The 72089-nt window shown below is 41.5% G+C and overlaps 3 protein-coding genes across 9 annotated transcripts; all 3 read right to left on the minus strand.

The window, feature by feature from the left end:
• Window positions 1-7428: 7428 nt before the first annotated feature.
• Window positions 7429-37377, minus strand: Impa1 (inositol monophosphatase 1). Of its 2 annotated transcripts, none has more exons than XM_015996571.3 (9): window positions 35485-35727; window positions 33267-33332; window positions 32666-32799; window positions 30376-30480; window positions 19895-19940; window positions 17739-17847; window positions 16051-16159; window positions 9843-9994; window positions 7429-9047 (listed from the first exon to the last, which is right to left on the minus strand). In XM_015996571.3, the coding sequence occupies exons 1-9, from the start codon at window positions 35641-35643 to the stop codon at window positions 8932-8934; spliced, it is 996 nt and encodes a 331-aa protein (XP_015852057.3). In that variant the 5' UTR covers window positions 35644-35727; the 3' UTR covers window positions 7429-8931. The 2 variants fall into 2 exon arrangements, with proteins under 2 accessions (XP_015852057.3, XP_006977936.3); XM_006977874.4 differs by lacking the exon at window positions 35485-35727 and adding an exon at window positions 35731-37377 and having other exon boundaries at window positions 7695-9047.
• A 2455-nt stretch (window positions 37378-39832) lies between these two features.
• Slc10a5 (solute carrier family 10 member 5) lies at window positions 39833-41380 on the minus strand. Its single transcript, XM_042270789.2, has one exon. It carries the CDS (start codon window positions 41267-41269, stop codon window positions 39965-39967), a length of 1305 nt encoding a protein of 434 aa, XP_042126723.2. The 5' UTR covers window positions 41270-41380; the 3' UTR covers window positions 39833-39964.
• A 3099-nt stretch (window positions 41381-44479) lies between these two features.
• Zfand1 (zinc finger AN1-type containing 1) lies at window positions 44480-56452 on the minus strand. 6 transcript variants are annotated; one of them, XM_076563803.1, is made up of 8 exons: window positions 56363-56452; window positions 53682-53724; window positions 52725-52764; window positions 50785-50912; window positions 50614-50705; window positions 49077-49198; window positions 45701-45856; window positions 44480-45622 (listed from the first exon to the last, which is right to left on the minus strand). In XM_076563803.1, exons 1-8 carry the CDS (start codon window positions 56415-56417, stop codon window positions 45452-45454), a joined length of 807 nt encoding a protein of 268 aa, XP_076419918.1. In that variant the 5' UTR covers window positions 56418-56452; the 3' UTR covers window positions 44480-45451. The 6 variants fall into 6 exon arrangements, with proteins under 6 accessions (XP_076419918.1, XP_076419920.1, XP_076419922.1 ...); XM_076563805.1 differs by having other exon boundaries at window positions 56385-56445; XM_076563807.1 differs by having other exon boundaries at window positions 45701-45852; window positions 56363-56442.
• Window positions 56453-72089: the final 15637 nt, after the last annotated feature.

The following is a 72089-nucleotide window of genomic DNA, read 5'->3' on the forward strand; positions in this document are numbered from 1 at the left end:
GTGTAGAAGAGAAAGTTTATTATATTATTATATTCTATATCTCCTACCTCTCGCTTTGAATCTGAAGTGATTTGCAAGGCTTTTGGATGTTCCACAGAGTTTCATTGACTTTAGATTTTTCACATATCAAATACTAAATGTATTTTTTTTTAAAGACAGGGTCCTTGGTGTACAATTTGGAATTCTAGACAAAGTATGGTTTGCCGGCATGCTTAAAGTTCCTGCTCTCAAATTTGGTATTTTCCAAGTACCGTGCTTCAATGATGAGAATACAAATGAAGAATTGTGATTGTTGTTGTGATGGTCAGTATTACAGTGTAGCAAGCACTGTACTCAGAGGTTTCTTTGCTTGTTTGTTTTTCTTTCTTTCTTTCTTTCTTTTAAAGATGTGGTCTTATATAGCTCAGAGTTTCTTACTTTCTATGTGTATGGTAGAGGATGACCTTGAATCCTTGGTCCTCCTGCTTCTACCTCCTAACAGCTGGGATTACACACCTGCATCATCACCATGTTTGACTGTTCTTCCTGCTTCTGGGGGTGGAACCCTGGGCCTTGTGAATGCTAAGGACACACTGATTTCACTATTAGCCAAGTACTAAGTTATGAATGAAGAAAGGCAGACCCGTCAGAAGAAGTAAGGTTTCCTGGAGGAAGTCACAGGTAAGATAAGATCAAATATGTGAGTAAATTTAGGCAGAAGTTGGACAAGGAAAGATCAGTTGAACAAGAGTCCAGTGGGGCTCACAAGGAAAGGTGGGGTTAGAGTTAACAGAATAAGAGCAAGTCCAAACACAGCTTGCACTGAGCATTCATTTGAGAGAAGAAAAGGTCTATTGCTGGAGCTTAAAAGCACGAGCTGGACCTCTGTCCTTGAGTCCAGGTTAGTAAATTAGACAGTATTTTAGGAGAATGTGGACATTTGTAAATTGGAACTTGAGCCTCTGCATCCCCCAGACTTCTCCCGTCCTGATGAGAAAGTTGGATGTGTGATGTGAAAAGCTCCACACTTGAAAACAGAAGACAGTAAAGAAACACAGAACACTGCCTGCCTGGAGAAGGCCCGTAGCTCCAACAGGAGCCCATCCCGCCTGCCTTGAGCCCAGCTAGGGTGGCTGGGCAGCTGCAGCCATCTGGAGGTGTGGGACCTAAGGGTACCCAGACGTTGTGAGACTACGGCAATGCTGCTGCTGCTGCTATGGTATTCTTTACTGCAATGCAATCCGTGTAATTCTTTGTATTCCTCACAGATTTCGCCTCTGAGTCGGAATCTTTCAGGAAGTTTCTAAAGATAGGTTAAGTGGCGGAGAGCGGTGCACTTGCGCCCTCTGCTGTACGCTGCTGAGGTTGCCACAAGAGCCCCGAGAAAGGAAAGCAAGACGTAAGTGTTTTCTAAGTGGGTCAATGACTTAAGAAGGACATTAAAATAAATTAATAGGGAAAGTATTCTCAAATACGACAAAAAATGGCAGGTGGTGTACTTTGTATATGTTTATGATAAACTAGCTACCTTAAAAAGTGAATCTGGACGGCAACTAAAATCCAGGAAACTACATATATGGGTACCCCCAGCTCTGGGTAAGGGAATGTGAGTCATCATAGCACAATTCAGATAGAATCCCCCTATGCTGTTCGTTTACTTTTATTTATTTATTTGTTTATCAGTAATGAAGGATCAGCACTACTGGTTTGAATACTGCATTATAAACATCAAAGATTGGCTAAGATTATTTGAATGAGAAATAAAACGTTTCAGAAATAAAACACTCAGAACAATACAATAATTTCCTATGTGGTATTTGCCATCTAGTGTTAGTTTTTGGAACTTAAATAATCGAATTAGAATTACTTTTTTTTTTCCAAGCAAAGAGCTGACCTAACATTTCTGTATGAAGGTATCAAACTGTACCACAAAACTCTTGGTTTGTGGAGGTAGAAGAGTTGGTGGATAAGTAACCTGGGTACTTCTAAGAAATCAGTTATTTCTGGAAAACAAAATGCTTCTCCATCCTGGCTACCAGATGGCATTACCTGGGGAAGGGAAAATACAGATGGTCCACAACCCTCTGGCCTGAAAGATCAGATTCACGAGCTATGACCTCATCAGTGGCATGTGTCCAAAGCTCCCAGATGATTCTAATGAGCAGCCAGGGGTCTCCACAGGAGCCCATAGCTTAGCTGGGTTATCTGTGCAGGGAAAGTCAGCTGATTGAAGAGCATCTTTGTTTCTATGGTGATTATAACTTCCCTTGGATTATTGTTTGCTGTTATGATTGTTTATTGAGATGGATCTTGTTCTGGTAGCCTTGGATGACTGAGTAGTTGCTTTGTATCATAGGCTGGCCTCAAACTCATGGCAATTCTCCTACCTCAGCCTCTCAAATGCTGGGATTACAAGTGTGTACTACCACCACTTCTGGCATTTTATGAATAATAAATACATTGACTGTCCAGTGTTCTGCATAATGCAAGGTACACTGTACTAAATAAATGCAAACCTTTATTTTTGGGACAAGATCTATGAAGCCTAAGCTACAGTAGAATAGCCTAGAATACAAGTCCAGATTGGCCTTGAACACATGAACCTCTTGCTTTAGTAAAAATGATTAGTAACATTTACTATCAAAGAAAATACTTTGAGAGTTAAAGGCCTCTGGCCTGGAAACCCCCTGGGCCACTGGCTGTTCTTCCTTCCACATCCACCATCAGCAATGAAACCACAGCCAAGATGCAGATTTTCATTCAGAAAGACCCTGACAGAGAAAACTATCACACTCAATGTTGAACCCCCAGACACTGTAGAAAATGTAAAGACAAGCGATTTCTCTTTGTCATCAAAGGCTGATAAGCTACTTGGAGATGCTGTACTTGGTCTGACCACAGCATCCAAAAGGAGTCCACTCTCCATCCTGTGTTGAAACTTCATGATGGTTCTGAGAAGAGGAGAAATACATCACGCCCCAAAAAGAACCAGCGTAAGAGAAGGCTACATTGACCATTCTGAAACACTCTAACATGCAGGAAATTGGCCAGATTAGCTGCCTTCATGGAGAGTGCCCTTCCAATGAATGTGGCGCTGGCGTTTTCATGGCCAGCCACTTCAGACATTACTGTAGCCAATACGTTGTCTGACTCACTGCTGCAACAGAGGACAAGTGATTGTGTATGAGTAATAAAAAGACAGGAACTGGAAAAATTTGAAAGGGTAAGGCACTTAAGAGAGTAACCACAGTGTATGTGTCATAGAAGCAGATATGTGTAAAGTGACAGTTACATGGTACATTTGTGTTCCTCCTGAACAGACTGAGGGGTGAGATTGAATGCTCAGATACAACTCACGATGAGGGCCGCTACTCTCAAAAAGCTGTTTCTTCCATTTTGTCGGTATGTGAGCTAAGTCTTCCTATGTTGCCCCTACTGGCCCAGAACTTGAAATCCTCTTGCCTGGGTGTCCTGAGTGCTAGAATCGGGCCCAAGTATGTTACTTCTCACTCAGTGCTGACATTAAACACTTTGTGACTTAGTTGCATCCAGTCACTGCTAACTTTCTGATTCCCTTACAAATCATAGTTACCCTACGTGGGTGGGCCTGGTGTTCTCATGACGTCTTGCAGGCAAAGATACACCACCTTCAAGTGCAAAATATGGGCACAGCCTATGTGCTAGGGACAGTGCCCAGGGACAAAGAACCACTGTGATGTATAGGCATCTTGATAGCCCTAAGATAAAAGACCTATTTTCAGTCAGCTGATTTGGACAGGTGGAGTGGCAGCTGGAAAGGTGGCCAGTAAGTGCTAGTTCTCTGTGTGGCGGAGTGTTTAATGAGAATCTCCACAGACTCACGCTGTAAAGCACCTGGCCTTGACAAACTGAAATGCAGGAGACTTAGGAAAAGTAAAAATCAAATAAATGGGGTTCAATTTGAAAGGGGAGAGAACATAGAGTGCAGCATGACACCCTGAGAAAATTCAGCAGTTTGACACACAAGGAGCAGCTAAAACAGAGCCTCCTGAAGGGAGAACTCAGGAGGGAGCCGGAAGTACATTCAGGTGACCTCTCAGGAGGTAAACACGGCTGAAGGTCAAGACCTGAGAGTCCATAGTAAGGATGTGGTGAAATCCACAGACCTGTGACTCCCTTGGTTGGAAACAAGAGGAAAAGGGTGCAGCCTAGGAACAGTGTCATACCAGAGTAAGAAACAGGAAGAGGAAACAGAGAAGGGGCCAGAGTAAACTTTCAAGGTGCTTCTGAAAACAGAACAAGGGGGCAGAAAAGCAGGTCAACTTAAAGGCATGATTTGGATACACCATGATTTGGCTTCTTTAAACTAAATCATCACTGGTGACTTCAGAAAGGGCATGCCTTTGGGAAGCAGTGGCTGAGACAGACTGGAAGCCATCACGTTTTCATCGGTAATTATCACACACACACCCTTTCAGTGCTGTGTAGCATTCACTATGGGACTCTTCCACACCCTTTAAAACCTGCTATTGGTGGACTCAGTTTTACATGTAGGGCAACTTTGGCCACGCAGGGTGGATATTTGAGGTCTGCATCTGTCAGGTGTATACTAAGAAGTGGAGACTGGCTCCTGAGACAAACACCTCTGATTGGATACTTCCTGAGTATCACGAAATACTTACACTAGCAGTGGTCCATGGCAGTTGAGGGGTTTCCTATGTTTACCAATCCATGCTGTCTTCCCAGATAAGTATTTGGTATTGCTAGGCTTCGGTTTTTTGTTTTTTGTTTTTTTGTTTGTTTGTTTTAACCGTTCTGGTGTTGGGGTGTTACTGTTTTCATTTCCTGGGTGAATGAATGACTTAAGTAGTTGTATGTTTGCTTGTTTTGTGAAGTACATATTTGCTTACATTTGCAAATGCATTGTCCTTTAGATGTGGACGTTTTTATATAGAAAGTTTCTAACATATAGGTATTTATAAAGCAAACTTCCTGAGCTTGAGTTTTCTTTCTTGAGACTGCTGATCCTTCTGCCTGCACCTCTTGAGTGCCAGGATTACAGGACTATGGATGCCTTGCCTTCTGAAACCCTGATGGTGTTTCAGTGATAAAGTTATTAATGCAGTTCAGTTTATCCATCCTTTTTTATGTGGAGTGTATTGTACGTGCATTGTTGACCCAGCTTTTGCCCAAAGTGAGAGTAAATGTGCTTTCAGAAACTGTTTTACTTTTTAAAAAATGAATATGGGGGTGGGGTATGCACAACCCATGGTACACGTTTAGATCATAGGACAGTTTCCAAGGGTCAGTTCCCTCCTTCCACCATGGGAGTCCCAGAGAGCAAACTCAGGCCATCAGATGTGATAAGCACCTTTACCCATACTGCCTCACCTCAGTGGACCCATTTTACTTTTTGTATTTAGTTCTAGAAACTGATCTCTTACTTGATGGGATGGAGTCAGTATTTCTCCTCTTTCCATGGACATCCAATCCCACATTACTCGAAGGAAAGACTAACCTTCTCCTTCCCCGAATGCAGCGGTATCTTTCACAAACTAGACCACGGTCTAATTGGGATTTTTAAAATATTTTATTTAATTAACCTTCTTTCATTTATTTTACATAGCAACCACAGTTCCCCTCCCCAACCCACTTCCCATCTACCTGCCTCTTCATCCACTCCTCCTCTGTGTCCATTCAGAAAGCAGCAGGCCTCCCATTGGCTTGAACAAAGCATGGCACATCAAGTTAAGGCAGGACCAAGCTCCTCCCCCTGCATCAAGGCTGAGCAAGGTAACCCAGCATGGAGAACAGGTTCCCAAAAGCCAGCGAAGCGCCAGGGACAGGTCCTGATCTCACTGCTAGGAGCCGTATAATTGGGACTCTTATCTCACTGGCCTTGGGAAAACACCACTGCATTAAGTATGGTACTCTACTCATTCATATCTGGTGAATAGTAAGATTCTAACTTCCCAATGCCATTTAGGGATCTCTGTATTTCTGTGTTAGTTGTTAACTTTCTCCCTTAACCTCTTGTTAAGAGTTTGGAAACTGGCTATCCTCCACAGGGATGTGTAGTCAAGACTGGTCCCAGCCAGTGTGGTAGTACATGCCTGTAATGGTAGCATTAGAGAGGCATATATAGGAAGATGGAGAAATCTAGGCTAGCCTGGACTACATGGCAAAACCCTGTCTCAAAAGAACCCTAAATACAGGATACAGGGAGAGAGGTGGCTCAGCGGTTGAGAGCACTGGCTGCCCTTCCAGAGGACCAGGGTTCAATTCCCAGGACCCACATGGCAGTTCACAATTGTCTATAACTCCAGTTCCAGGTCTTCTGAAAGCATCACACAGATATACATGCAGGCAAAACACCCATGAACATAAAATAAAAATAAATTATTTTGGAAAAAAAAAAAAAACCTAAATAATCAGAAACACTTGTTTCCCCGGGTGGTAGTTTGGGAAGATAGAGAAAAGGTAAAGCCTGGGTGAGAGACCTTTGTGCCATCTGAGCCACGCCCTCAAGGGCAACTGTGGAACTCCAGTCTCTTCCCCCTTTTCTTCCAGGCCATGAGTGAGCACAACCATTGTAAAATGCAGGCCAGACATAATGTGCTGTCTTGCCACAGCAACAGTCACAAGGCCAACCAGTCATGGACTAAAGCCCTAAGGTGAGCCAAAGCAAACCTTTCCTAACTGAAGCATCTCGGACATTTTGTTGTTGCTATGTATCACAACACAGGTATGTGGGCTCACGCAGGTCCCTCGAAAGAAGATTCAGAGGCACCTTAAGAATGTATCTGGCCTTTTGACAGCTGCGGTGGCGGCGGGGGTGAAGGGGAGGGGGGAGGGAGTGTCCAGCCTCCTTAAGAATGTATTTGGCCTTTTGATGGCTGCAGGGGGGTGTCCAGCCTCGAAGGACTGAAGCACCTTCCCTTGGTCTCGAGCATTTTTATTTCTCGCCATTACAGTTTAGCCAGAAAGGGGCTCCCAACAATACAATGCCAAGTGCAAATTCCTCGATTTTTTTCTGGGTTTCCTGAATCAAGTTTTGCATAGGCCTTGTATCCTTGGGAAACTCCAAGACAGGCTTCACACAAGAGGGCAACAAGAGAAACAAAATGTGTCTGCTAAACAAAAGATGGATTAGGGCTAGGTGCTACTCTATGAAGCTGGGCCAGGTGCAGCTCAGCAAGAATGCGGACACATTTTGTTAAAGTGACAGAAAGCTCCTTCAAATCCTGACTAACTATATATATCCACCTGGGGGAATTGGCATCTGAGCAATACTGGGGCCTCCAAAGCACAAATATACACAAACAGCTAGGCACAGGGGAAAATACCAAGTATTTACCTATTTTGAGGAAACTATATGAAAAGGTTAAAAATACATAACCAATTGTATATATTAGTTTCAAATATTTGTAACTCAACTCAAAACCCCTAAAAAGAGCTGAGACTATAAGCTTTGATATTATATCATTAATTACACTTTTAATTTAAATGTTATTCATGGGCTGGGGTGCTTATCTAGCAAGCACAGGGCCCTGGGTTCCGTCACAAGCACATAAAAACTGGATGTGATAGCACACTACCATCTTCTGTGCATCTCAGAACTTAAAGAGAGAAAGGCGGGACCATCTGAAGTTCAAGTTCATCCTCAGCTACATAACAATTGTGAAACCAGCCTGGGATATATAAGTAAATACAATAAAATAAAATGTTATTCATAATAGTCTTAATTAAAATAAATTTAATTTCAAAAACAACCTGTCTTATAACAGAATTTACATGATATGTGATGTTTTAAATCATGTAGTTAACAGCAGAAATATATTAACTACAGTTTCCAAATCAGAGTATCACAGAGATTTAATATATTAAATCACCCAACAATAAAATAATACCTGCCTTGGAACTTACAAGAACACTTCATTTTATCAAATACAAGGTTCAAACATACTAAGAACAAAATATCTGTTCATATGCCAAGGACCAAGGCTAGACAATAAATTAATTCCTTAAAAAAGGAATAGGAACCATTAAATTTTCTTTTTGAGTTTGAGAGGCCTGAGATCCTTATAGAATATACAGACGGTAGTGATGAAATTAAGGAAGGAGTTTGGAAAGAAATCAAATACTTCATTCACCATTAATTCCACAATACATTTGTCAGCACAGCCAAAACCAGTTTAAGTATCTGAATGTGAATACTACATTTAGTAAAACGTTACACTATAACTAACTACATCAGATACTGTGAAAATTTCTCTCTAGCACAGCGGTTCAGACGGAGCCTACAACATAAAGTAGTCTACCAACTGCAGAAATGATCACAATAAGCAATCGTCTCTGGCAACATAGTTCTATGAAATGGCATGGCAATATGAAATATAAAAAGGACAGTGATGTAACTGTAACTTCAAAACAGGAAGCAAAGATATAGAATAGTCATCTTACACTGTACCCATTAGAAGCAGGAACTGCAGCTTCTGGTATTTATTGTAAGGTGACTTTAGATTGCCTACTGTTTGACAGATGCTGAATTACAGTGATTAATAAAACAAAACGGCTGTCTACAAGGAGAGAACCTGCCTGGTATAGTCTTACAAACTTAATTAAATATGGCTTTTGGAACAAAGAGAAAAACTTTTACAAAAGGAAAACTTTCTAATTGAGAACTGTGCATATAAATAGTACACTAAAATTTAAGGGGATCATGTGGACTGGTGACTATTCCATGGCTAGTCCATTAATTATACTTCCTCTATATTTTCCCTCAAGATATTCTTACATGCAAATTTTCTTTCAATAATCAAATATTCCATCTAGTTTTGCTTATGTCATTTTTTAAAAATATTCCCATTTTAAAATCAGGACCTCAAAGACAAATATAAATCAGTGACACCATACACCTCAAACATCCCAGGGTCAGTAAGTGTGATGGAGCTGGACACGGTTCTGTGCCAACTAACTTTCGTCATCTCTTTGTAAAGGTATTATCTCAATTTCTTTGGCTATCCTTTCGGCTAATGCTTTATTATTTGCTGCAATTATTCGTCGAGACATCAAATCAAACGGTCCACCTGAAATCAAATCAAATATAGAAAAGTTATACCCTGTAGAAAAACAACCAGGAGACAAACAAGTACACAGCTATATCTTATGGCTATGTTAACATTTTAATATACTCAGTTTTCTTTAAAAAAAAAAAAAAAAAACCATCACCCAATGACAGCGTTTCAGCCTTGAGAGGATGTAAGTTTCTAGGCATCCTTTCTGAGTAAGTACCAATATGAGGAACCTCAAGTTTGAATGCCACCCTCTCTTTCTGCTCCTTGTGGGCACTCCTCCACTTCTTCACTGTCTGAGCAGTGGTGGACAGGTACTCACTCTGATGTCTTTTACATGGCTTTCTTTCCACTTCCTCTTCCACCATGGCATACTTCCTTGGTTATTGGTAAACTCTTGGAACTCAGGGTCATTTTCTTCAATTTCACCTTCTGCTCAGAGTTAATATTTAACTGACCTTGGCCAGAGCAAAAGTGGTGGTGGACAAGCTCCATTGTCCACTCTCACTATGGCTTGTTCAAAGTTCACGGTACAAGCCTCAGAGAAGAGCAGACCTTCTTGAAGCCTCTCTGGAACTCCTGATATTCCCACTTGAAGAGTCTCAATCATTTCTCATTATGTATTACCACTAGCCACCATCGTTTTCTCTATCTCTAATGTTTGATTGTATAGAAAATTATATAGCTTATTTTTCTATTAGGACACGTTATCAATTGTGTGTTTTTGTTTTTGTTTTCCCCACAGCCCACACAGAGAGGAAAAGCCTAACAGATGTGAAGGAAACACGCTTTGGGGTGCCATGACTTCACCTGTCACATCCATCAGCACTCCACCCGCTTCGGTGACGATGATGCCAGCTCCTGCCATGTCCCAGCAGTGAATCCCCATCTCATAATATGCATCTGCGCCTCCAGTTGCCACAAGGCACATGTTAACAGCAGCTGTTCCGACACTCCGGATTCTACCATGAAAAATAAGATTGGAGAGGAAAAAAAAAAAACCTCTCAAAAAAGGTATTCCTCTTTAAGATCACTTTCAATGCCAACTGAGATTGCTTGCCTCAATCTAGAGAATAATTGTGGACAAAAGTATTCTCTATATACTTTAAACTTTCTCTATATAAAAATGTTCTCTATATACTTAAAGTATATAAAATTTACATATGAGGGCTGGGCAATGACTTAGTGGTTAAGAGCACTTGCTGCTCTTGCAAGGACCTGAGTTCGGTTCCCAGGACTCACATGGTGGCTTACAACCACCTGGAACTGCTGTGCCAGAGGATCTGACGCGCTCTTCTGGCTTCTGCAGTCACTTACGTATGTGGTGCACACACATATATATGCAAGCAAACACTCATATACATACACAAAAAGAAATCTGTTAAAATAATCTTGTCAATATGTACTGTGTAAATCACGAATTTATCACAAAGCAACCATTTACTAAGACAAACACAACAGATAACAAAGACTTTAAGGGATAGCAAAACAAAAAAAAAAAAAAAAACAGCAGAAAGAGCCAGGTGTGACAGCACACACCTGTAGTCACAGTACTTGAGAGGCTGAAGCAGGACAGTGAGTTCAAGGCCAGCCTGGAGTACACTGTATCATTTTGTCTCAAAAAACAAAAATAGACTAACAGTGAAGAATAATGACACTTGTGTACATTCCTGTGTCTAGACCCTAGCACCACAGTGCATTTATTTTGCATAGACAGGACAGTGCAATCCGTCTGCAGGTCATGCAAAACATCATGCTACTGCTCACTGCCAACTGGAAAACATCATGCTTGTGCTTGAACCCACAACAGGATACCTGGGCTCTGCATGAACATTCAGTCTTTACTTTTCAAAATGTCATTGTTTTCTACAAATAACAGGAGCTTAAAAATGCTCAAAAAATATCAAGCACATAACAAATGAAAGACTATGAAACTACTTTAAAGGAAATGGATGGGCAATGAGAATCAAGCTGTATACACTAGTACACACCTTAATCTCAGCACTTGGGCGGCCAAGGCAGGAGGTTTGTGAATTCAGGAAAAATCATGTATAAATAGTAAAGCTGGTGGTCAAGTATTGGTCTTTGCATATTAAGTTCAAGGCCAGCTGGGGCTGCAAAGTGGGACCCTCAAAAACAAAGAGGGCTGTCAAGATGGCTTAGCAAGTCAAGTTAACTGTCACCAAGTCTGATGACCTGAGTTCCATCTTTACAGCTCACAGTGGAGGGAGAACTGACCCCTGAAAGCTGTCCTGTGACCTTCATGATTGGCCTGTAGCATATGCAGAAACAAGAGCACTCGTGTTTGAAGTGCTTATGTTAATGAGTAGCTCTTTCACTAAGAAATAAACACGTTAGAGCAGCAGTTCTCCACATGAGGGCTGCAACTCCTTTGGCAAATCTCCATCTCCAAAAATATTTACACTACAATTCACAACAGTAGCAAAATTAGAGTTATGAAGTAGCAACACAATAAAGCCTGCTTTAGCCTTACATACTTAATTAAATATGGCTTTTAAGAGAAAACCACAACATAAGGAACTTCTTAAAGGGTCTCAATACTGAGAGCCAGTGCTCTAGAGTGTAGGCAGAAGGAGGCTGAGGCTAGCCAGGAGGACCATCATGAGTTTGAGGCCAGCTTGGGCAGAATGGGACCGTCTCAAAAACAAACACAGCAACAACTATAACAAAAAGGAGCCAGGGAGCCAGGGAACATACTGTCTGTAAGTTACTTCAAAGTTTTACCCAAATTTCCTTTTTAATTTTTATTTATTTGTTTTGGGGTTTTTTTTTGGGGGGGGGGTTGTTACTGTTGTTTTTGAGACAGGGCTTCACTAAATGCTCCCGGCTGGTCTGGAACTTGCCACCTTCCTACTTCAGCCTCCTGAGGTTACGGGGGTTCTACCATATCTACTTTGACAACCTCTGGAAATAAGGCAGAGATTCATTCTTTCAAAGTTTATATTTCTTCAAAAGTACTTGAGAATTGATGAACTGTGGGTTTTTTTTTCTTTTTCTGTATCTTAAAAACAAAACCCAGTATCTTTCACAAAGCCAATTTTAAAAAAGGGTGGGAATAACATGACACCCATCGGCTCTAAAGGGTACTCCACTTCCCTGCCAAAGAATGAACCCACTGACTCATCCAACACTTGGGTTCAGGCCCAGCTCTCCCTGAACTGTAGGACTTCTGGCGGTTAGACAAAAGCCAACATCCCTCAGGAACTTGTAAATCCAGCTCCCATCTGCCAAAAGGAGTCATTTGCCTTACCTGTGGCAGAAGGGGCGTACGCCTCCACTGACATACACTTGTGGCTATGTATCAAAGCCCATGCCAGCTTCCAGGCTCCCTCAGCATTTCAAAGCCCCCATGCCAGTCTCTTGGCCCTTCCCCCAGCTACTCCGCCTCCTTATAACTATTCTCACCAACTCTATCTGTTTTCCCGCTCTCTCCACCCTTCGCTCCTGCTCCCCAGCCCCGGCAATGTTCAGTCTACTTCTTTTTCTCTGTGCTCGACTCCTCCAGATGCCCTTGGCTCTTTTCCTCTCATATCTACAATAAAAACCTTAACCGTACAATGGAGCAGTCATGCTGGCAGTTTCTTGACTGCCCCTCCCTCGAATAAACACCTTTGATTTGGAGTGCGTTTTACAACTTACACTTTAGTTTTATACCAAGTTTAATGAACTAGCAAGAAGAGTCAATCCAATTCCAAGTAACAAGTTTTAGCATATAAAGAAAGGTGAGCTGGGCACAACGGAGATGCCCAGAATCCCAGAACTCAGGAGGCTCAGGCAGGAGCACTCTAAGTCTGATATCACCTTGGTCTACACAGTAAGACTTTCCTTCCTGAAAGGAAACAAACTGAAACCAAAACCCAGGGCAGGCTGCTTCCCTACTTCTTAAGGGAGACAGGGACACAGTAGTTCAGGGCTCAAGTTCTGCAAAGAATGACCAGGACTGCTCACAAGTAAGTTCTTGTGCCCTGCCACTCAGAGGTGCCTAAACCAGGGGTGCACAGTCATCCCCACCAGGGGAACTCCTGCCGGCCTCGGGTGGGCATCGAGGGCTCTTGGGGTTCAGCAGTCAGCAAGAGCTTGTTCTGCTAGCACCTAAGGATCACCTAAGACATCACTCTGCTGGCAGTGATACCGGGACCCAGATTCTGCACTGGACGCTCTGAACTGGATCTTCAACCGCTCCGTCTAGAGACTGAGTGTGCCTAGGAGGGAAGGGAGCCTGCACCACATCAAAAGATCTGGGTCTGCTCTCACACTCAGCTACTTCACAACTTCTTCAAATTTTCGCAGTTTTTGTCATGAAAGTGGGGACAACTTATCTTAAATTACAAATGCAATGATTACAAATGATACATTAGTAAAAAGTACCATGTTTATTGTAAAACTGCTCTTCCCTGGGCCTGTCCGATTTGAATTCACACAAAACTGTAGACTGAACAGGAAACACCATGAGACTACATATGATTCTTGTTTGTAACTTGATTGTGCAGTACTCAAGTGTGAACCCTGAAGATGACAATGTCATGTCACAATCTCCAAACGCTGGACACATCGCATTAATGCCCTCAGATCAAGCAAGTGATTCATCATAATTTGCTTTATCTCATGCCTGTAGTGACCTCCTCAGGACCTGGCTGGCTGGTTTACCTGTTCCCGTCAGTCAGACAAATCATGACTTTCGGATCTCACTGTTCTGCACGAGCAATTCTGAAATGGCACTGAAAACACAAGAGAGCCCAGAAAGGAGTGAGACAACAGAACTTATCTTTGCTAACACCTTCCTGGGCCAACTACTAAAAAAACAACAAAACCCCAAATCAAAACCTAAAAGCTATTTTTTATTTCAGCCAACAGCAAACAAAAAGCTAACCACTTAAAGCTGTTTTACAGCCAATTTACTGCCCAGGGTTAAAGTGCCTGCTTTCACACAGCTAACTGTAGCACAGGCTTTGAAAAGGCACATTGTTCCTGCCTCAAGGACATTATGCCTTAGGCCTTTAAAGTTTCATGTTCTGGGAGGTTCCATAGCTAGGTTACAAAGCTGCAAATTTACCTTACATATTACTATGCAGACCAGATTTACAGTCCCAAATCATAGTTTGTAGCATGGTCAAAATGTACTTGGAACATCTTAACTCCTAAAAGAGAAGTTACATATTGAAGAAAGAATGATCTGAAAGCCAGGGCTATGGTTGTATCTCCATCTAGCTGTGTGATCTCCTGTGTCTGAACCTCTGAACTCAGCTATAAAACAAGGCTGGGTTACTCGATGGTCCTTGATGAGTTCTCAGAATCTATGCCCAATGATACTTCAGGAGAAAAAGAGTATTGACAATCAGCAATAAGAGAAAATCCTAAAATCCTCATTTTTCAATAGCTTTTTTGCATGCTTTGAAATGAGCTTTCACTACACAGCCCAGCTTCCTTGCCTCAGCTTGCTCAGTGCCTGGGATGACAGACAAGTGTTACAGAGCCTGGCTTCTCAATGACTTCTCGTTCATTTGCAGTCTCTTCTTATATAGCTCAGGCTGTCCTTGAACTATTCTCTACAGTCCTCTTATCTCAGCTTCCTAGAGGCCAAGGTTACAGGCATGCTCTACCATCCCAGGCATGCTCTACCATCCCAGGCATGCTCTACCATCCCAGGCATGCTCTATTATTCCAGGCATGCTCTATCATCCCAGGCATGCTCTACCATCCCAGGCATGCTCTACCATCCCAGGCATGCTCTACCATCCCAGGCATGCTCTACCATGCCTTGCTTCAATGGCTTTTGTAATGACTATTTTTACTCAAACAACTATAATAAAGACCAGAAAAACGCTACCTGTATAATAAATACCTATATAAAGTTTAAGGACATTAAATCACTAGCTTTTCCTAAAATGTCTAGGGTAAGTACTGGCTTCAGAAACAAAGGAACAAACAAACATTTTTGAGCTAGGGTCTCACTATGTTCTCCACTGAAAACCCTAACTTCTAGAATCGAGCAATCCTACTGCCCCAGCCTCCTAAGTTGGCAACAGTATCAGCCTCCGCCACCATTCCCAGCGATATTCACTTCTGACTTATTCACTTATAAAACTCATTATTACCGAATGTCTCTGAAGTTGGACATGAGTGTAAAACACATAACCAACCCTAGCCCTAGAGACTGAGGCAGGAGAATGACAAATTCCAGACTAGCCTGTGCTACACAGTGACATCCTATCTCAAACACAACATAAAGCAACATTAAGAACATTAGAAAGATTTAATACAAAAGAAATCTGCTAAAAATGTAAGCATTTATAAATACAAAAATTTTAAAACGAAGAATTCATAAAATAAACACAGTAACTACAAATAATAGAAACAGCTATCACAACACAATACATTAATAGCTGTGTCTATTAAAAACATTCACAAATTGACTTATTAATTCAAACTCCTTCTGTTTTATGCAAGAGATATGCTTAAACGGAGAGACAAAAACAGGAGGACAAGGCTAGACATCTTGGCACACACTTCTCAGCCCAGGATCGAGGAGACGGAGGCACTGGGGAGGCCGAGGCAGCAGGACTGTGAACTCAAGGCCTGCCTAACATACACAGCCAAATCATGTTGTAAAAATCAAAAACAAAACAACAAAATCCATCTGAAACCACGAGGAAGATATCCAAGGTCAGCTCTAGTCTCCACATAAGCATAACGAACATAGACACACACTCAAGCACACTCACATACACACCTGCACAACACACACACACACACAGACACACACACTCACATACACACCTGCACAACACACACACACACACACACACTCACATACACACCTGCACAACACACACACACACACACACTCACGCACACACCTGCACAATACACACATACACACACACACACACTCACACACACTCACACACACACCTGCACAATACACACACACAGAAAGATAAAAACTCCTTTAGAAAGTGAAATCAGCTGCAAGTGTGGTGGGAGCGAGAAGGCTTACCCATGGATGGGAATGGAGCAAAGCTTTTCCATGTTGGAGAGAACGGTCCGTAAAGTCTCTGGCTTTCTGGATGAGCCAAACTCAGTCACCAAGAGTGATTTGCTAATATCTGAAAAGGGAAGTTATTTCAAATAAACCACAAGATGTCAATAACCAAAACCCTAGAACAAATCTGACATAATTCAGAATAAAATGAGATATTTAAATTCTTTTTCCTGGTTTTATCAAACTTTTTTTCCAAGCTTCAAATATTAAAAAACTTATAAATTAGGTATGGTGCTCGACACAACTCTGTAATTAAAAAAATAAAAATAAATCATTTAAAAAACAACAACAACAACAACAAAAAGAAATGAACTAAAAATATGCCCTCAACTTAAGTGTTTAAGAGAAAGTTTATGGCTGGGCATAGTGGTGTACATCTTTAATCTAAGCACCCAGGAGACAGAAGCAGGCAGATCTCTCAGTTCAAGGCCAAGCTGGTCTACACAGCCAGTTCCAGGCAAGAGCTACAGTGAGACCTTGATTCAAAACCAAACAAAACAAAATCGGAAAAGAAGGAAGGAAGGAAGGAAAGTAGGTAGGTAGGCTGGTTAGTTATAAAACTTATGAAAATCTGCAAAGATTCTAAAATCAAAACTGTTTGCAAGTTTAAAGTACTTACTAAACTGAAAGGATCCTGAAGGTGCAAACTAGAAAATGTAGGGCTGACTTTATGGAAGAAAGGTGACTTAAAATGCCAACTGTCATATGAAACAGTTCAAACTCCAATGTCTACCTCAATGAGTATGCATGTATGTACATACACATACACACACACACACACACACACACACACACACACACACACACACACAGGCCACATTCACAGACTTAACTCCTCTCAGACGGCAACACCCCTCCCCTGCCCCACAAAAAAAGAAAGCCTGTATCCACTGAAAATGGAAACTTTTCCCACATTATCTCCCTAGGCCATAGAGTATAACAACCATTTATACAGCAGTATCAATACTGTGGTAGCTGTAACTAACCTGGAGACAAAGAAAACAAGGTTATGTGGACAGGTTATATGCAACCACATTATTTTATATGAAGGACTTGACCCTCACATAGACTGAGAAACTACTGGGTATCATTCTTAAGGATTCTCAGATGGTTTTGCTTATTGGGGAAAGGTACAGATTTTTTTTCTCTGGTAAAGGTTTGTACAAAGCGTAGGTTGCCCTAGAATTGGCTTTGCCCAGGTTGGCCTCAAACTCCTGATCCTCCTGCCTCTACCTCCTGAGTGTTGGGATTCCAGGAATATGCCCCCATGCCCAACTGATCTCAGCTTTAACTGCATTATTTATGATTTATTGGCCAATAATGGGCTGAGCAGCATCCAGTCAACTGCAGGAATTCTAGGAGACTGCGAGAGTGTGGCTGAAGCACGAAGTCACGAGCCTCAGAACAGGAACCTGAGGGACATCAACATCCTTCCTTGGACATCACCTGACCCTGCATGCACCTGTTCAACGACACCTGCTTTTCCATGTTTTATCACACTAACAACTGAGGTCAGGAGGGAAAAGGAAACAATAATACAATCTTGGGTCAGCAAACACTCGCTACGTCCAGAGGTTAATATACAAATACCTAGTTACAAGCACACTTGGCCAAGGGTACCAAGCGCCGGAGGACACACCTACCTTCCTGTTGTGAGACCCGAAGTTTCTGCCCATTACAAAAGGCACCTTTTCCTTTCCTGCCAGTATACATCTTATCTTCCACACAGCTATACACAACTCCAAACTCCATCTGCATAGGAAAGCAAGGCTCTTTTAGCAAATCTGAGTTTTTTCAATTAATTGAATAAAGTAACAAGAACATCTAGTATATTAATAAAATGAGCAAATGCTCGACTGCAGCCCTAACACAGCAGGTCATCAGACCTCATTAGCTCCCCTCCCACTCAAGTCCAGACACAGAAAACACTGTCCCTCTCTCCTAGCCTCGGATGGAGATAGCTTTTTGTATTTTCTACAATGAACACTGTGTCTGCCTGCATCAGGATCCTTGCTCATCCATTCTCTGACAAACTCCATCCATGGATCCTCCTTCTCTTCTGGTACCTTTTCACATCCTTATTGCTCATTTGAATTCTTGCCCCCTACACCTTCATGCTGAATTTAATAGCTAACAGAAAGGTACTGGGAGGTGTGGCTTTTAAGCGGCATCTGCCTTCTAGCATGTAAGGATTCAGCCTTCTTCCTCTCCAGCAGCCTAAGACGCACAACCTCGGAAGAGAATGGTTTCACCAGACACTATCCTTAAACCCAGCCTCCACTGTGTGCCAATGTATTTATAGTTATTTACCCAGGCTCCTGGGTTCTATTAAAGCAGCCCCTTCACTATCAAAGAACAAAAGGTCGATATTTTGTACTTCCTAATCTCCTGCTAACACCCAGTCTGAGTTCTGCCCTGCCCAGTCAGTCTACTGTAACTATAATAAATCTCTGCTGACCCCAAATGCTGGAGACAGGCAGCCATCCTCAAAGCTCTTCAATACTTAATTTAAAAGCTCCATGTTTCCCTGAGGTGTCCTTTAAAAGTTGACACCTCAGGCTTTCTACCCATCTTGTACCGTGTCCATTTCCCTGCTAGCACTTCAGATTCTCACGGTGCCTTCAAATCCAGATTCAACTACTAAGAATAATTCTGGATCCCATAAATCCCATCACAGGGGTCTACGCTTTGTAACTGTCTAGCAGAAACCTCTTTCAAAGAGGTCAAAATCATATCAACTTTGCCAAATTGTTCTTTTTGATAAAACTCCTTTTCTCCTCCTCCTCCTCCTCCTCCTTTAAAGCTGGCAAATTTCTAATTTTCTAAGTGGCACCTAACATAGCCAACTTCTAAGATGCCTTATGTTATGAACGGTCCCCCACTGCACTATGGACAGAACTGCTTATATCCTTCTCTGCCTTCCATGTTACCTTTACCTGATGACACATTTGACTGTAATAAACTAAGGATTCAAAAGTAGAGACCACTTTATGCTCTGGCTGAATCTATGCTAAAGGCTTCTTTAGGACCACCTGGCGTGCTACGTGACCAATGCAGCCAGTAACCAAGAGCTTTGTACTAACATGTTTTTAGTGTGTGTGTATGAGTGTGTGTGTGTGTGTGTGTGTGTGTGTGTGTGTGTGTGTGTACACATGCCGTGCATGCACGTTGCTAGCGATTCACCTCAGAGGTTTATATACGCTAGGCAAGCACTCTACCACTTAGCCTTGGGTTTTTATTTCAGAAATTTCTGAAATATATTTTTGTTCATATTGATAGAATGCAGTGTACAAGTTCCCTGAAGACAGCAGTCAAGAGCCAAACAGCAGGGAACGAACAAAAAGGGACCACAGCAGCCAACGGATTTCACTCTACTGGGTTTTGCATGTAAGAATTCAATTGTGTCTACATTCCTAAACACACCCTAATTCCAGCCATCCTTCAGCCCCAGACACCTCACTGCCTTGCAATGTTTCCCTTCACTAACATCATGAAGACATGCTTAGAAATGTCCCACCTCGTCTCTGAGACATTTTAGTCCCATTAACTCCTGTCGCAGCTACGTGTGTCGCTAGTCTGATGGGATTTGCGTTTCCTTTACTTATGCTCACTGTCTCTTTCCAACTGTGTCTCCTCAGGAAACAACCTTATCCCCTGGAGGAAATGCATGTGACGATGTCCCCAGTCTTGTAGCTGATGTTCACAGTGATGTGGTGGCACAAACCAAACACCAGACAGATTTACTTTTTCTCAGAAAAGGAAAGCAAGGTATTTTATGAACCATACATTTAAGACATACCTGTTTATTTACAACGAAGCCAATAGAAACAGCTACAAAAGGAAACCTTAAAAAAAAAAAAAAACACAAACTAACCAAGACAGAATTTAATTTCAACAAGTACTTATAAGATTATTTCAAATTAATTCTCATGACTCTGAAGATGGAATATGTCACAAGTTATGCATATAAATGGGACAAAGAGGCAACACACACACACACACACACACACACACACACACACACACACACACACGCTTCTACAGACAGTAACATGACTAGAAGGGTCACAAGGAACTGGCAATGACATCACTTCCAGGACGGGATCCTCAGTCCAGGGCGACAGTGGGAAGAAAACTGCCCTGCACACCATCCTTCCTTCCCACAGCTCCTTGTATCAAACACTGGAAAGAAAAGAACTATGGACACGTTTTCAAACTACAAATTCAAAGTTCCTTAACACTGGTCACAGTTAAAAAGAAAACATTCCTTCCAGTTTCCCCACAAGCAATAAACCAGGGAGAAAAAATTATTTGTTCCTATTCTGACATGGAACTTGGAGCTGAATGTTAGAAAAATAAACACAGTTAGCCAGTGATTTTTACGGTTTCTAGTTTGCACACAGATATTTTATATTCTCACACATAAGAGAATCAGAATTTTTAAAAAATTGGGCAAAATAAATTCAAACATAACTGAAATAAGCTTACATACTGATGAAAATAAGCATAAGTATTTAACATGGAATTTCTATTTTAATAAAAACACATTGTAATCTTTTCATTTATTCAATGTCTCTCAAATAGCTTCCATATTTAAAAGGTACGGTGCCTTGTCACATGTGGATTCTATGCCTTACAGCTTTATAGACTTTAGTAACTATCTACGCAGCATATTCACACGTGTGCGTACACAGTTACAACTTTTCCTTACCATGCCAAGCACTATACTTAGTTCTTACAAAAGTGTACAACAAGAATCCCAGAGAGAAGGAATTCTATGAAGCAGGTGCTATTAATATGGCCATTTTACAAGGTCTTCTTAAAAATTAAGGTATCACACTAGGTAGTTTATGCTAGCCTGGAATTCAATGTGTAGCCCAGGCTTGCCTCAAACCCACGATCCTCCTGCCTCCAACTCCCAAGTGCTAGAATTATACTATCATACCCAGGGTCACAGTTTCTGTCAACTTGACACATACCTAGACTTATCTGAGAAAAGGGAATCGCAACTGAGGAAGTGTCAACATCAAATTGGCCTTCGAGAATGTCTGTGAGGCATTATTTTCATTACTAGTTGACGTAAGGGAGGCCAGCCCACTGTGGGTGGTGCCACCTCTGGCCAGGCAGGCTTGGGCTAGAGAAGAAAGGCAGCAGAGCAAGCCAGGGGAAGCAAGCCAGTGAGCAGTCCTCCGTGGTTTGCGCCTTGGTTCCCTCAACGGTGAACTGTAAAGAGTGAGATGAAATCAGCCCTTTCCTCCCCAAGTTGCTTTTGGTCATGGGTTTATCATAGCAACAGATAACAAACTAGAACATCTGGATTTTAAGCATTTTTTAACCTTTATTTTTATTTTATGTGTTATGGGTGTTTAAATATCATGTTCATGCAGTGTCTGTGCAGATCAGAAGAGGGTGTTGGATCCCATAGGACTGAAGTTCTAGATGGCTGTGAGAGGCCATGTGGGTGCTGGGAATCTAATCTGGGACCTCTGGAAGTGTGGTGATATTTTATTTGTACTGAAATGTTATTTTAATTTTATGTTAATAAATAAAGTTGCCCTGGGGTCAGAGCTATTAGAGCCATAGTGAGAGCGTGGTGGTTAGAAGAGCTAGGTAGATTTCTGTGTGTTCAGGGATACAGCCAGTATTGGAGACATACGCCTTTAAGACCTGGAGGGCGGTACTTACAGGCAGTGATGAGGCAGTCATGTGATTGGGTTTACAACCAATGAGAAGGCAGAACAGAAAGATTATTTAAACAGGGACACAGGAAGTACCTCCCTCTCTCGGGGAAGCTAGGAGCACTGCAGGAGGTAAGATTTTATCTCTGAGCTCTGACCTCTCGGCTTTTCTCTTTTACCTTGGCTCTGTGTTTCTTATTTTAATAATACGATTGGTTACATCTACATCTGGCGCCCAACGTGACAAGAATCCATTAAAAACTGCTTGGGGCCGGCTCCCTAGCCGGAGCAGCCGGCTCCCTAGCCCCAGCCCAGGTCTGCTTGGGCTCAGGCCGGACTGTGAGCTGCTTGCTTAAAGCCAGTGCTACAAACAGCTCAGGCCTGCCCTGCTAAACAGGGCCCCTGGCTGTAAAGCCAAGCCTTGACTCAGCTCAGAGGGAACAAGTGGCTGGCTTTAAGCTTTAGCCAGCTACGCTTTCACTTTCACTTTCACTTTCGCTTTCGCTTTCGCTTTTGCTTTCTCTCTTGCTTTCTCTCTGTCTCTCTGTTTCTCTCTCTCTCTCTCTCTCTCTCTCTCTCTCTCTCTCTCTCTCTCTCTCTCTCTGGATTTACACCTAGGACTCTAGGTGGCTGTTTTGAAATTCGCTCGGATTTCTACTGTTCTACGCAGATTTGGTAAGTCATAAAGGAAACTATTTAAAAGACAAATTTTTTCCACATTTAAAAAAATGGGTTTCCTGTGTACATTGGAAGAAAATTGGGTTTTGTTTGAAATTTTAGGCAGTCTGACAATGGAACAACTATATGAAAAGATTAGTATTATGGGAATTATGCAGTTAATCACCATGCTTATTCTCATTTTACTATTTAAAAAGATAGTCGATTTAAGTGCCAGGATAACAGCTTTAGAAAAACCTGTTAATTTTAACAGTGAAGTTGGTTCAAGTTTGGATCATAAGGTTACAGAAAGAAAGCCTGTTTTCACACAATCATCCTTAATTTATCCTGTAACCGTACAGCAGATGCCTGATCAAATGGCTACACAAAATATCTGGGCTCCAATTGAACTGATGGATTTTAAAAGGTTTAAGGAGGCAATAGTATCTTATGGCATGCATTCCCCATATGTAAAGCAAATGTTAAACTCTTGGTCAACATATAATAGGATTATACCACAGGACTGGCGGGACCTTGCACAAGCTGTTCTGGAACCCAGCCAGAGAATTCAATTTCTGACTTGGTTTAAGGAGGAAGCTAGAAACGTAGAAACACAATGGAGGGATAAAGGAATACAAGTTTGTCAGGATCAGCTTATTGGAGAAGGCCAATATGCTTCAATACAAACACAATGTTTATATGATGTTCAAACCGTAATTTTATGTCGAATGGCAGCCTTGAATGCATGGGACAGAGTTGATGAACCAGGAAAAAAACATGAGTCATTCACAAAGGTTATGCAAGGCCCTAAAGAATCTTTCACAGATTTTTTAGAAAGACTGGCTTCAGCAGTAAACAGAATGGTCTCAGGATCAGAAGCTAGTAAGGCAATAATTGAAGCTTTGGCATTTGAGAATGCGAATGCAGCATGCAAAAGAATAATCAGGCCGTTAAGGGCAAGATCTGCACCTTTGGAAGATTGGATTAGAGAAACAATTAATGTTGAGGTTGATGAGCATGATACGTGGGTAGGAGAAGTAATTTCAAAAGGTTTGAGGAGTGTTAGATGTTTTGGGTGTGGAAAGCAAGGACATTTTAAAAGGGACTGTAAACAGGTCAATCCTAGAAGCAATGTTTCTTCAAGGAACAATGGCAACAGAATGCCCCTTCCTTCTGGAGTATGCAGAAGGTGTGGTAAGGGAAAACACTGGACCAACGAATGTAGATCAACAAAGGACAGACAGGGTAATCCTTTGCCTCAGTTTTCGGGAAACTCCCGGAGGGGCCTCATGCAGGCCCCCATAGCAAAACCAGTTCAAACCTTTCCTGCAGCTGTAGAGGAAATCCCTGCTCTGAGCGATTAAATAACCAAATGACTGTTGGAATAAATCAGGCTGGTCAGGATGATGAAAAAGAGAGAATAGAAAATTCAGGAGAAAACATAAAGAAAATTTTTTGGCAAACTTCTATTAATGAACAGAGACCAAAATTAACGATAAAAATAAATGGTGTTTTGTTGTCTGGTCTGGTAGACACAGGTGCGGACATTACCATAATTGCACCAGAATTTTGGCATCCAGCTTGGCCTCTTCAGGAGGTAAACGTTCAACTGTTAGGAATTGGGACATTATCTGGAGTGAAACAGAGTGCAAGATGGCTGGAATGTATAGGTCCAGAAGGACAGAGAGGAAAATTAAAACCATATGTCGCTAACATAGCTATGAACCTGTGGGGTCGAGACTTGTTGCAACAATGGAATACTCAGATTAAAATCCCTCCAATCTCAGAAACAAATCATAAACTAGCACATGTTTCTGAGAGAAATATTAGAAGGCATTATTTTGAGTGGTCACCAGCCATCCATATTATACAGGAACAGGGCACAACAACTGATAATCTTCCAAAAATACCAACAGCTCTACCTTTAAAATGGTTAACAGACAAGCCTGTATGGGTTCAGCAATGGCCTTTAACAACAGAGAAACTCCAGGCTTTAGAAGAGCTGGTAGAAGAACAGTTAAATGCTCAGCATATTGAACAGTCAACCAGCCCTTGGAATTCTCCTGTATTTGTTATTAAAAAGAAATCTGGTAAATGGAGAATGGTAACAGACCTTAGAGCAATTAACAAAGTAATTCAGCCGATGGGCTCTCTACAATCTGGAATTCCTTTGCCTACTCTGTTACCAAAAGGATGGCCTCTCATAGTTATTGATTTAAAAGACTGTTTCTTTTCAATACCCTTACAAGAAAAGGACAAAGAAAGATTTGCTTTCACAGTGCCTACTTATAATAATTCTCAACCGGTTAAAAGATTTCAATGGAGGGTCCTCCCACAGGGAATGTTAAATAGCCCAACTCTGTGCCAATATTTTGTACAACAGCCATTGGAAGTGATACGTAAAAAATTTCCTAAATCTATAATTTATCATTATATGGATGATATTTTACTAGCTGACTCAAATGCAGATACTTTAGAAAGAATGTTTGAAGAAGTAAAGAAAATTTTGCCTTGCTGGGGATTACAAATTGCTCCTGAAAAAATACAAAGAGGAGATTCTATTAATTATTTAGGATATAAAATAGAGCTACAAAAAATTAGACCCCAAAAGGTGCAAATTAGGAGAGATAGACTACAGACTCTTAATGACTTTCAAAGATTATTTGGAGATATTTCTCATCTACGAACTATTGTTGGGGTAAAAAATGATGAACTGACTAATTTGTTCAAAACCTTAGAAGGTGACAAGGACTTAAATAGTCCAAGAGAATTATCACCTGAAGCTGAGAAAGAATTGGCCTTGGTAGAAAAGAAAGTACATGAAGGGCACGTGGATCGTATTGATCCAAAGCTGGATTGCATTTTGGTTATTTTACCCTCTAGGCATTCCCCTACTGGAATATTAATGCAGAGGGAAGATATTATATTGGAATGGATATTTTTACCAAATAAACCAAATAAAAAATTAAAAACTTATGGGGAAAAAATCTCTGACTTGATTTGGAAAGGAAAATTGAGACTTCGTCAATTAGCAGGAATAGACCCAGCAGAAATTGTCGTACCTTTAACTAAGGAGGACATTGAAAAATTATGGACAGAAAGTGAACCTTGGCAAAGAGCTTGCAGTAATTTTTTGGGAGAAATTAACAGCAAATATCCCAAAAGCAACAGAATTGATTTTATAAAGAGAGCTGATTGGATCTTGCCTCGAATTGTACGGCAAAAACCCATATCTGGAGTTCGTACATTTTATACAGATGCCAACAAACAAGGAAAGGCAGGTTACAAATCAGAAAATTTAAGTAAAGTGGTACAAAGTCCTTATAATTCAGTGCAAAAATCAGAATTGTATGCTATTCTGTTGGTATTAATGGATTTTTCAGAACCTCTCAACATAGTAACTGACTCTCAGTATGCTGAAAGAGTGGTATTACATATTGAGACTGCAGAATTTATCCCTGATGCTTCAGAATTAACTTCACTATTTATTCAATTACAAGATACAATCAGGAAAAGGAGTCATCCTTTATATATAACTCACATCCGATCTCATACTGGTCTGCCAGGCCCTCTAGCACAAGGCAATGATGAGATTGATAAATTATTGATAGGAAATGTGCTGGAGGCCTCAGAATTTCATAAAAAACATCATGTCAATAGTAAAGGTTTAAAAAAGGATTTTCCCATAACCTGGCAACAAGCCAAAGAAATAGTAAAGAAATGTCCTACTTGTTCCTTCTATAATCAAACACCATTACCAGCAGGATGTAACCCAAAGGGTACTCAGAGGAATGAAATCTGGCAGATGGACGTGTTTCACTTTGCAGAATTTGGAAAACTGAAATATGTACACCACACTATCGATACTTATTCAGGATTTCAATGGGCAACTGCTTTGAGTTCTGAAAAAGCTGATTCTGTAATCACTCATTTGCTAGAAGTTATGGCCATTATGGGTATACCTGCACAAATCAAAACTGACAATGCTCCATCATATGTCTCTGTTAAAATGAAACAGTTTTTTGCTTATTACAATATAAAGCATATTACAGGTATACCACATAATCCTACAGGTCAAGCAGTTATAGAAAGGTCAAACAGAACTCTAAAGGATATGCTAAATAAACAGAAAGGAGTAACAAAAACCCCCAGAAATAGACTGCATAATGCTCTATTAACTTTGAATTTTCTGAATGCCAATGAGAAAGGAACAACAGCTGCAGAGAGACATTGGGTAATAGAAAAAACTACAGAATTAAATCAGCCTATATACTTTAAGGATGTGCTGACCTCAGAATGGAAGCCAGGGTATGTATTACGTTGGGGACGAGGTTTTGCTTTTGTTTCTATAGGAGAAGATAAGCTGTGGGTACCATCAAAATTAATAAAGGTTCGATTTGAACAAGAGAAACCTCTTAATTAGAGGAGGTGATAGTTCATCAACCAGCATGAACATCCAATTTAAACTAACTTGTACCTGTAACACATGTCTTTTCATTTAATCAGATAATAACTTGCCAAAAAGGAACATCCCCAAAATTAGTCTTGGGGGAAGGTTTTTGTTTTTGTCTTTTAGGAGAATGAAGGTTAAGGAATCTGAAGGACACAAGACAAATGAGACAACTGAAGAAAAGGGACAAATCATCTATCCCAGGAAACAGAGTATATGGGAGTATATGGCATATGGGTATATATTATCTAAAAAATTTTATGTCTTCTTAAATGTTTGTTTCTGCTTTTCTCTAAAGATTTAACACTATTGGTTTTCTAATAGTCCCAGTTCAATTAAAATTTAAAGCTGACTTTGGAGTTGGAGAATGGCTCTCTCCTTCTTTAAACTCAAGCATGTTGTTAAAATGAAAATACAAACTCCCTGTATCATGACAGAATAAAAGAGCCATTTTCTGCTATGGGACAGGACAAAAGCCAAATTAATTAAGGGACTATTCTATTACTAATCTCAACTCTTTGATTCTATTCTGATTCTTTAAACTTTTCTTAAAGTATAAATTTTATATCAAAATTTACAAGATTAATAGATACATATACATTTTAAACTTTGTTAAGATAGGAATGGTCATATAGAGTACTAACTAATTCTAGAAAAAAGGCTTCAATTAGCTGCATATATATGTCTTTGTGTTCGAGTCTCTTATCAGTTTTCTGCAGGAAATCACGGCCAGGCCTAACATCAACTGAAGTCTCCGGAAAGAAGATGGGCCCCCACAACAACAACAACAACAACAATTCCACGTGGACAATAATAATATCACTAAACTGACAAACATCATCTACAGATCAGCTTTGAACTACAAGGTGCTCAGAGCAATTTTGAGATGACTAGCTGAGATGATCCAGTCTCAAAGACTACTTGAATAAGGACTTGAGATAAACCCTGAACTTTGGCTTTATACACAGACTGGATAATAATGAAGGATATAGTTACCTTTCCTAGAATTTGACAATTAACCTAAATTTTTCTTTCAGGATAAAGATAACTTCACCCATACCCAGCAGGAAGCAATTTTAAGAATATGACACCCACATTGCCAAAGAAGTGGTGTGGGGCGGGTGGTTTTTTGGTTCTTTTAATGGGTTTTGGGTCTGGGATAATTTTCAATTGTTTAGGGGGGTTGGTTACAAGTTGTTGTCAAGGGTTAGGAAAAAGGCTAAGCAAAGGAGATTAGATTTAAGGTTCTTGTTTAAAAAAAAAAAAAAAAAAAAAAAAAAAGAGAAAGAAAAGAAAAAGACAATTACTAGTTTTAAATACTTTACATTATTACCAACTATTAGGATATAAAGAAATGAAAGTTAGTAGTTAGACATTACAATAGAAATTGTAGTCATATTAGATATGTTTTAAAAATTGAGCAGATATATTTTAGACAGGTCATCTTCAAACCCTTCAGAGATCTAACGAATATGGCATTTAAAATATTTTAATAACTTAGAAATTTTTCTTTTTTGAGACATGTCAGCTCCTGGCAGTACCAATCTACTTCAGAGAAAATATGGGCATTGAAGAAACTGCATATGGAGTTAATTTTCATTGTGGCAAAAGTTAGCCACTGGACAACAAAGTATCCTCAAATCAACAGGACAAAATGGACAGACAGAACACGAAACAAAGGACTACCGATTCCTGCCAAAACAAGTATGGTTATGGCTTTATCAGAAGGCATCTTCTGAGGCCAGGACAATATGGCACCATCCCTGAAGTGGCCTTCACAATCTGGAAAAGGTACAGTGCCCTTTTCTTTGAAGGCAGCTGAACAGGCAGTGGGCCGATGGCTTCTGTTGTGCAATGGAACAGTAACTGAAAGCTCACGCCTCTCAATAGTAGACTGGCATTTAATAGAGGGATGTGGAGAAGGGCATGCTTAGATGAAGCCATATATACACAGACAAGAAGAATGGACAGCTGAATTCAAAAACCATCAACAATTTCCAGAATTTAAAATCCTGAATCATGACATGACACTAGTGGAATTCAGGTGTTTCTGGTACATGGACTGCTCTCACCCAATGTGAGGTTGAACTGTTGATCTTGTGTACAACCTACTTCACAAATGAGTCTGTCAGATACGCTAAGCCTATAGGCTGAAGATGATGCCCCAACACTGCGGAGAAACCTCAGGTGACTGTCCAGGCAGCTGGCTGTTTCTGTCAACTCACAAAATTTTTGGAAGCTGCTTTTGTGCACTTCTGTTTTTATTTTTGTTAGCTAATATTATTTCCTTCTTGGGTCTCTGAGGGAGTTGAAGATTAGTTAGTTATAGTTGAAGATTAATTAGGATAGAAAGTGAATTAGATACATTTTGGACTTACTAAAATAGGATAGATAAGGGAATTATTTTCTCTGATTTGTCAAATACAAATGGACTAGACATCGTTTAGGTATTTGTTACTTGTATATATTGTATATAGTTATTGTACTTTTGTATATAGTTTTTCTTTTGTTAGTTATAACCTTTTGCCTTTTTTCTTTTTATTAAAATAGAAAAGGGGAAATGTGGTGATATTTTATTTGTACTGAAATGTTATTTTAATTTTATGTTAATAAATAAAGTTGCCCTGGGGTCAGAGCTATTAGAGCCATAGTGAGAGCGTGGTGGTTAGAAGAGCTAGGTAGATTTCTGTGTGTTCAGGGATACAGCCAGTATTGGAGACATACGCCTTTAAGACCTGGAGGGCGGTACTTACAGGCAGTGATGAGGCAGTCATGTGATTGGGTTTACAACCAATGAGAAGGCAGAACAGAAAGATTATTTAAACAGGGACACAGGAAGTACCTCCCTCTCTCGGGGAAGCTAGGAGCACTGCAGGAGGTAAGATTTTATCTCTGAGCTCTGACCTCTCGGCTTTTCTCTTTTACCTTGGCTCTGTGTTTCTTATTTTAATAATACGATTGGTTACATCTACATGGAAGAGCAGCCTGTACTCTTAGCCACTGAGTCATCTCTCCAGCCTGGTTTTACGTAATCTTTAAACTGAGGCTTAGGAAGACTAACTGCGCTTGGTCACAAAGCCAATAAATAAGCCGCAGGATTCAAATCTCAGTCTGTAGATCCCAATCCCACCCCCTTAGTGCCCCTCTTGTCTCTTAGAGTGAACTCACTGTACATATAGACTATCCATCGGTGACCTTACCAATTCCTTTACTGACCCGGAGCACCCATGTCATTCCCTCACATGTTTATACAGTCTTCCCAGGAAGAAAAAGAATGGCGACCAGGCACAAGTCCACACAGTACCCTTCCCTCACTTTCTCCTCATCTTAGAAAACACCTGCATGGGAAATGTAGCTCCACCGCTACATTTTATATACAGTTTCTTAGAATAAAGAACAAAAACAATTTATACAGCTTCCTAAAGTATGTATCGCCTCGCACAGAGAACCATCCAGTTAACAACAACAGTGATTACATCAAAATTAAAGGCATACCTGTGTACAAAGTTGGTCGTCCCATCAATAGGGTCAATGATCCACGTGGGGTTGTCTGTGAAGACCGTCTTTTCCCCAGCTGCCACAGATTCTTCCCCAATGAAACTGAAAGCAAGAAACACAGACTTCTAACATCTAAATTACAGTCAGAACTTTAAGCTTCCTTTCCTTAGCTACAGGGTCTACCATGACACAAGCCAAGGCTAGACTATTTTCTATTGCTGCTCTTTCTTTCTTTCCTTCCTTCTTTCTTTCTTCCTTTTTTTTTTCTTTCTTTCTTTTTTTTTTTTTTTTTTGATTTTCAAGACAGGGTTTCTCTGTGTAGCCCTGGCTGTCCTGGAACTTGCTTTGTAAAACAAAGCCCTGGCTAGCCTTGAACTCACAGAGATCCACCTGCCTCTGCCTCCTGAGTGCTGGGATTGAAGGGGTGCACCACCATCACCTGGCCCATTTTCTTTCTAAAAATAAAATGCATGCACGCATGCACGCACGCGTGATAAAGACGACAAAGCTCTACTTCCCCAGATCAAAGGCATGTGAAACAGTACAGACCCCTACTTCTACATGCAATGCTGGCACAGATGCAGGACCTGAGAGGGTCCTCCTTAAAACGAGAAAGTAAGGAAATACAGTGATTTCAAAAGTAAGAGCACAGGGAGGGTGTGCCTGCAGCGCCTAAAATCCCAGCACTCTAGAGGTACAAGTGAAATCATGAATTCCCGGATAGCCTGGGCAAGAGTGAAACTTTGTCTTAAAATCAAACAAATTGAAATAAATAATAAAAGGCCACGAATTCTCTAGTACCTATCAAGATGTAGAGCCCATATAGCACTTTCTTTTGAGTGTGACATTGACTTCTAATCCACAGAACACAGCAGGAGTGCCAGTTGTATGGCCTTATTCCTGGCCTGGTGGTTTCCATCTTGTTTACACTGCTTCTCCCTCCCCATCCCGGGAGAATCCAGCTTCAATATAGCTCTGAGAGGATCCACAAAAGTGCCACACGGGGGAAGCTGCCAGCAGACAACCTGCAGGGAGCTGCAGCTGCCAGCAACCACAGATGTGAAGGGATGCTCCAGACCTACTGGAGCCTTGGTGGCTGCACCTCTGGACCACTGACTGAAACTTCCAGAGATGGCAGCCAGCAACTCCCATCTTCCCAACGCTGGCGAAACTGTGACGTATGATGTCTGTCATTTAGAATTATTTTCATAGGAGTAATAGATAACAGAGAACAGTCAGTAAGTTAATGTGACCATAAACTACCTGCCATGACTGTGTACAACAACTATAAGTTGATTTCATAAATGGTGTCTGAGTTCATTAGTTTCTTCTCTGTTTTCTTTTTTGAATTTTTCATTGTTTGACATTGAACTGTCCTAATAAATATTTGTCCTCTTTCTCTTACGTCTGTTTTATTAGAAGGAAGTATGTTCAGTCACAATTTTAAATATTTTTCCTTCTCAGTGGCTAAGAGGCTGATAATGGCTGATGCCACAGGAGGAAGAAGGAACAGAACTACAGCCTACAGCTTTCAGAGGATGGCTTTTAACTTCTTAAAGGTCTGGGGATCAGACTCAGGGCCTTGCACATGCAGAGTGCTCTACCGCTGACCTGTTTACAGCCTGGCGTTTCCTGAGACAGGGTCTCACTGGGTAGCCCTGGCCGGCTACACATCCCCATGCCTCTTAACTCCATCTCCCGAGTGTCAGAATTAGGGGCATCTGCCACGTTGCCTGGCTGACAACAGTGTTTCTGCTAAATTCCTGTGTCTGTGTAGAGTCCTGACTTTAGGATTTTCTCTCAAACGTCCCAACGCTACCATTTCTCTCACACCTGAGGAACTCAGCAATGCAGAAGTTTAACTGAGCTTTTCTACTGCGCCTGCAGCAAAAAACTGCTTCCACCATCTAAGGAATCCAAAGACCCCCTCTTCCCCCATCCCTAGAACCACAGTACAGGCAACCGACCTAACTCAGCACCAGGGGCTCCTTCTCAGGATTTGGAATCTTAACTAATGAGGTACAAATACATAAAAGACTGGTCAGAAACAGTCAATGCCATCAGTCAAGACCAAGACCACACACATTATCCAAAGCAATGGCCCAGATATCACCACAGGTGTGTCTTCCTCCTCCGCATCATCTTGGCCTGAGCTGTCCAATAACTCAAATAGGCTCCTTTTCAAGCTTAAGTCAGCTTATAAATCTGTACCTAGAAGCAATACTGGCCTCACGCATAGATCGCAAACTGGCTTACTTTTATCACTTTAAATTGGTGCAAGAAATACCTGTGAGATGGGTACTTTTCCTTTATAGAAGAGAGAAGCATCTGTTCAACTTTCTGGTCGGTAACTGTTACCAAGTCAGCTGGAGAACTTTTAATCATAACATTCATCTCATTTTTTAGAGCTTCACAGATCATCTAAAAAGGTATTTTTGGTAAGCAAGTAAAAAATATGTAAGTAATTTTAAACCAAACAAAAAGGTACCTTACAAAAATAATGTCAAGCATTCAATCAGTCTTACATAACGTTCTTAATTTTTCTTTCAAAAATGTCTATGAAATAAGTCATTTTAGAGTTATGACCTTCTAGGTAAAATATTACATAATTTCATATCCTATTTTAGATTCAGGACTGTCATCACAAAAGCTTAACAATACACACTGGAAAATCCAGCTGGGGATGTCATGTAGTGCCAGTGCCTGCCTAACACGCACACAGTCCCAGGTTCCATCCCTGGTGCCACATACACACGATTCCACTGTAGTTAAAAGTGTTTAGTAAGAGAGAAAATGTAGTCTAATCAGAATATGCTTTACCGCACAAGGCTGTACTGCAGTCTCTACACACATCACACTCCGGCAGGGAAACTGTAGTTCACACATACCTCTCCAGCTCGTCTTGCGAGGGTGACCGCAAAGTCCATGCACTCCTGCCAGGGGTCGGACATCTTCTAAATGTATCCAACACAAGGAAGCACAAAACAGTTACAAACTCTGCAAGCATTCACTGACACAAGCGTCTCAATCAGAAACTCACTTTGATTGTGATTCAGCCCTTCCCTGGTTTACAGTTCAACATTTTTGCCCAAGATTAAGTCCCAGTAAACATCATTTTGAAACATCACATATTTCACCTCTATAGTAGAAATGTTTGTTACTACTGTTGTTTTGAGTCAGTGTCTCATAGTCCAGGCTGGTCTCAAACTCAATAAACAGCCAAGGATGACCTTGAACTCCTGATCCCTTGCCTCTACTTCCCAAGTGCTAGGATTACAGGCATGTGCCACTATACCCAACTTAATAGAAAAATTATTAAAGCAATAATATGTTCTATGAAGCTGTCTCTCAAAGTGTCCATATAATATCACATTTTGGGAAGTGGCCATACCATAATCATATTGTGGGGACAGCAGGGATCCAATTGAAGCTTACATAGGTCAAGATGAGATCAAGAAGTAGTCTAAAGGTCAAGTATATGACTGGGTGTGGAACAAGAAAAGAACCCCAGGAAAGCTGAAATAAAAGCAGGTTTAAAGACAAAGGAGCAAAAGATGTCTGTGTTAACTGAACTCCGGGAAGCTAAATGCTTTGCACATGGAATGAATAAATATATGATTGTAAAGGTGAAGAATTTAAGGTATACAGATTAGAAATAATTTGCCCAATGTTATACAGGCAGATTTTACAGAATATATACTCAATTCTGATTTGAAAGTTCCTTGCTTTCCATTACAGCATTCTGAGGGGGAAAAAAACTTTAGGTCTAAAAATATAATTAAAAAAGCAAAGGTGCCATTTACCTCCTAGGCTTCAGGGAGGGGGAAGTATAACCGTGTGACCTGCCAGCTTTCTGCTGGCCACTAGAGACCCACCACAGGCTCAGCTGACCACAGCTAACAGGAGTTCTTAGCACAGAGAGGCATGGCAGCGGTCATGCTCAGAAAAGATGGCCTTCTTTATAAAGCCACACTAACTCTGTCTGCTTCACAACGGAGAGCAAGTGACGCTGGGCTTCCTCTTCAAGGGCATCTGAACTCTGCCTCACTGCACAGGAAGGGCAGCACAGGGACACGGAGCAGACGGACAAGTGTCCACTGGCTGCTGCTTCCTTTTCCTTGAGACAAGGTGGGCTTCAAACGCTTGACCGTCCTGGCTCATTTTCAGAATGCTGGCTGGGATTACTGCCATATGCCATCGTGACTAAATGCATTTTCCTTGTGATACAAGCATTCAAGTAACTGTAAAAGACTACTCTGATCTACAGAACAAACTGCTTAGTGATCTTCAAGAATGGATCCCACACTATCCATCTTGTTCTTATTCCACTCTTCTCGTCTCCTCACAACTCAACTGTCTTGGGCTGGGCCTGCTTCCTCACCAGAAGCTGCTCCTGCCTCTCACATGTTACCTTGTGACAACACTAACCACTAACAGAACACCTACTGATTCCCCAAGACAGTTTCAAAAGCTATCCATCATATCTTCAAGGAATTATCCAGCCGAATAGATATCAACCAAGAGACATTTGCAGAAAAAAAATGCTGTTGCTTTACAGCATTTAGTCATTTGTATGCAGGCCACATCTTTTCAACCAGTCTGAATATATTTCTTGAGGAAAGGGGGCTGATAAATGAAATTTTCTGAGGTGCCCTGAAATTTACAGGGTCCACGAGAGAGTATAAGGAAAGTCAATTAGGTAACAGTTGTTGGGGTTTGTTCTTTTTTTGTGGGGTAGGGGTGGGGGCAATAATGGAGAACTAAAAAACCTGTGCGTTGAAATCCAAAAATACCGTTAGCTATAAATCTCAGACGTACTTTTTACCTTTGTTGTTGGTAGTTTACAAAATGTGCCCCAAGTCTTGGTCCTTTTCCTAGCTAGTATATGCAAAAGGCTCAATAAACCCTTTTATTTCAAAGACCTCTTTGCCACAAGACTTGCTTTCACGGGGGTTATATTCTAGCAGCCTTCACTTTGGGAACAAAAGTCATACAGACTGTAAACTGTCTCGATCCTGTCACTTATCCCCGCTCCTGACGCAAGACATCACCGGACCTGGGCCTGCCCATCCCTAACCCTGTGATTTCGGGACCCAGGGAACTTGCCATACAGATCCCTGAGGGTTTCTGCAAAGTCGGGCATATTCTGCGACACAGACCCTCGGAGATCAATGAGGATGGCCTGGCGAAGCTGCTCGGCTGTTTCCGGAGTACTCCGGAAAGCAGAGCCGGGAGGAGGGCCCGGCCACCGCCCCGGCCCAGCATCGGGGCAGCTCGCCTGCAGCTCGTCAGAGCCTGCGCCTCGGCCACCGAATACCGCAGCGCGGGGATGCATGGACAGCACGGACTTACCTCGTGTGAGCGCGCACCGCGAAGCGCAACCGCCGGGGTCGAGGTCTCGGCTCTTCCGGAGGTAACGGGGTTGCTCCGACAGGAAGTCCCGCCCCTTGAGGCCTACGGGCGGGGACCGGACGTCTGGAAACCCCGCCTTCACGTCTGGGCTCAGCCCCGAGTTGCCAACCTGGATGGTGGGAGGGCTGGTCTGGTTGAAGTTGGTGTATTCTGGCATTCTCCTGCATACCCTTTCTTCTCTAAGAACCCCCGCTTTATTGCTTTATTTTGCAAATCTCCACTTCCGTCTTTATTTGTTCATGGTTTCCCATTTCCCTTTCTCCCATCTGGTCCTTGAGGTCCATCCTGCTCTTTGGTCACAGATGAATGCCACTCTGCAGCTCTTAGTTGCTAAACTTGTATTAGGTAAGCCTAAAGGAGATTTTAAATTTTTGATAATTGGCTCTCAGCACCAACTCTCTTTGCAGTGATTCACTTAGATACCGGTTGCTGTTTGTTGAGGGCTTGGCATGCTGCAGGCAGGCGGCTCCCCACCTGCCCCAACCCTCAGTTCTAAGGATAAAGCCTGGGGCTTTGTAAATAGTATACAAGCACCCTATCATGGAGCTACCTTCCCAGCCATGGATGTTTAACAATGTCCCATTATGTAGCCCAGGTTGGCTTCTCAAATCTGATCCTCACATCTTCACTTCTGGAGTTCTCCGGTTACAAGCATGTGCCACCACACCAGGCAGCAATTGTGTTCGTACACACTCATACATAAGTGTTGCAACAATTTCATGAAGATTCTCTTCATTATACAGATAATGAAACGGAGGCTTGGAGAAGTTAAGGGATTTGTCCCCAACTCACACAGCATGAGCACAGCTCCACCAAAGTCTGCATACAGAAAATACACATGGGTCAACCAGGTTGCTCCATAATGGGCAACAGAAGCTAGTGTATAGTTTTTTAAAATGTTTCCTCTCATGAAATGGTAGGTCAGGTATGATGGCAGGCATGTTACTCTTAAGTGGAAAACTCTACACATATGACCTACCTACCTACAAGAGGACCACAATGTTCTTGCATAATTGCTTGTGGATTCATTGCTTCTCTTGATTTAATCAAAGGACAAGAAATTGTTAAGGATGTGCAACATGTCTCTGAGATGAGTGGCAGGAATGGCGAATCCAACTTGTAAACCTCACGAAGAGCCAAAACTTGTCTTTGCTTTTCTGAAGAATGCTATCTTAAGAAACTGCCTTGGATACCTCTATCAAATATTCTCGGCTTTTTTTTTTTTTTTTTTTTTTTGGATTTTTCAAAAAAGGCCTTCAAGAACTAGGTTTCTGGGCTATCCATTGTCAACCATTTTAAAATAAAAAATCTTATCAAATGTATGCTGACAGACATGGATATGTGAACAAATGGAATTCTCTAGGCCTTTGAAGAAGTAGCATCTTTAAACCTCTCATGAGTGAGAGTTGTCCCACTGTCTTGGCAAAGCTGCTAAAATCATTGTAACCATTTTGAAGTAAGATAAATGAGGGACTGAATACAGGATTTCTTTACATTAAAGCTATTGGGGCTTCCTCCATCAGATGAGCAGGAACTCCAGTTCTGTTTTCTTATAGCAGCCTCTGCTGCTTCTTCAGAACTGTTGTCAGGTAACTCAGGTTTTTCAGCACAAACAGTCCATTCTGTTGCCAAGTGATTTCGGAAAGTGAAGTGTACAACAGTGTCTGATGTTCTGATTCCATGATGGCCGTGCTATGAGCTTGTGCCACAAAGTCCAAAACCCTGATATTGAGTGTGTGAAAACTGGTTCTGGTGGTTGTAGAGACCTCCATACATGACAAGAGAAAAACTCAGAGATGATAGAGAAATTTTAAACACACACAGAGAGAGAGAGAGAGAGAGAGAGAGAGAGAGAGAGAGAGAGAGAGAGAGACAGACACACAGACAGACACACAGACACACACACAGAGAGAACATGAAGCCTGTTGATCCCTTGAGTTTTACAGATTTAAAAACTGACATGCTTTCAGTGTCATAAGGTTGATCATAAAGCACAGCTAGAAAGGCAGGCTTCCTGACTTGCAGTTGGCCCATTATTTTCACTAAGAGGTGCCTAGTAAAGTTTGTATTACATAAATGCACTTATATCTTGAGCCTCTGAATGGACGTTTCTGTCCAAAGGAGTCAAATACTCCAGGGAGGCAATCATTGTTGTTAAGATCAGAATAGCCATCCGTCATCATACCATCAGGTCTTTTATGAATCCTGTTTTATATACGCTGGACTTAGTGACATAAGAAAGAGCAGATTTGTCTATCTTATGTCAGCAGAAAACAGGAGTTCCACAGTCCTACAGCACTAGAGGCAGGGACACTGACAGGAAAATATTAAAGGTTTAGGCTCCAAACATAGCTATCTGACATTTCAAACCACCAGTGTGTATCTGTCAGTGCCAACAGTTTAAACTTGAACAGAGCAGTAATAACAGTTAACTCTGTGCTCTGCTCAGCAAGCACAGTAGACGCGTGGCTGAATATCACTCCCAGGAGAATCTAATGGAGCTGACATCGTTATTTCCACCTTTTTAAAATAAGGGAACTGGACTATCGGATCATTATTTTGCCTCCAACAACAAGAAAATAGTCAAATAGAGAAAGGTATATCCTTAGGAGTATTCTTTTTCCCCCCCTTAATGGCTACATTGTCTTAGACAAGAATACAGACTGGTCTGCTCTTAAGTACTAAAAAATGCATCGAAAATTTCAGTTATAAATTTGATGATGCAGAAATCTATCCCATAAAGTGCATGTAGAGGTGTGTGTGTGTGTGTGTGTGTGTGTGTGTGTGTTTATTTTTTCAGTGTTACAATCCAGGGCTTCAAATATGCCAGACAAGCACTCTTACTGCACACCCCTGACCCAAGACTCATCGATTACTTTTTGAAGCATGGTCTTCATTTGAGTCCTAGCTTATGCTTTAACAGTCTATTTGAATAAGCGTATGGAAAATTTAGTGCTAACATGATAGAAAAATATCAAGGTGGGTTTCATGCTTAAAGATGAGTAAGGAGATTAAACAGAACAGAAATTGCTATAAAACAGCCAGGCTGGCTTACACAAGGTATATCATTGAGATACTAAACCTCTGCTTTGCCAGAAGCAAAGACCTGTATAATACAAAAGCTTGTGCCTTAGGCAGAGCCAAAATCTGAGTCAAAAGGAACCTACAAAATGGCAAAGACACATATGTCAAGAAGTGGTAGGGAGCAAACAGGAAGCTGATTAAATTCAGAGTGGAGGGTAATAATGCCTTTCCGGGGAATAGGAGCTTTATGCATGTAGCAAACAGGCTTCTTTGCAGGGAAATTATGCCATCCAAGCTAAACTTTTATAAGATTAATATGACTGATTAGAGTTAGAAGAAAGAAGCCAAAGCCAGTTTGGAAAGGTTTGGGGAAACAGCAATATATGTGTAAGAAGAACAATAGCCCTGGGAATGGGGAGGAGGCAGGTGCAGGTAGTGGATGAACATTCTGCAATAATGAGGTTGACTGCTTAAAAAAAAAAGGTCAGAGGAGGGAGGAGATGTCCTTTCCAGATGAGTGGCAGTGCCTTTGGTGTGGAGGATAGAAGTCAGAAGCATGTGTGGCTGTGAAAACAGAGCTGCTGTGTTTATTCAAGACAGGCTGTTTCCACATGAGCTAGGGAGGGCCAGATAGGAATTTGCCTGCTCATTCCCCGAGTCAGCATGTGCTGCTCCATCCAAAGAACATTTTTTCCTTAAAAACTTAGGATATACAGGATTTACTGGTTATTTCCATTGCTATTCCTCATTAAGAAGTTGTAAAATCATTACCAAACTAACACACTGCAAGGGATCTTAAGCTCCCTTCTCAATATGTACTGTAGCAGTCACTGGGTGCTTACTATGGATAACATATATATATATACATATAACATATGTATATATAACATATACATATATACATATGTGTGTGTTATATAACATACATATAAACATATTTAACATACATACGTGTGTAACATATTATACACACCTATATGTTATACAAATATGTAAAACATACACATACAAGTATTAGAAGAAATAATCTCACCTCCCATGTCAAGCTTTTAGCCAGATGAGAGATGACTTTAGAGCAAGCATTATTTATGCATAGTTTGAATCTCCCCCAGTGTCTCAGCCAGGGTAAGAATTAGGAGTGCTGTAAGTTTTAGACTAAAGGAGTGTTTTCAGTTTCTGTGCTAAGGGTTCCTCTTTTCTTACACTTGTAAACCAGAAGGAGCAGTAACATTTCACATCCAGAACACATGGCTACTGTAAAAGGAGCTACAGAGGCTTCATATGCCTTGGACTGTGAAAAAGAGAGCTGAATAATGGCCAGGGCTAAGAAACTATTCAACATCCCGCTTTCGATAGCAACTGTTTTGCAAACAGGAAGAGGCAGCATAGAGACCTTAGCAAAGGAATAGCCAAATGTAAAGCCCAGTGCAGGAACCAACAGCCCCAGAAGAAGCACGTCTAGGTTAGCCGTTCTTAGAAACACCAGTCCCATCCTGAAAGCCAAATAGATCCCGACAAACATTAAAGTCAAACTCAGAGGCCGAACTACTCTCTCTAAATGGACTGCTTTCTCAGGAGCCCTGTGCTTGATGACTACACCGACTGATATTGGTGTAAGAATGAATAGGAGTATAGACACGATCTTGAAAACGGGAACGTGAAATATACCTGCTAATCCTAATAGCCTACTGTATAAGTACGAATTGACAGGCATCATTATCAGGGCCAGTGATGTTGATGTGCAAGTCATCAAAATGGCCAAAGTGACATCTCCTTGCAGAAGGAGAGCAAAAAGGTAGCCCCCGCCTCCTCCTGGGCATGTGCAGGTCATTACAAATCCAAAAGCTTGTGCTTTGGGCAATCCCAAAATCTGAGACAGGAGAAAACCACAAAATGGCATAAGAAAAAACTGTGTGACTGCCCCAAGAACTACCGGCCGAGGTTTCTTCCATACTGTTTGAAGTACCTGGAATTCAATCTTGCAGCCAAAGGCACATTTATTTAAAAGGATCATCGATAAAACAAGCAGCAAGATGTATCTATTGACATGCATAGGTGCCTGGAAGAGGTTGTCTTCTGTCTGTTCGGGCACTCTGACTTTAATATTCTTTATCTCTTCGATGAGTCTTTTTTGCCTACCTTCGGAATCCCAGAGTTGAATGGTCAGATTCGTCTCTCCTGGGAAAGTCATTAGGCGGATGGTAAAGTCTGTGGTGTCCAGCGAGGTCTTGGTCACGTTCACCACCTGCAGCACCGTTGGATCGTCTGATTTCACAGAAAGGTAGCTGGAGCGAGGCTGTTTATCTTTATAACTGGACCTTACAACGACAGTTTCTTCTGCCTTAGCAAATGACAGTATTTCAGTATTTTGTATGTTCAGAAAACTGAGAAACGACTTCCTTGCTTCTCCTGGGTTCACCAACAAAAGTAGGATTACAAAAGCTTTTCCAAACATTTTGAAAGGTTAGAGCAACCATATGTGGCAACTCGGTTTTTTGAAAAAAAAAAAAAAAGACCATTCTTCTTGCCGGTCTTCAGTGGCAGAATGCATAAATGGGAGTTAGGTAACAGCTGGGGTTTGGTTGGGTCAAGGTCCAAGAGGAGGAACTGCTGTACTTCAGATGAATATAGAGCCATCCAGGGAGTGACACAACCAGTTTAACTTGTAGTCAAGAAATACGAGAAGTAAACCCTTGCATTTAACGGTGTCCTGTCACAAAAACCTAATCTCTCTTCCTGAGTTCCTTATTACCTGAAGATAAACTCTTGGAGTAATTATTCTTTTAGTTCTCTTTTGTCCTAAGGAAAATAATAAAATGAAAGCAGCCGGCGGGGGGGGGGAGGTCCTAACGCTGGGGAATTCATTATTACTATTCCGTCAAGTCAGAAGCAAACAGCTTATCTACATGCTCTACATGCTGGTGTGACAGGAGAGTGGTGTAGTCGGGAGAGAGGAGGAGGGGAGGGGCTGAGGGAGAGGAAGGATGTAGGGGAGAGGGAGGGGGAGACAGAGAAAGAGAGAATTGGTGAAACTTGGCACATGAAAGAAGCCAGTTAGCTGAAAGACTGGAAGCCCCTTCCTACCAAGGCTGTCTTCTAACAGAGCATGCGCAGAAAAAACACACGCCGCGTGGGGCAAATGTGCCAATCTGCTCTGAACAGGTGGCGCTGAACTCCTAACCCTTCTCCAGCCCAGGCCCACTTCCATCGCTTTTCCTGTCACCATCCGTGTGTCCGTCCCTAGTCCAATTCCCTGTTCAGGGTCACAAGCAGTTGGAAGTCGATGCAGGTGCCCTATGCACCCTGATTCACACCTGTAACACTGGGGCCCCAAACTGAAAGCCATAGTGACCAAGAGAGGTTCAACTTGGTGCACTTGAAGTTAGTCATGTGGCTGCCATCAGTGGCTACAATGGCTGCTCTTGAGACCATCCTTGACACTAATGGTCTTCTGGAGTTCTAGAGCAATCTATCAGGCAAAACAAACCCTTAGACTGCCCTTGGTGTCTGTCTGTAGGAAAACGTCAGGCATGACACCAGGTAACTTGAGAAAGTAAGCAGGTGGTTAAAGGTATAGCCTGGCTGAGTGGCTGTTGCTACCTGGCATTTGGAATTCCTCAGTGGAAAGGCACTGAGCTTAACTCTAATGCTCTAGTCTTTCTTAGTAACATGACTCACTGCACAGCTAGGGTGTGGGCAGCAGTCAACTGACCCAGCCGTGCCTCAGCTTCCATGGGTGAGGAAACGCAGTCCACAAACGCAACTGTGCATTTCCCAAATGAAAGGATGCCAAGCAGTGAGAATTCAAACAGTAATCTCCCCACGACTACAGACGTCTATTCTACTTGTGTGTGTTAGAATACAAAGTGATGCGCTTCATCTTGGCATTTTCAGTTTGACAGATTTTTAAAGAGACTGTGTATGTGTCTCCCAAACATGAATTTGGCACCATTTAGTTCTATGTAGGACATTAAAAAAACAACAAACACTTTTACCAGTGGTGAGGACAGGCAACAGGACTAAGCTGTTTTAGGACAGAGTATCACTATGAATCTCTGGCTGTCTGTCCTGGAACTCACTAGGTAGATCAGGTTGGTCCTGAACTCACAGAGATCCACTTCTGCCTCCTGAGTGCTGGGATTAAAGGCGTGAGCCACCACACTCAGATTCCCAAGAACTTTAAAGAGACAAAAACACCTGACACTGAGAAGGCTAACGCAGGAGAGTCACAAGTTTAAGGCCAGCCTGAACCACACAGGAAGAACTTGTCAAAATGAGTCAAGAGCCCAGTGGGCTAGCTCAGTAGGTAGGGCACTTACTGCCAGGGTGCACACCTGAGTTTGACCCCCAGAACCCAGAGTAGGAAAGACCCAGTTCCCCCAAGTTGTCCTCTGACCTCCACACACATACTGTGGCATGTGCCCACATATATCAAAACTAAATAATGTAACTTAGAAAAGAAAATGGCAGTTACCCTGACATTATATGACCTAGTACCTTAATTCACAGCTTTGACCAGATCCAAGCAATGGGAAGTAGGTATGCTTTTCCTCCCAGGTGCTTTATCTAGAGATGTGTGGTTTTATTTTGTTTTGTTTCTCTTTTAGGCTCTCCCAACCCTTCTTCATATCTGAAAACTTCGGGACTAAAAGCTGATCACTGTAGCTGGGACGAGTCCGATCATCCAGCTCTCTCGTGTATTTCCTCACTCTTTAGACTGACGCTCGTTAGTACTAAGGGGTTATTTCAGTTGTTCATCTGCTCTCCTCCCCTGTGCTGTGTGTTTCCCAGAACAATTGTAATCGACTGTCGACAGTCAGAACTCCAGGAGTGACAGGGACGGTGTCACCTGCCGTTTCATTGGGCAGCTTTAACCCAATGCCCTGGGTTTGCCGCTTTCCGAGTGAGCTGGACACCGGGAGTTAGGGGGACTGAGACTCACCTGCACATCTTGTCCTTAGACCAAGCATGCTTTAGCTGCCAGTCCTTAGTACCAAGGCTGTTCCTCCCTGGCATCCTCCAGACCTGCGGGCTCCACCGGCGAGGACCTGACCTAGCTGACACTGCCCAGTGTTGTTGGTCCCCTCCGGACAGCCTTGTCCCTTTCGTCTGACCAAAGAGAGAAGACATTTTTTCATCCTTCCTAGCTTTCAATCCCTGCCAGCCTCATTTGCCCTCTTCTCAGTAGGTATTATTTTTCTGCATATTTAGTTTTCATTCAATTATAAGTGCTGACTACCTACTGTGTGCAAGTAATTGTGATTAGTGTAAAGTACTGGTTGGTATTAAAACTTTCTGGTATCTCAAAAAAACAAAAAACTAATCTAACCCAAAACCAAACCAACCCAAACCAAACCCAACTCCTGGTATATGGATTTTTAAAAGATTATTTCTATTGCTAGTTTGATAGTTTCCAACAAAACAGCTATTGAGACATGGCTATATTGTCTATTCACTTATTTGCAACCTGCTTTACAACTTCATATGACAGTTCTAAGTATATGTATACATATCTCCACTGTGTCTGTATTGGCAATTAGACATTAATGTGTCAAGTAGGCATGCAGGAACTATGTAAAGGCATGAATTCAGAACCTGGTAAAAGCTAGAAAGTATCACTCTTTATCATAAGGACATGAAAAAGATGAAATTGAAGAAGACCAAATGAACATGCTGAGTTTATTCCTTTAATTAAACCTGAAGTCATGAAAATTGGCACAGAAGGGGGGGGCAATTAAAAATACTTGATTTCCTTCTCTAGTGTAGTCCTGCATCCACTACAGACAGAAAACATTCCTTCTCTTCAGGTGTAGACAAAAAGCCTGCCCAGAGAACTTCTTTCAATGTACAGGTAAATGCAATCATTTTGGTGGATATTTTGCTTTGGTACAATGAAGGAGACTGTAACAAAGTCAGTATGCTCATCGCTCTTCTCATCTGTAATACATTCATACCAACAAAAGGTGAATCCATTGGAGAAAATTCTTTACCAGAAATATATTCGGGGCAATTACATGATACCAAGAAAATAACTTTCCCTTCTTAGGTTTGAGGATTCTTATCCAAACACTTGGAAGACAGAACGAGAGGATGTCTAAGATTCTGCAGTTCATGTGCATATATCAATTCATACACCATCATTTAGGTCTACAGTAGACCATCCATTCTGGCCCTGTAATCAATGAGGCTTAATCACAGAACTTGCTTAAAACAAAATCAACAGGGACTGAAGCATTTGCCATCTGCATCTTCCTCGGCCACAAGAATGGCAAAACCACAGAACGTTGGGTATGGTATGAGCCAGAACTTGGAGTGAAGGTGGTACAGAATGTGCCACAGCAGGAAGTCAGCAGCTGGCATGGGCCTAACAGGAAACACATGGTTGCTGACGTTTCTACACATAACCCAGAAACAGTAATAAAAATAATACTTTACCATAACTCTCAGTACATAGTTAAACTTCAAAACACAAAACCTGGAACTTAGTAGAAAACTACTGACGTAAATTATGACCTAATGGAAATAAATTATAAAAAAGCAACTTTTAGAGTTTTTTAAAAGTATCTGTGGTAAAAGAAACCGACTATGTATATAGAATGATTTCTACTTGTAAATTCTGGCTCTAATTCTTGAGTGACTATTCCAAGTAAGAGTCAACATTTTTTAAAGTCTGTTCTTCATCGTTGAGGTATTCCAAAATAACATTTCCACCGTTATATAAAGGGTTGTCCTCCCTGGTGATCCACGTCTCCAAAATGTGATCCAAGGGCAAGGCTTCTCCTGAAGGGACGTGACACAGCCTCAGCTTCTGCTGAGAGAGAAACAAGTCAGCCAGGGGTAACAACACCTCCCAGGCCCTGGAGGAACAGTGCTGACTGCACAATACCTTGGCTGTCGACTTGTTGTTTTCATTTCGAAGACTGGCTAGGGAAGCTGCGAAGTCCACGACCTTCCCAATGCTCCATCGTTGGCAGAAGAACATGGCTCTGCTCTTCTCTTTGCTCCCCTTTGGTAAGTAGACCTGAAAGTAAATTCTTTCTGTCTGTGTAAGCAAAAGTAAACATATAGATTAGACACATGATGCAAGACATTCCTTTTGCAGCTAGTGGTACCCTTTCCTCTCTTCTTTTGCTCAAAGTAGGAAAACCCTACAATGATGTAAGTTTTAGTGAGAAAACCAATCATGTGGCCCATCCAAAGACCCAGAACCCTGGCTGGGCGATCTGTGTAATGACAATTGTGTGAGCTTTTTATGTTCAGGGACGGGGGCAGAGGGAGCTCTCTCTTTTCTATGTCGAGTTCCAGTGATTCAGACCTGGACTGCAGGCTTCCCTCATATCCCCTAGCCACCCCTGAGTTAAGAATGAATTCAACATGAACAGAGAGAAATCAAGAAAACTGATGGATCATTCAAGAACATCAGAATCCCTCAACATGGGCCCCCTGTTCTGTTCTGCTCGGAAACAAACTGGTTTCCACTGTACTTCCTGGAATCAAGTTCCTGTCATTCGAGAGACGAGGCTTTTGGTACAAAACACTTGTTTGTATGTGAACAACTTTACTACTTATCAGAGGCCGAAAGATTTCTAAGAACGAAGAAAGTGAACAACTAGAGTACAGTAAAGCCCCAGAAAAATACTTTATAAATAAAACAGGGTTTCAGAGATGGGATCTCTACCATAATCTGCGCCTTCCTGTGTTCTTCAGTTGTATTTGTTACTTAATTAACTTCATTAAAAAAAAAAATAGGGGGACTAGGATCTTCCCTGATTCCTAAAAACTGCTTTAGGGAGACTGTCTTCACAGGTCAATTCCCGAACAATAAAAGTGTTGCTCTAAGTGAGACATCTTTAATGGGAAATGTTGGGGAACAATCGAAGTTATCTTAAGAAGTAACACAGTGAAAACAATGCCTGAATTTAGCTCTGCTGAAGGTCAGTGGGATTTATTATAGATAAAAAACATTCAAAGACAAGAGAACCGCTGTAACAGCCTAAGCAGTGGCCACGTCCATCACCACCAGCCCTGCTCCCAGAGAAGAGCAGCAGGAGTGCAAATAGGAAAGGGAAAACGAAAATTTACAGCCTCTAAAAATCGGTCTTAGGACCAAAAAACGAGCTAACAGGAAGCTGAAGCAGGAGGTTCATGAGTTTGTAAATTTAACAACAGATTGGGACTATCTCTAAATAAATAAACAACAACAGCAACAAGAAACATAAAGAAAACTACAAAAACAAACCCCACAGGCCATCAGGGCTTCGGAACAGATAGTGCAGAGCTTAATGGTGGCTAAGTGGGAAGTAATAAAGAGATAAAGACAGGGCTCTTGGGGGCTCACGGCCTGCGGAGAGCCTGGTGTGGACTTGGGACTCCACATCCTGTCAGCTACCTTGCAATTTCTTTTTCCTTAACAATTTCAGGGAGACTAGAATCTACAGAAGCAGGCTAAGGGACTGACTGCTGAGTGCTGGCCTGGAAACTGCTCAAAGGCGTAGCTGTGTCTCCCTGACCGCAAAGCTGAGCTCTCCCAGCTCAGTGGCTGCCACGGCAACAACCCCAGCGTCTCTCTAGAGCAGAAGCATCACTCGGCCTGACTTAGGTTTGAAACTGATGCTCTGGGTGGGTGGGCTGGAGAGAAAAGACTGAACTGCCGCGGGGGAACTGGGAAGTAAGGGGAGAAAAATTCAAGAAGCCCTTCAGAGTCAAGATGAACTTGTGGAATCAATAAACTTCAATTTTAAAACAAAGTAACGAACATAACCAATTTAAAAAGATATTAAAGTAAGTGATTTGGGATGCAATGAGAGATGTTATGTAATATTTCCCATAAAAATAAATACGTTAAAAGATGAAAACAAGCAGAAGTAAAACAAGATGTAGATATCCAATAAGAAATACAAAAGCTAAAAATATGGCTTCTAAAATAAGAAACTCAAACAGGTAAATTCCTATCATCCTCAATTAAAAGGCTTAATTAATGAGGCGATGGATTTGAAGGTCATCTAGACGGCAGCATGAAGGGGCACAAAAAGGAGTTATCGATTCCTGGGGCTGCCTGAACTACATAAAAACCTATCTCAAAAAAAAAAAAAAAAAAAAAAAGAAAACAATCAAATAAATACAATGGCAGTAAGAGGAGACAGAATCAATATTCGCCAATAGGGAAAGGGCAAAAAGTCACATCACACATTTCATGGGCTATGATGCACATTTTAAAGAAAGTGTCAGCAATACTAGCACACAGGTTTTTTTCTACTAGGCAATGGGCATACAGACAGACAGACAACTACATAATCTATCTGAAACATGCTTTACTTTCATTTATAGCCTCATCACTAGACATTCATAAATATATGTATATGTTCACAGACACACATGTAACATGTTATGCTGGATGCTGGTTAGTTTTTGTTGATTTTACACAAACTAGAGACAGCTGGGAGGAAGCCTCAACTGAGGAATTGCCTCCATCAGATTGGCATGTGTGGGTGGCATTTTCTAGATTGCTAATTTCTAGATTGCTGGAGGAGGGCCCAGGCCCCTGTGGGCAGTGCCATCCCTGAGCACGTTGTCCTGAGCTATATAAGAAAGCAGTCTGAGCAGGCCAATAAGCAACATTCCTCCATGGTTCCTGTCTGAGTTCATGGAAGCTGAAATAAACCCTTTCCTCCTCAAGTTGGATTTGGTCAGTGTTTGTCACAGCAACAGAGAAGCAGGGACACATACAAATGGCTAAATGTTAATTAATGAATCTGTATTAGGGTGTGCAACTCTGTATGCTTGTATAGTCTGAGTTTTTCCTGGCACTCACTCCATAGCTCAAGTTAACCTTGAACTCCTGATCTCCCACTTCCTTCTCCTAGGTGTTGGGATTTTAAAGAGACTGTCTAGAGAAGGTCCCCTCCCTAAACACAAGAATCCTCACTGAAGAACAGGTGTTAATAACAATGCACTGAATAAACCTGAGATTTATTGACGAAAGTAAAGTAGGCCACAGTCATACAACAGAATAATGTGTGGCTACTGAATGAGCTAGACCATAACTTGAGTACAGACAAATACCAAAAACATGATGCAAAGTGGGGGAAAGAAGACCACGTGTGGTTTATTGCCATCTCTACAAAGAGGAAAAAATGCAGAGGTATGGCGTATTTATAGACTCTCCAGCATGTGACCTTTAGAAGTGACACACGTCAGGTTTAAGTTGCATTCAATGGAAGGAAGAGAAAGGAGACGGCATGGACAGCGTTTGCTCTTTTCACCTGTGGCAGGGACTTGTCCCCGTCAGCATGCATCTTCAGCTTCATCAGAGCCACCTTTGCCGCTGTCCCGCTGGTTTTCGCGCCTTTCCGGCCTTTACTCACTGCCACTTCTGCCTTGGTCTCTAAGGAAGAAGTATCAGCATGTAAGCACTTGCCCATCGCAATTTCCAGATTTTCTTTTCTCTTGTCTTTCCTTTTTTTTTTTTTCTCTTGTTTTGAGACAAGGTATACCTGTGTAAGCTTGGCTGGCTTGAAACTCACTGAGATCCACCTGCCTCTGCTGGAATTACAGAAGTACACCGCCATGCCCAGCTGTACCATTATGGCCTTCAGCATACATAAATTGCACAGTAGAGCTCTGTTAAGTATATTTACATGACTAATGGTCAATCTAAGCAAGTTATTGCTGTGGGAGGACCCTTCTGCACGCCATCAACGTGTGTTGCTCTCATTGGTTGATAATAAAACATGATTTGGCCTATAGCCAGGCAGAATAAGGCTGGGCAGGAAAGCCAAATAGAGAGACAGGGAGAAGGAAGGGTGGTGTGGAGAGATGAGAGCCAGCCTCCCAAGAAAAAAGATGTCAGAGAACCTGCAGGCCACAGCCCACATGGCGATGCACAAATTAATAAAAATGGGCTAATTTTAATGTAAGAGCTAGTTAGTAATAAGCCTGAACTATAGGCCAAACATTCTGTAATTAATATTAAGCCTCTGAGTGAATATTTCAAAGCGGCTATGGGACAGGGTGGAACAGAAAAACCTCTGTTTCCAAGTTATAACTCAAAAAAATTCACAGGCATGTGTTTCTTTTTGACCTAACCAATTTAATCTAAAGTGGCCACTGATGTTTTTATAAAACACTTCCGTTTTTAACAAAGGCCCCACCCTTCATGTGGGATAAAAGCTCTAGTGAACCAATATCTTGCCAGAGAAACTAAGCTAGGTCACAGCCATGCTCTTTCCTGGTGCCTCCTCATATTATCAGCAACATTCACAGCACAGCCTTAGTAAAGTGTATTCTGTAGACAAAGCTGTCTATCATGCCAACTTCATCAACATACCTAGCTATAATTGTTAACACCAGATCCAAGCTGCCCCCAAAATGAGACCATCTAATGAGAACCTTACAATTTTCTGATTTTCACTGCTCAGGAAGGCTTGTACAAAATTAAAATGCAAGTTCTTGGGGCTGTAGAGATGGTTCAGCTGTTAAGAGCACTGGCTGCTTTTCCAGAGGACCTGGGTTCAATTCCCAGCACCCACATGGCTTATAGCTGTATATAACTCCTGTTCCAGGGGATCTGACACCCTGTACTCTCTCTGGCCTCCAAGGGTTGCAGGCATGCCAGTGGTACAGAGGCAAAGCACCCATACAAATAATTTAAAAAATAAATAAAATTTTAGAATGCAAGTCCTTACACTGGGCCTGCTAACGGAACCCCGTAACTGGTGATCAGACGTAAGAGGCAGGAGCAGCGGAGTAACAGATGCACACCAGGAAGCAAAGCAGCCACCCAGGCTCGTGAGGACTCACCAATAATGTCTTTGACGAGTTTCTGTGTGGCCGCCATTCGAGGCTTTGGGATCTCCAGTTTTTCACAGCCATGATCCGACTGATGACGGTGTCTACAAGCAACGGAGGAGTTGGTACTCACTCACGTACAGCCAAACAGATACATAAAGCTTGAATGGTTTAGGTGATTACCTTAGGCAAAAGTTCTTCTCACAATAAGGACATATCACTGCCACGAGCTCTACTTCAGTACAGTCCTTGAATGAGCACGGGTAAGATTTGTGTTCATCTGTCTTCGGTCTCTCCTTGATTACATTCACCTAAAACAGTACGGGGGGAAACTATAGTTCCCAGGGTTAGATGGCATCACCCACATCATTTTGGTTTAAATTTATTAGATTAAGTTATCTATTCTCACATACAAATGACAAGGAACGTCTGTATGAGAAATGATTACTAGGCTTATTGTTCCACTTTGTCATAACTTTTCTAACGTGTTATGATTATGTTTTTTAGTTAAATTAAAATGACTATTCAGTTTCCTTACCTTTTTATTGAGACTGGGTCTTACTGTGTAATACCCCAGCTGGCTCTGAATCTGCACTATTTCTATTTCGGCCCCCTGAGTGCTGGGATCACAGGGGCGTACCACTGCCCCTAGCCTACTGCCTACATCTTACCCCCACTTTGTAACAGTGCCACACGGGGAGGCCCTAGAAAAACCTGCCCAGGTAGTCAGCTCGTCAACCCTTAAAGGGGAGTCATAACTGCTTCCTACGCCAGTTGTAGGAAATGAAGATCGACTTAGGACACAGAACCCTTAAAAATCACCTCTGTAACATGAGGCGGTTTTCAAAAACATTATTCCCATGCTATGTGGAATATTGTATGATCAGAAAATGTTACACCAGAACACAAATTGTTTTTTTGAAGGGGAAAAAAAGAAATAGATTGGCCACATTATTGAGCATAGAGTAACTAGGTTCCTAGAGTTAAGTAAATCTAAGAAAATGGTTGCTTGAAATCTGTAACCCTAGGAAAAATCATTATATCAATGGTGGAAATATTTATTATAATTAAAAACCTAAATTTTCTTCCAAATTTGCTGCAATGACCTAAAGGTAAAATTATTTTTACTTGAAAATGTATCTGATAATGTAAGAGCTATTCATAGAAATCAAATGGTACCATAAGAAAAAGAGCACAGAGGGCCAGATTTATAAGTTTTATAAGAAAAATACAATACATTCCTTCCACTCAGTCTTTCATAATACTAACAAGTTAGGTAATTTTTGCTTTCCTCAAATAGATCACACCAAAGGGTCAGATGTGGACTAACACCATGCAACCTTACTTTTTTAGAACTGAGAGAATGGAAGTGAAAATCTCCAGTAGGACTCAGTGAATGGTGGCAGGGATAAACTCATTGAAATTATCTCCTTACAAGCAGGTGCTTCCATTTCAATGTGGGGAATTCTCAATGAACTCCCCGCCCTTCTGTCTTGGAGAGAAGCGATGGCAAGTAGTATCTGCGCATCAGGCTTTGGACAGCTGTTCCAGATGTCCTCAAAAGACCCACTCGCTCTGCACTAAGCTTCCTCCTTTATTAGTAGTGATGAGGGTGTTGCTTTGGTTTCTATCTTCGACTTCCCTTCTCAATCTATTCACATGTTTGGAATCAGGATAAGGATGTTCTTTTGTTGCACTAAGGGTTTGCTCTTGATGGCCTAGGGCTGACTGGGTTCAAAAACTTGACTGCCACAGAATCCTATCACCAGACACCAGTGAAAATGAACACTACAATGAAGGGAACAGTGAACTGGAAGGACAGTATGATGTGTATCATAAATGCATAGCCTAATGCTATGAGTGAGCTTCCTAACCAGAAATGTTAAGAATAAAGATTATGAGGATAAAAATGTATAAATACCAATCAGAGCAAATTTTCTTCAAAGAGAGAAAAATACTAGAAATGCAACAAAAGATTCCTTATATAATTCGTTTAGGATGCTAAACTTTAATGTCTAGTACATCAACTTGCTTTAAATCTAATCAAATTCTAAAAGTGCATGAATACAAATATATAAATTATGTCAGAGATATATAAATTATGTAAGAGAAATTAAACATACCTCAGGACAACCATGAGAGTCCTTGCTTCTGTGTTCAAGGCTTAAATAATGTGAAAACAGTGTTTATTTAAATGCAATCAATTAATTCACTTAATGAGAACAGAAGTAATTCGGGCTATTTTAACATCTCACATCTTTAAGGTGCTCACTACACTAGTGACTTTCATGTAAGAACTGAAACTGAAATCCACAGAAAGTAGTGTCAACAGCCTCAAACGTAAATGTTCGCCTGCAATTGAGTAAACAATACACCACTCTAGTTATCTTTTCTTTGGGTGCTTTACAGTGCATGCAAACATCAGCTTCCTCTGAAAGGAATCAGTTAAATGAAGGAATGCAATGTCAGGTATGTCTTCTCAAATCCCTGAATGGTGCACAGGTCATATTTGCAAGTGATGTGTTCAATGAACCATCCATTTTAAGAATATTATAGGCTGGACTCTTTTCATCTGTTTAATTAAAATACAGAAAATAGTCATGGCTGGATTTTTTTTTTTTTTTTGGTTTTTAGAGACAGGGTTTCTCTGTGTAGCTTTGCACCTTTCCTGGGACTCACTTGGTAGCCCAGGCTGGCCTCGAACTCACAGAGATCCGCCTGCCTCTGCCTCCCAAGTGCTGGGATTAAAGGCGTGTGCCACCACCTCCCGGCCAATGGCTGGATTTTTAAAAGCTATATTCTTTATATGTGGACATTACTTTCTCGTTGTAAATTATGATACCTATTCTTAAAACCCACATTCATGACTGCATTTCTTGAAACTTAAAAGATTAATGATATATATGTATAACTAATTAATCTATGACTAGTCAGTTTACCTTTTTCACAAATGATTACAATGCTGAATACCAACTGTCAATGGCTAAAATTACAACCATTTAAAATCATTCTAATTTTCAGAAATTATCCCCATATTGAAAAATATCAAAATTCTTTTCAAATCCTACATAAAAACTTACCAAAATATTCCCGAACAACCATCACATACAAATGGAAGAAAATCTAAAATTGGAGCAAAATATGGTAGGTACTGGTCAGTGTCTGATTTTGATTTAGCTTTCTTAAGCAAAAAAAAAAAAAAAAAATCTACTGGCCAATTCTGTAAGAAATTTTTCTTTCAACTGTCCCTGTGTAGCAAGTAACCCAGTAATCTCCATTAAACAAAATCTACCAAATTTTCAACTCTAGGAAAAAGTGGCTGAACCAACAGGAGGTAGACATCACTCATAGTAAGTCTGTTAAATCAAAAAAAAATAACAAAAATGAACAAACAAAAAACCACTTTTTTTGGTGGTATTTTTCTTTTTTGTTTTGTATCGGAGATTTACTGGGTGTTGTTTTTGAGGACCATATAATACAGACTCTCCATTTGGCATAAAAAATTCTGGGTTTTAATTCTGACTCCACTTAATATCAATCTAGCAATATTAAGTAGATTATCTAATAATAAAGCCATGGATATACATGGTGTAGAATATGTAAGTCTCTATCTATCTATCTATGCATCTGTGTATCAATCTGATCTATATCTAAATCTATCATACCTTATTAATTATTTTGTCCTAATGCTGTCTATACACACGTTTTGGAAAGTTCATAAAGGTATCGATTCTCAGATTTGGAAACTAATTTATAATTAGCTTTATCTAATGATAAAGATAATCATCACTTTTTGTGGATTTATTTTTTGTTTGACACAAAGATTCAAATGGCCCAGGCTGGCTTCAAAACTCCCGATCCCCTGACCCCCTTTTTCAGACTCTAGAGTGATGGAATTACAGGTGTGAGCCACCATTCCCGACTTAATGACTTTCTAAACTGACTATATCTTAAACATTAAATTATAGCAAGTAGCCACATGAAGCTAGATATACCAATCATACTACTTGCACAATGAAAACCAGAAGATACAGCTCAGTCCCCATTAAAGAAAACTGTAATAGTCTAGAAAAAGATATCACCCTATAGGATATCTTAGTCCAACACACAAAGAGGTTGTATGTAAACAAAAGGGAGCCTCGAGGTGATCATGCTTGCAGAATAATGTTTCCCTCGACTGAGACCTGCCTGATGAGCTACCACTATTGTTACTAAATAAAGCATGATGCTGCAAGCTTCAATTTGATACCAAGAAATTAAAGATACATGTGTCAATATGAGAAACTGAAACATAATAATCTGCAAAAGTTTTATATCTATTTTTAGATTTATTTATTTCGTGTGTGTGTTCTTGCGCTTTGACACACATGTGGAGGTCAGAGGATAACTTTTTAAGAATCAGTTCTATATATGAGCCTCTGCATATATGCATATATGAGTTCTACTGCCCCTGCTCCTGTCCACCAGAGAACTTGTTACACACTGAGCCATCTCACTGGCCCATTATGCCACTTTTCAATGTGAAAAACCGGGCATGTTTGCGATTTTGAGACTTAAGAGTGATCAAGCATATATTATATGCCATTCAAGGAAGCCCAAGACGAAGAGTTATGAGCAAGATAATTTCCTACTATCTGATATCCCCACTTAATTTTAACCCTTTTGAACTAATCCAAAAGAGACAGATCTCAACTTAATAAACACGAAAGATATGTAAAACTGGAAAGGATAAACTGTATCGCAGATAGTAGACATTTTTAGACATAAGTCAGCCTGACCAGATGTACAAAACGTAACAGTACAACCCAGATGGCTAAGTTTCCATAGGGAAGGACCAAGTGAAAACAAGTTTCCACCTGCGTAGTGGTTCATAACTGTCAATGGTAAGGGACATATCGAAGTAACAATGAATTAAGTCACCTGTCTTGTTTTTTGCTTACTACAGGCTTCACACTGAATCCAGGCCAAATCTAAGAGTTTGATTCAGAAACCTGCTACAAATTGACTGAAGCTGCAGCAGGATGAAGCGCTACATAAACATTCGGAGGGCAGTCCAGTCAGCAAAGGCTGTCTGTGAGTCTAAGGCTTGAAGAACTTGCCGGCTACAGGAATATAACACCTACCACCAGGGTCTATGTTTATGACAGGGCCTCTGTTCAATGGAGAGACCACCACTATATTATTTATTAAACCTTTCTAAAATGCAGTTTGCTAATCTGCCACTAACCACTTAAGTGAATCCGGCACCAAAATCAACGCTCTGTTTGTTCAAACAGTGATGATTTAAACAATGATTGAGTGGGAGAGTGCCTAAGGACCCGCTGGAATAGTTTGAGGGTCAGAAACCCTGAGACTTCTAAAAGCCCGCGAACACAGTTAAAAACTGATGCTGTTCAACTCATTGGTCTGAAGAAAAAAACAAAACAAAACAAAAAGCCTGAGACAGTGGATGCGCCCAGGTCGCAGTGGTAAGGACAGAGGGGAGCTGCAGCCCTGATCTACGCCCTTTCGGCCCCAGGCTTCCTGAGCAAAGCGACCTGGGAGCCCCGAGAAGTCGGCAAGGTCTGCTTTTAGGACCTGGCTGGAAACCCAGGGGGCCACAAGTTTCACCCCGAAACTGGGGGATAGCAACCCAGAGCACCCGCCCTCCTCCCCCGGGAGGCCGCCCACGCCCGCGTCCTCCCTCACCCGCCGCCACCGCCCCGGCCGTCAGAAGCCGGCCCAGGTCTCCCGCGGCCGGGCACGGGGCTTCCAGCGTCACCTCGCTGCCGGCAGTGCTGCACCTGGCAGTGCTGCCCGATGTCCAGCTCCGCCATCTTCCCAGGGCCGCAGAGGCGGGGCGGGGCGGGGCGTGCGTGCGGGGGCGGGGCGTGCGTGCGGGGCGGAACCTGCTGCTGGGGGCGGGGCGGGGCGGGGCCTGCGGGGCGGGGCTGCTGCGGGGCGGGGCTGCTGCGGGACGGGGCGTGCTGCGGGGCGGACGGGGCTGGGCCTGCGGGGGCGGGGCGGGCTGCGGGGGCGGGGCGGGCTGCGGGGCGGGGCCTGCGTGCGTGTGGGGCGGGGCCTGTGGGGGCGGGGCCTGGGAGAGGGCCGGAAGTGTCCCTGGCGGAGGCGCTAGTACGCTGTGCCGAGGTGCAGCGTTCTCAAGGTTGGGGTGGTAGCACTCAGTTCCTGGAGCCGAGGGTCTCGATCGCACGGTTTAGAAAAACCCAGCTCCTCCTTTGGAAACCGCACCCGCCGCTCTCCGCGCTGAGCCTCCAAAATCGGCAAAGGCCTCACGATGATTTCTTGGTTTTCCTAGTGACTGTAATCCCAGGAGCCAGCACAGACCTGGCACAAAATGTAAGAATCAAGGGACGTACCTGGTTACTGGTTACTACTGTCTTGATGATTCAGTTTGAAGTAAAAGGACACACAGTGGAAGCATCAGGCCTCTGTTTCTTACTGTAAAGGTTTCTTTTCCTTGTCTTGTTTATTTAAATTCTGATAGGAAAAAAAATACATACACCAAAGTGCACAGGGCGCCTCCGTGTGGAGAGAGCATCATTTCACACTGCCAAGGCAAGCTGCCCCGACACGGGAGGAAGGGAGCTGTGTGATGTCTGATGAGCCACTTCACAGCTATGAAGAAGATGCCCTTCCTTGTAGGTGGGGTGGGAAGGGATGCCATTCCACTGGCAAGACGCCCGACACCACTCAGAGTGGGTGAGTGACACTCAGAGTGGGTGAGTGACACTCAGAGTGTGTGAGTGACACTCAGAGTGGGTGAGTGACAGAGTGGATGAGTGACACTCAGAGTGCATGAGTGACACTCAGTGCATGAGTGAAACTCAGAGTGTGTGAGTGACACTCAGAGTGCGTGAGTGACACTCAGAGTGCATGAGTGACACTCAGAGTGCGTGAGTGACACTCAGAGTGCATGAGTGACACTCAGAGTGGGTGAGTGACACTCAGAGTGGGTGAGTGACACTCAGAGTGGGTGAGTGACACTCAGAGTGTGTGAGTGACACTCAGAGTGGGTGAGTGACACTCAGAGTGGGTGAGTGACAGAGTGGATGAGTGACACTCAGAGTGCGTGAGTGACACTCAGAGTGCGTGAGTGACACTCAGAGTGGGTGAGTGACACTCAGAGTGCATGAGTGACACTCAGAGTGGGTGAGTGACACTCAGAGTGCATGAGTGACACTCAGAGTGGGTGAGTGACACTCAGTGCGTGAGTGACACTCAGAGTGCGTGAGTGACACTCAGAGTGCGTGAGTGACACTCAGAGTGGGTGAGTGACACTCAGAGTGCATGAGTGACACTCAGAGTGGGTGAGTGACACTCAGTGCGTGAGTGACACTCAGAGTGCGTGAGTGACACTCAGAGTGCGTGAGTGACACTCAGAGTGCGTGAGTGACACTCAGAGTGGGTGAGTGACACTCAGAGTGGGTGAGTGACACTCAGAGTGCGTGAGTGACACTCAGAGTGGGTGAGTGACAGAGTGGATGAGTGACACTCAGAGTGCATGAGTGACACTCAGTGCGTGAGTGAAACTCAGAGTGTGTGAGTGACACTCAGTGCGTGAGTGACACTCAGAGTGGGTGAGTGACACTCAGTGCGTGAGTGACACTCAGAGTGGGTGAGTGACACTCAGAGTGCGTGAGTGACACTCAGAGTGGGTGAGTGACACTCAGAGTGGGTGAGTGACACTCAGAGTGGGTGAGTGACACTCAGAGTGGGTGAGTGACACTCAGAGTGGGTGAGTGACACTCAGAGTGGGTGAGTGACACTCAGAGTGGGTGAGTGACACTCAGAGTGGGTGAGTGACACTCAGAGTGGGTGAGTGACACTCAGAGTGGGTGAGTGACACTCAGTGGGTGAGTGACACTCAGAGTGGGTGAGTGACACTCAGTGGGTGAGTGACACTCAGAGTGGGTGAGTGCATGAGTGACACTCAGAGTGCATGAGTGACAGTCCACTGTCTCCCATGTGACTTAGGAGATTCTCCAAACAAGGTTCTCCTGGAGAGTAAAGCGGATGACTGCCCCACGCCGCACTTTTTCAGTGCATTCTGGGTATTAGAACGTAGGTCCTCACGCTTGTGCCCGAGCACTTCACTCACCAAGCCCTCCAGATTTCTTGAATCTGAGGCTCAACAGTTTACCTGAATTTTTATTGTTTCATTTTAGCTCGTGGAGTCAAGCCACAGCAGGTTTTCTAGACTCCTACTGTGTAAATGTTCTAAATAGGTGGTAAATGTGTATCTCATCAATCCAATCGTAACAGATTTTTTTCAGCTCTCGAGGATCTCATAGAACATAAGATGGTCAAAACAGACAAGGCTGAATTTCAGCTGCTCGTATCTCCGAGTCTCCTTTTCTGATTTTTTCTTTAGATAGTATTTACAGATATCTGTTTCTTCATATATTTATGCTTGACCCCTTCATTAACTTCATCCTCACACAGATGAAATTCCAGTGGCTTATGTACCAGAAACTCCTCTACCTATATATTTAATTGCAACAACTTTCTTTGAAACATGAGCTCTCTATTTCTAGCAGCCTAAGAACCTGCTTTGTGCTATTTGATAATAAAACTTAAGTGCAAAATGAAGGCTTTTTTCTTTTTCTTTCTTTCTTTCTTTCTTTCTTTCTTTCTTTCTTTCTTTCTTTCTTTCTTTCTTTCTTTCTTTCTTTCTTTCTTTCTTTCTTTCTTTCCTTCCTTCCTTCCTTCCTTCCTTCCTTCCTTCCTTCCTTCCTTCCTTTCTTTTAGTGGTACCATTCCCTCCCTAACTAAAGCTGTCTACCACACTAGGAAGCCCAAATTCCCTTTCCATTTGCCCTTTCTTATGTGTGTCATAGAAGTAGCCACTAAACACTGTTTCATCCTCTAGTTATCAATTTCTCTGGATTATTTTTCTCTGTAAAAAGTTACTTCCTTGCCTGATTTCTCCTCAGTTCCTCATTAGGCACGGAATTCTTCAGTTTGTCCAGTAAGGGTTTTCAGGTGTGTCCTCAACTCTTCTACCCTGTCTGAGCAGTTACCTTCACAATGTCTCTCTCCTGTCCAGCAGACCTTTGGGCTCTTTGACATGTCTATACATTGCACACACCATTTTCTTTTCCCTAGAATGTTCTCTATGTCAAGGGTTCTAAAATTTCCTTGAAACTAAAAATCATGTGCATGCTTGTCAATAACTACAGATGTCACACTTCTCCTCAGGTCTGACTATAGGGTTGGGAGATGGCTATAGGAAGCTGTGTAATTGGCTACACATTCATCCTTATTGAGCACTTTTAGGGAACCCTTTGTCCCCTACTCCACCTTCAGCATATAATTCAGTCACTCCTTCACCTTGCAAGGTTTTGGGGAGTATAGGTACAATTCAGTCCTCCAGGACATCAGACGTCTCCTCTAGTTCCACTCACTACATACGTTTCTTATTACTGTTATAACTCACTTGACTCCGCTCTTCATTCCCCTTACCCCACCCCCACCTCTGCCTCGGATTCTATTATCTACAAAATAAAGTTTGCTCTTGGGTCAACTCGGCAAGTGATTTGAACATCCACATTTGAGGTGCTAGTCTGTATCTGACACAGAATTAAATGCAACATGGTCGACAGCTCCATGGAGCTCAAGATGTCTAAGATGGAGCATCTTTGGCATTTAAAAGTCTTTCAAATTTTGGCCTGATGTACCTTTTTCTGGCTATCTTGTGAAGCCATCACACTGCACCCAGTCACCCTAGGTCCTTTGCACAGCTATGTTTTTTACTGGAAATGTTCGTTCTTCTGTGGTGGGTAGTCCATTTATTTCTACTTTCCTGGTGTCACTAACCTTTTGTTTAGGAAATCTCATTTTTTTTTCTGTAACCAGTCTCAGTCTTGCTTCTCTCTCTCTCTCTCTCTCTCTCTCTCTCTCTCTCTCTCTCTCTCTCTCTCTCTCTCTCTCTCTCTCTCTCTCTCTTCCAAGACAGGGTTTCTATGTGTAGTTTTGGTGCTGTCCTGGATCTCGCTCTGTAGACTAGGCTGGCCTCAGACTCACAGAGATCCACCTTGAGTGCTCTTGAGTGTTGGGATTAAAGGCGTGCGCCACCACCGCCTGGCTGTCTTGCTGTTCTTACATGCATTTTACATCTTTTCCGAAGGTTTGTCCCAGGGTTGAGTTTGCATTTTTTAAACGTAATTACTGGTTGCTTTTATTCCCCTCTGATTTATAAGCTCCCTGAAGTCAGGTATGGCTCCCTTTATTGCCCTTTGTATTAAAATGATCTTGAGCCTATTTTTTAGATGTTAACTAAAATTCATTGACTAGATTACTGAAAAAGTCCCCTTTTAGAGTCTTTCATGCACTTGCACAAGTGAATTTCCCACAGGTTCCTGTACTTCCTTCCTTTCCTTTGTATTCATGTGTTATTCCCTCTGCTCTGGAATGTCTTTGGCCACATCCTTTCAAATCACCTTTCTACCCATCATCGTGTGTGTAAGTTCCCTGCAAGGCTTCCCTTCATTCTTCTCCTGTGAAGTCTCTCTTTCAAATGCTCTCATTGCATTACCTCTTTCAAAAAAAATTGGTTATTTACAAAGTTTATTATTGTTATTCTTACGACGATTTCATCACTCACTAGGTTAGGCTATGTCGTAATAATCTGATGTTGTATTCACTGTACATTTAATTCTCTATCTGTGAAATTTAAATTTTTTCTTTATTTCCAATGGGGGTAGAGTCATGTTCTCAGGTGTTAGAATGGAAAAATGATCACAAGCTAACCATCTGAAAAGTACTGTCACTCTGTACCGGAGAGACTGTGAACAGAGGAGAGACACAGGAAAACACTCTGAGGCAGCACAAATTCAGAAAACTAACCAGCCAAACAAACAAACAAAAACCAAAATAAAACAACAATAACAACAACAAAACATTCCTCAGCAGCAGAAAATATGAATGAATCATGATATAGTCCTCATCACCATAGTGAAAATCATTCAACCATAGCCACATGCAAGAATTTTCATGAAACAAAAATGTAACAATGAATGGAAAAATAAAAACCAAAGAACATATACTGTGTTGTTCTACTTACATAAAGTCCAAAGAAGAATTTCCTTATTGTTTAAGGACTAGTATCTAGTGTTATGGTTATGAAGAAAGGTCAAGAAAATAGTTACTGAGTACCACAAAGTGAATATCTGTGGTGGCGAGGATGGGAGTTGGATAGCTTACATGAGGTGGTAGGGGACTTCTGGATGTCCTAGTCTAGTTTCTTTGGTGTTCTCTGTATAACTCTTTATTAACCTATCGCTATTGTGTTTACATACTTTTCCTTAGGTCTGTTATGTCTTGCAATTAAAATGTTTATTTATTTAAAGGTTATATGCTCTAAGATCAATAATTAATTTAAAAAAATGGGACCTCATAAAACTGAAAAGCTTATGTAAGGTAAAGGACACTGTCAATACTACAAAATGGCAGCCTACAGAATGGGAAAATTTTTTACCAACTCCACATCTGATAGAGGGCTAATATACAAAATACATAAAGAACTCAAAAAACTAGACATCAATAAACCAAGTAATCCAATTAAAAATGTGGTACAGATCTAAACAGAATTCCCAATAGAGGAATCTCAAAGGGCTGAGAAACACGTAAAGAAATGTTCAACATCCTTAGCTATCAGGGAAATGCAAATCAAAACTACTCTGAGATTCAATTTTACACCTATCTGAATGGCTAAGATTAGTAACACAAGTGGTAGCTCGTGCTGGCTAGAGTGTGGAGCAAGGGGACCACTTACTGGTGGGACTGAAAACGTGTACAAACACTGTGGAAACCAGTATGGCAGTTCTGCAGAAAACTGGGAATCTATTTACCTCAAGACCCAGCTGTACCCCTCTTGGGCATATACTTAAAGGACACTCCATCCTACCACAAGACACTTGCTCAACTATGTGGCATCTTCATTCATAATAGCAAGAAACTGTAAACAGCATAGATGTCCTTCAACTGAAGAATAGATAAAGAAAATGTGGTACATTTGAGGGGTGGTGGCACATGACTTTAATCCCAGCACTTGGGAGGCAGAGGCAGTTCAAGGCCAGCCTTGTCTGCAAAGTGAGTTCCAGGACAGCCAGAGCTACACAGAGAAACCCTGTCTTGAAAAAACAAACAAAAAGAAAAAAAAAAAGAAGAAAGAAAAAAAAAGAAAGAAAGAAAAAACAGAAAAAAGAAAAGAAAATGTCGTACATTTACATAATGGAATATTACTCAGCTGTTTAAAAAAATGGCATGGCCACGTGGTTCTGGAATTGTGGATAGAAGAAAGGAACTATGGAATTTGCCCTTGTGACTAAGACTGCTGAGGCCAGGCATGTGACGGGGGGGGGGGGGGGGGGGCTGTGAAATTGAAGCCTGGATTGCCTGGGAGGCCCCAAGATGTTAGATATGCCAGAGTCGTGGAACACCTGCCAAAAGAGAGCTGCTAACAGGGAGTGGAAACAGCCCAATTGGAAAAACTATGTTGCAGTTAGCAAAGAAGAAAGAACTTGGAGATCTGAAGAGCGTTTTGATATCAGATATGGAGATGCAGAGTTTGAAGTTTTCCCAGCTGGTTTTTGGTCTTGCTTTGGTCCAGTATTTCCTCACTATGCTCCCTTCCCTGTGTTTTGGAATGGTAATATACATCCAGTGCCATTATATGATGGAAGTATGTGATCTGCTTTTTTATTTTTATTTTATAGAGAATTACAATTAAGAGATTGTTTGAATCTCAAAAGAGACTTGTAATTTTATACTTTTAGGTAAGTTTGAAACTGTTAAAGACTCTGTGGACTTTTGAAGTTGGACTGAATGAATTTTTGCATTATGATATGGCTACAACCCTTTGGGGACAGGGAGTGGAATGTGGTAGTTTGAAAAAAAATGGCCCCCAAAGGGAGTGGCACTATTAGGAGGTGTGGCTTTATTGGAATAGGTGGTGTGCCATTGTTGGAGGAAGTGTGTCACTGTGGAGGTGGGCTTTGAGGTCTCATATATGCTCAAGTCATACCCAGAAAGACAGTCCACTTCCTGTTGCCTTCTGATTAAGACGTAGCCAACACCATGTCTGCCTGCATGCTGCCAAGCTCTCCATCATGATGACAATGTACTGAACCTCTGAAAATGTAAGGGAGCCACTTCAATGAAATATTTCCCCAAAACAAAAACCAACAAACAAAAAAAGACATTATGAAATTTGCCACCAAATGGATGGAACTAGAAAAACATCATCCTGAGTGAGTTAACATAGACCCAGACAGACAAACTTGGTATTGTACTCACTTATAAGTGGATGATAGCATGATAGATTAAGTAAATGATAATCATGCTAAACAACAAGGAGGGCTCTAGGGGGATGCATGGATCTCCCTGGGAAGGGGAAATAGAATAGATTTTGTAGGTGAACTGGGGTCAGGGAGGAGTGGGAAAAGCTAGGATCAGGTGGTGGACGGGGAGGATGAAGGAAAAGAATACTGGAAGAGATGATTGGAATTGGATGGCATTTGAGGGGCCACGTGGAAACCTAGTACAGTAGAAACTCCAAGGATTCTACAAGGGTGACCCTATGGAGGACTCTTCCAGAGGACCCCAGTTCAGTACCCGGTACAAATGTCAAGCTGCTCTTCCAGAGGACCCCAGTTCGTTACCCAGTACGAATGTCAAGCAGTTCACAAACACCTGCAACTCCAGCTCCAGGGCATCTGGTGCCCCTTCTGGCCTCCTCAGACACCCCTAAATATGTGTACATAACCCACACACAAACACACACACAGTCATGTTATTAAATTTTTTACAAAAGAAAATATATTTAGTACCAAAACTGATAATAGTTTGATGACATTTAAATGTTAGGCTCTGTGAAGATGCCTAAACTATTAGCATAAAACATGAAAAATTCAATAGTGTTTTATTTTTTAATTCCAAATTATAATAGGCAGGTGTTGTGGCGCAGACTTTTAATTGGGAGTATGTGACAAGTAGCTAATGTGACAAGAGTTATTAGGGTCACCGACAGCTCTGTCAACCCTAACAATCTATGCTCAGCTCCCTACTCTCGATTCACCAATTAAGGAGACAAGTAATAATGAGAAGCAGAGAAACGAGATTTATTCAACCTGGCCACACTGGGAAGAGGAACAATGAAGAAATCCAGTGTCTGCCGAGTTCATTTGGGGGGTTTAAAAAGAGGACAAGAGTTATTTATGCCTATGTAAACAGTCCAGCCCAAGGTGTGCGCTCACCCATAACTGAACCGCCATTGTCCAGGTTCCTGGTCTGTCCTGCAATGTCAGAACTGTGTGAAATTTCTTCCTGGGAAACAAGTTCCTACACTGTCTGGAACAAAGGGTTCAACCCTTTTCTTGTCCCAGCATAAAATCCTAGGGAAACTCCTATACTTTGGGGTCATTATTTTAATAGTATGATTGCCAGAGTGAGGGGTACAAGCATCTCTCTTCAGAATATGTTTGTTCTTGCTAGGATGGCTGGAGTAAAGCATCGAAAAATACCTGTCAAAGCCAGGTGACTCATAACTGCAACCTCATCACCCAGGAGGCTAAGGCGGGAGGACCACACTGGGCAAGAGGTCCTGTGTGATGGTTTTTTGCGGTGCTCTTGTCCCAAAGGAAAAGTCATGACACACAACAGAATGCACTAACAAGAGTTTTATCACGACAAAGGGATAGATGTGATAGGGCCTGTGGAAGGACACGTGTGAGAAAGAGACCAGGGAAATATAGCGCTGCCTTATAAAGGCCAGGACGCACATGCGCACACAGGCCCACGCACAGAGATCATGCGCGTAACCATGGGCATGGGTCACTCAGGACATATGACCCGGAAATGACTAGAGATGACTAAGTGTCCCGCTGGGCATGCACGACCATGGGGCATGGTTGGATTTCCTATCACTGTGTCCAAAAAAAGAAAAAAAAAAAGGAAGAAAAAATGTTTACTATTTAGTGAACAATTAAGTCAACATTGGCACATATAATCTGTTATAATCTTAATGAAGAATAATAAAAAATATAAACTCCAGAACAGGGAACATAGGCAAAGTCATTTGTTTCGCTCTGCTTGCCAGGCCAAAAATAACTTCAACAAATCACTTGGTTCACATTTTAAGTGTGAAAGAGGAAAACTGGGTCATACGAAGGAAGGTGGCAAGGTGGTGGTGAAGGAATTCACATCGTTATCATGGAAAATTCAGGGTGTTAATTAGGTTAAGAGCTTGAGCAACAGCGATGAAGATGGGTTTGATACAGAGGAAGGTCTGTCATCACAATCTGCCCCCTCAATATTATGGCCACGTTTGTGTGTATACGTGTGTGTGTGTGTGTGTGTGTGTGTGTGTGTGTGTGTGTTAAAAAACATCTTTTAATCAAGAGTTTCTCACCAGTCAGTACATTTGTAACATTTTCTTAAGTAATTACTCTTAAGAGAGATAATTTTAGTAGTCCTGACAGGCATACATAAAATTATTTTGAAATGACACCTTTAATTACATTTTGGCATGGGTTGATTCTTCAAGTATAATTTGTCTAATTAACTATGGAGATTTTTGATGATGCAATAACAGCTACGATTAACATCGCTCCTTGAAATTCCTACCAATCAAAACGGAATGAAATCTTTTAAACTATGATTTAATTTCTAGCAAGAATATTTTCAACAAGGACAAGTGTTTATCTCCTTCTCTAGTGTATGTGCTGTATGCATCCCAGGGTTTCCTTTCTCCAAGGAAAATGGGCCAGCATTTTGTCAGAACTTCTGTGCATGATAAGAGTATTTCTCCTACATTATCAGAATAATGATTCAGATTGTTGGATCTAGTAGGTGATATAAATATCTTATCAGCCATGCTCTCTCTATGCATCTGTTTCTTCAACAGATATTGATAGTGTCTAGAGTGTGCTAGGCTCTGCTTTCCAAATTTTGAAGACACTGGTGAACAACATAAATAACCTCTGCTCTCATGGGAAGCATTTTAGAGGCAGAGGAGATAGAAACAGGCTGTAAGCCAAACTAGCACACAGTAGGTGGTGGCGAATGGTGTGGAGAGACAGTGCTGAGGAGGGACAATTTCAAAGAGGAGGTGGTAGTAAGGACAGAATGAACAAGATGTGGGGAGCTTGTAGGAGCAGATCTCTTCGGAGAAGTAGCAAGAGTGTACTCGGAATTTTGGCCAGAGCTAGGAGGTCTTTGGGACTGAACTTGAGCAGCCTGGGGGTGGTAGAGTGCATGGATAGGTATAATTATCTTGGTAGGAACAAGATATACTAAAGAGATGTTTGAGCCCCTCCCTGTGGCTTATAAGACTATTGAAACAATTGTCCTTGGAAAATTGGAATTTCCCCAAGAATCCCATGCTGGGAGAAGAAGGCCAAAGGCTGATGCCAGCCAGGGGAGAAACTTGTCTTCCAGAAAGAGATTCCATACAGTTCTGACAAGTTGTCAGGGGAGACAAGCAGAGATCAGGATGGGGGAGACCATACTTTGACCATGACTGCTCTGTTTCACACATTTCTTGACTTCCACTTAAACGTGAAATTCTTGTCAGGACCCAAGATGAATTGGGGAGTGTCACTGGACCTCTTTGTCCTCTTCCCAGTGTGAGCACATTAAGTATGTCTTTCTCATCCTTCAGTTTTTCCTATTACTTGTGTGTTTAATTGTCTTATTGGGGATTGGTGGGCAAGATGAGGACCTGGGCATTGACTCTAAGAGTTCCAGTAGCAGAGGGAATATTGTGAATAACAGGGTTTGGTATTACTGTCTGTCTTGGCTTGAAGGCATTTGTTGAGGACCTTGGCATTATAGTAAGGTAGGAAATTACTGTAGCTTTTGATTCAGACTTTTCTGGCTCTGTGTAGGAGGACTATGGCAAGATCAAGTGTTTATGGGGTGTTCTGTTGTTGCCTATTGATAGACTTTTGGTAAGAGATGACTATAGCTCCAAGCATAGTACCAGCTGTTTTTGTGGGAACAAGTAGTTAGGTTTACAGTCAAATCTAAGCACCTATGGATTCTTTAACATCTTTCTAAGCAGGGATAGGTAAAGAGCTGTTCAGACAAAACTAGTAATAGGCATTATATGCTTTCATTTTGAATTAGGGCAATCAAACTTTTAGTTTTACAAAATTGCTACTTTTCATTATGATTACCTTTGTGCTGATTATTATGCATGAGTGTTACATGCCGTGCGTATTTGGTTCTGAGAAACAAGAACTTCTGATGGAAAGAATGTGTACATGCTTGTTGAGCTGCTTAATGGATAACTATTTGATGCTGCTCCGCAGTGTGTTTAAAGGGTGATTCTTCTTTGTTGCTTTGAGAGCTCATTTGACATTCTAAAAATGGATGCAATTTCAAAGGGTAGCCAAAATGTATCAATTAGCCTGACATCTAGGTCTCTTTAACAGATCTATAAATTTCCAATTTCCTTTGCCATCTTAACCATGCTAAATCATCTTGAACAAGATCATTCTTTTGAACAACAGCCTTCTTATTAGCTGAGATCAATCGAGATTAGAAAATGAAAAATACTCCAGACGCTGAGAACTTTTTTATGAAACCACATTTGTAGGATGAATATTGAATGAAGATTAATGTGTTATTTTCAGCTTCTAAATCATTGATTTACAAATTTCTTTTCTACATCTCGCTGCTGGATTAAACACTAATGTATGCGTGGATGGTTTACTTGCTGGCACGCATTATCTTTCTCCCACTGAATTTATATATTAATGGAAGGGAATGACTTTTAATTTTAAATGTGCTTTGCTTTGCATACCACATATGGTTCTAAAAGTGCTACACATTACACTGGGTGAAATAGTTTTCTGTTGAATTATAAATCATTGACTAGATTCTTCATTTTAACTATTGATTGATTTTTATCTCTTTGGATAAAATACGGGGCCCTTAGTGCGTGTATAGACCCCATGTGATCTGAACTCTGTGAGCCTTTGAAGGAAATCTCACCAATCCTTTACTATGAACTTCCTTCAAACTCTAATACTACAGATGGGCAATATTTCCACATATTGTGTATAATGTATATTGTATTACAATTCTCTTTAACATTCTTCCATATCATAATACAAATACTACTTTCTTAATTGTTTGTCTTCCCTTAACAAGAATGTAGGCTACAAAAATACACTCAAGGAGTTGTAGAGCTTGTTCAGTGATGAAGAATACTTATTGCGCCGGGTGGTGGTGGTACACACCTTTAATCCAAGCACTTGGGAGGCAGAGGCAAGTGGATCTTTGTGAGTTCGAGGCCAGCCTAGTCCACAGAATGAGTTGCAGAACAGTCAAGACTACATGGAGAAACTCTGTCTCAAAAACAACAACAAAACACACACACACACACACACACACACACACACACACACACACACACACACAGAGAGAGAGAGAGAGAGACAGAGACAGAGACAGAGACAGAGACAGAGACAGAGAGTACTTATTGCTTGTCTAAGTTAGGGTTAATATTGTGTGATGAAAGACCATGACTGTCTTAGTTAGGTTTACTTACTATTGCTATGATGAAGGTGATTCTTAAAAAAAGAGAGCATCTAGTTGGGGCTAGCTTACAGTTCATAGGTTTACTTCATTATTAACGTGGCAGGAAGCATGGCAAACACAGGCAGACATTGTGCTGGAGAGAAAACTGAGAGTTCTACAGTAGGATCTGAAGGCAGCAGGAAGAGAGAGGGAGACACTGGGCCTGGCTGAACATTTAAAACTTCAAAATCCATTCTCAGTGACGCACTCCCTCCAATTAAGCCAACCTACTCCAACCTACTTATTCCTTGTCAAGTAGCACCACTCCCTAATGACCAAGCATTCAGATCTATGAGCCTAGGGAGCCATTCTTATTCAAACCACCAGTTACCAAAAGCAACTTGGGGAGGAAAAGATTTGGCTTACATACCCTGAGTCATAACTAATTGAGGGAAGTCAAGGCAGGAACTCAAATGAAGGCAGTGTTGCTTACTGGCTTGATCCTCGTGGCTTGCTCAGCCTGCTTTCTTCCCTAATCCAGGACCACCAGCCCAGGGATGGCACCACCCACATGGGCTGAGCCCTCCTATATTAATCATTTATTAAGAAAAATGCCCGACAAGCCCACCTACAACCCAACCTTATGGAGGCATTTCCTCAACTGAGGTTCTCTTCTCTCAGATGACTCTAGTTTGTGTCAAGTTGACATAAAACTAGTCAGCACAGAGTTCTATCATGAGGACCAGAGTTAGGATTCCAGCATCCAAATTGAGTGGTTTACAAATACTTGTAACTCCAGCTCCAAAGGATCTGACTCTCTTCTGGCCTTTCTCCCAGCATGCACACCTGCATACACACTCAGAGATAATAACAATACAAATAAATCCTTAAAAAATCCACTCAAAAAAATGATGACTAAACAGATAAAGACATTTCTTTTACTGGGGCATTAATTTCCTTGTGCAAATTTTGGCGACTTCTATTCATTTTTCAAATTACAGATTATTTTTCACCTTTTCTCCCAACCTCTTCTTTGATTTCTTGACAATATCTGTTTTCTTGATTATTTGTTTTCATAATCTACAGATTTCTCCTAAAAAACTGTTAGAGCTTTCCTTTACCATTTTGTTTAATTTCTGGGTTCTCTCCTAAGCTGTAAGCTCTGTAAAAATAGAAAATAACTCTGTTTGTTCTTAATTATATCCCCTAATATCTATACCATATAGAGATGGTCTGTGTGTATCTGATAGATGAAAATGTGGATGAGAGCTGGTTACATAGCTCACTATCCTTTTGGTTCCCATGTTCTGACTGTTCAATGTTCTCTCAGAACCACTACCAACAAAAAAATATGCAATTGGTAAACCACCGGATAATGTTTTAATATACCAGATACATTTCTATTTAAGTGTACATGTACTCAATAATGTTTATAGTATCCATTACTTTTTTAACTCAAAAATTTTTGAGACTTTCATATATAAGTACTGTATTTTCATCATTTCCAGCCCTCAACTTCTCCTGCGTCCCCTCAACTCCCTCTCAAGTTCATGACCATATATGTGTGTGTATGTATGTATGTATACATACATATACATAGCCATATGTGTATATATGTATATATATGTATGTGTATATATATGTATGTGTATATATATACATACATATACATGTATGTGTATGTATATATACATATACATACATATAAATGCTGAGATCATTTAGTGTTGCTTGTATGTATATGTATTTAGAGCTGGCCAATTGGGATTGGCTAACCCTCACCCCAGATGAAGCTCTACATGCTATTAATAGTTGCCAAGAGAAGGGTCAGTCATTTCCATGGGTGAGCCCCCTGATAGCATCTATTACTTTCAAGGCCTCATAACAACCCCTTCTTTCCCTTCATTTCACATTATAATTAATCAAACGTTTAGTGAATTTCTCTTTTGGATCAACTGGGGGTGCTGTATTTATAATGAAAAGAACATAATCTTACTATGTAGCCTAGGTTAGCTTGCTTGGACTATAGAAGCACACCACCAGATTTCACTGGGAAAACCAAAGAGTGAAGATTTAAGCCTGAACCAGCTCTTCCATTTTGATAGTCTGTGTGAATTTGGCCAATTCACACTCAGTTACCAATTGACTCTAAGGTACTTCATTTATTGGAGAAAAATAAACTATTTTTCATCCTTAGATGTGTGGTCTTGAGGAAGCTTCACAAAGGTACTTTTGTTTAGTTAAGTATGCATTAACAGTTTTTTTTAAAGCTGTTTCCAATAAACCCACAGAAATAGCTATTTTCTCAAGTTTATCTACAGATGAAGGATCATGCGTATGGTATGTGTGAACACAGTGGGTGCTCAAAAGATTACAACTGTCATACAAACTTTAAAAGGTGAGTCCCTAACCAACTTGATTTCCCAACATCTTAACCTTAGAAGACAGCCAAGAAAGGTGAGGTCAAGTGACCAGCAGTGGGAACAGCTGCATGATAAAATGTGATCAAGGAAACAAGTCCGGAAAAAATGTTCTAGGGGCTTTTAGATAATTAACAAAGATACCGGAACATTTGGATACATACCAAATTAGAGCAAAATGTATGTTACTAATTATAATGCTTTAGATGGACAGTAGGAAATGATAGGGGCTTGTGGCTATTATAGTTAGTTCCTCTGTGTGTGTGTGTGTGTGTGTGTGTGTGTGTGTGTGTGTGTGTGATACTAGTAAATCCCAATGTTGAAGTTTTTGCCAATTTTCTGCTAGACTCACCAATGTTGGATGAAAATGGATTAATTTGCTGTGATGGCATTCAACACTGGCTTACTGTTTTTAGACATCAAGGTGAATTCGTCAATGATGGATGCTGTCTTTAGCAGTAGTCTGTTTATGATCACATATAGACTCTGATGAGTCTTTGAAAGCCAGAGCATAGACTAACTGCCATGGGCCATTTCTTG

The sequence above is a fragment of the Peromyscus maniculatus genome, chromosome 2 (genome assembly GCF_049852395.1).
Source record: "Peromyscus maniculatus bairdii isolate BWxNUB_F1_BW_parent chromosome 2, HU_Pman_BW_mat_3.1, whole genome shotgun sequence".
Classification (NCBI taxonomy): domain Eukaryota; kingdom Metazoa; phylum Chordata; class Mammalia; order Rodentia; family Cricetidae; genus Peromyscus; species Peromyscus maniculatus.

Coding starts and splice junctions, on each gene's coding strand:
- Zfand1 (XM_076563806.1), bottom strand. CDS start 56,417: ATGGCGGAGCTGGACATCGGGCAGCACTGCCAGGTGCAGCACTGCCGG. Junction 50,706..50,784: donor GAGAAGAACTTTTGCCTAAG/GTAATCACCTAA, acceptor CGTTGCTTGTAG/ACACCGTCATCAGTCGGATC. Junction 45,857..49,076: donor GGGACAAGTCCCTGCCACAG/GTGAAAAGAGCA, acceptor TTGCTTACACAG/ACAGAAAGAATTTACTTTCA.
- Slc10a5 (XM_042270789.2), bottom strand. CDS start 41,269: ATGTTTGGAAAAGCTTTTGTAATCCTACTTTTGTTGGTGAACCCAGGA.
- Impa1 (XM_015996571.3), bottom strand. CDS start 35,643: ATGCTGGGCCGGGGCGGTGGCCGGGCCCTCCTCCCGGCTCTGCTTTCC. Junction 19,941..30,375: donor ACGACCAACTTTGTACACAG/GTATGCCTTTAA, acceptor TTTTTTTTTAAG/GTTTCCTTTTGTAGCTGTTT. Junction 9,048..9,842: donor AGTGCTGATGGATGTGACAG/GTGAAGTCATGG, acceptor ATTTGATTTCAG/GTGGACCGTTTGATTTGATG.